Source organism: Zophobas morio, unplaced genomic scaffold, assembly GCF_036711695.1.
Source record: "Zophobas morio isolate AGI-343-1 ecotype UQ-CSIRO unplaced genomic scaffold, CSIRO_AGI_Zmor_V1 ptg000736l, whole genome shotgun sequence".
In the NCBI taxonomy this organism is placed as follows: Eukaryota; Metazoa; Arthropoda; class Insecta; order Coleoptera; family Tenebrionidae; genus Zophobas; species Zophobas morio.
The window spans coordinates 27,770-99,858 of NW_026972839.1; the positions used below are offsets into that span (position 1 = coordinate 27,770).

A 72,089-nucleotide genomic window follows, 5' to 3' on the forward strand; every position below is an offset into this window, starting at 1 on the left:
TATATAATAGAAATGGTAGTTTAATATTGTCGAGACTGCGGTATAGCTCTTAATTTTTGTAGTAAAGATTTTAACTATAGCTTCAAATAAATTAGAAGTTAGAAATTCATAATTTTAATTTTTGGTCTCTTCTTTCTTTGGTTTTCAAGCAAGTTTGTGAATATATCCGTTTTATAATAAAATTATACTGATATCAACGTTATAGATCTCGTAATTATTATTTATTTAGAAAAAATAAATAAAAAATAACTTACTATTACCACTCTTTTGTAAGTCTACAATGCCAAAATCGTATAAAACCATTTAATAAGTATATGTCTTGTTTTAGTAATATTGAAGTGTAATATATTTACCTTCCTTTTCCTTTTCCTTACGAATGATTCAAGGATATCTACATTGACACATTAATTTAGGGATCTTGACATTAACAGCATATCATCAACAGAGGATAGTTTCTTTGCCGAACTAAGCGCATTGACTCAATTGTAAACCTCAATATCAAAATTTATTTCCTAATTTTAAGGCAAAATGCCTTTTTCTTGTATGATAAAAGACATTTAGAAGAAAATCAACTTATTGCCATCCGGTGAGCAATGTCACGCCCCCTGAAATTAGCTTATTCGTAAGTTTAAGTAAACTTATAAGAACAAGTGGTTGAATGATATACGTTTCCTTTAAATGTTAAAGTAAAAATTTAAATTACTCTATAGAAAAGGGTTGCTCTCTGAGTTGCACGATCTTCATAGTTTATAAGTATACTATATTAAAGTTTGCTTTATTGTATTATTAATGTAGAGATATGTCCTTAGTTATAATTTTAACTAGAAATGCAGCTTTATAAATAAATTTTTGCTTTATATATAATACAATAAGATATTAAGATATTTACTGGAAGACCTTTTTAATAACTAGACTAATAATAGGTATCTAATTTAAACCCAATAACTGAAATTGAGCTTGACGCCTTCAAAACTATGACTAAAATGTAAGCAATATTGGTGTTTTTTTATATTTTCTGTTCTTCTAACTTTTATAAATTGGAATTATCGAACTTAATGAAAAATTTCTTTGCTGCTCACGTCTTCATTATAAGGATTTAAATTAAAGTACTAGTGAACAGTGCACCTATGAGGGGAAAACTGAAAAATACAACATTTTCGATAAAACTCAATGTAATGCTCCGAAGCTTAAGAATCCTGCTTGATCAAAGTATGTCCACTCCTTATGATACACCGACAACCCTGCTCTCTCCCTCGCTAAGCACTTAACCCACTGCTCCGGTAGTCTCAGCTTTGCCCACTATCACTCCTAAAAGGCGTGAGCTTAGTGCAGCAGCACCTTCTAGAATTTTTATTATTATTATTTATGTTTTCTCGCACTAAGCTTAGTTTTGGCCTAGTTCCCTTGAACATACATAATAAAGTGTGTGTTTTACTCAATTTTTTTCTTTTCCTAGCCTCTCTGTTCTCTTTAGTAATACTAAGCTAAGTAGTCCTCAGAATATATAAATTTGTGAAGGATGACCACGAAGGAAAATAAGGGGAAGAAAGAGCGGCCATTATATTGCCTCGCAGAGAAAAGGTAATGAAATTTGCGGATTGGCAGGTAAAAATGAGCGCAGACCATTATAACTGAAGAATAACCTTGTGCTAATATCTAACTTGCACTGTGGAGACAAGAATTGCCTCCAAGAGATTAATATAGGTTAAATTTTCTAAAATAACAATTTCTTAAAGTTGTCTACTAAAATATTGTTTAAATGAACTAAACATAAAAGTTAAAACTTTAAACTGCATCTTTTAGATAGTAAAGGGTTACAAAACTCATGGCTTAATATAATAAACTCCAAGTCTGCAAATAAAATAAATATAAAATAAAAATAAAAGTGGATAATTATAAAAAGAACATAATATCCTAAATATAAAGGAATTGTAAAATGAAGAGTTTAAAAACCATGGAGGAAAAAAACGCAGAGTTGTGCTTTGTGACTACCTTCTGGATTTCTTCCTCATTCTCGTCTTTACTACTAAAACTTTGTGTGAAATATCTAAACAGCTTAACTTTGTAAGAGAAGAGCACAAGCTGTACTGGCTATAGTGAGAATAAAGTTTAAGCCTAAAACGACGCGCAAAATTATCTTAAGTTTTAGTTAATCAACTGATTTTCTGTTGTAGTAGCATTTAGATCAAGAATGACACAAATTAGTGGTGTAAAGAGAAAAGGCAACGCCACTGAAAATTTCTTACAACAGAAAAAAATAATTAATATTTTGGGGATTTTTTAAAAATGAAAGGGTATAAATACAGTAGAAATTAGAAGTTGTGGACATATTTGTGAGCCACCCGTACTCCTGCGGGGGAAGCAGTATATATTTTAACAGTTAAAAAAATTCGTATAAAGTTAAAATTAATAAACAAGACTTACATTTCTAATTAAATTAACTTAGACTTTATTATTTTTTATTTAAAAATTTTTATAATAATGCAATTTATTTTGCTTATACTGTAAGTATATATAGATTTACTTCAACTAAAAAAAAAAGAGTTATCTTGAACTTTTTATTGGAAAATAAATCTATATAATTTTTATTTAAAACCAGTATAAAAGTCTATTTATCACCTTAAAAATAATTAACTTAGGGTTTCTGATTGCTACTTCCTAGTTTGATCCTTTTGCTTTTATCTACTTTAATTGAAAAGGGTGCTAGGACTGGTTGAACTTACCCTTTACAAGTACTTCGCTTTTTATTCGAGCTCTTTTGATTACTCCATTCTTGCTAATCACGACTTTGCCCATTAGCCTCGGCTTTAATCATGCTTTTGTTAGACAGCAACTTTAATACTAACTTTTTTGACTCGGCAGCAGGGGGAGGTCTGCTTTTATGAGTGAGTATTTGGCCATTCGGAAGTTTACATCATTTCTTCGCCTGCTTTTGGCTTAATCCCTCTAATTATGTCTCTATACCTTAAAATCTATATTTGGCTGTTTTGGTGTGATTTTAGCTATAATCTCTATTGGCGTAACCGGTTGAATAGTTTGAAGTCATCAGCCTAGGACTATCAACCGATTCAACCGATTCAAGGGCTTATTTTACAGCAGCTAGCTGTCTTAGCGATCGCAATCCTCCTAATGTTAAAATTTTCTCTTAGTTTAGCGTCTGGTTGGCGGTTAACTTAAATTTTACACCTCAGCTGTCTGGTGTAGCTTTGGGGTTATTATTCATGTGAGGAAGCTTATCCGGAGTTACATTAGTAAACGGGTCTTTAAAAGTACTTCTACATGAGGGTTATTTTGCAGTAGCTCACTTTCATTATTCTTTCATTAGAAGCAGTATTTACTCTTTGCATTTTATTCGCACGGTTCTCAATTATATTTGGAATTAACTATAACGAGTGCATAGGAACCTTGGTGTTTTCTCCTAATTTTCATTGGAGTTAGCTTTACCTTTCTATTACAACATCATTTAGGCTATAACGGCCTGCAAAGAAGAGTTGGATCACACTCGGGCTTTCGAAACTTTTAACTACTTTAGCAGCCGTGGTTCTTTTATCTCCTTAATTGGAACTATATTATTCATGAAAGGGATATACTATACAATAAGTCACACAAAAATTTCAGTAAACTTTAGTTTCATAAAATGTTATACAGTACAAGGAATAAAACAAGGACGAGCATTTTTAAATTGAAATAAATCATTTTTACACTGATTTCAAATTTATTCACGAGGAAAATCTTTTACAATCTATAAAAAACCGATAGATATTTTTAAAGCCAAAAATTAAGTTAAACTTATATTAATTAATAAATTTAATTTGATATTTTCATCTTCAAAAGTAGAGCCAAAATATGTTTGAGTGACAGTTCCAAGGGCCTATAAAAAAAATATAATCACTAAAAAGTTGCAGCAAAAAAAAATAAAAAGCAATTATATATAAAGTATACTTAATTAAATAGGGATTGAAATCACGTAAATTAAAAATTTATAGTAAATTATTTTTTCATTAAAAAATTTCCCGCTAGTTAGCTCACTGTTTATTTGTGTTTGTGCGTATTAATAAATTTTTTCTTTAATATATTATAGTTGTACTTCTTTTTTAATTATTGTAAAGTTCATGACTTCCTTATTTTTATTATTTTCGATACATAGTTATTATTTTAAATTAATATTATTATTACTTTTTCTATATTTTTTAATAGTTTTACCTACTTTTACTATGTATTTACTTATATTTATATATTATTTTATAAATTATATTTTGATTACTCTTTCTCTTTTTTAATTATACTTATTATATATAGCTTATTTATTTAAATTTAATTTTGATATTTATAAAAAGTTTATTCTTTCCTTGGTTAATGTTAACCTTTTGTAAGTATGCGTAGCGGCTGCACGTAAGGCCGAACGTTTGCGTTTGCTTTGCATCAGAAGCGAACTATCGTGCCACGCTTGTATGCGTTTTGTATCTAACCAATTATAACGTACGCATCTTCTGTCTAGGCCAATGACTCATTAGCAATAGCCTCTTCGCTGTAACTGAGTCAAACAAGCTGGCCGCGGATGATATGAAACATACTTTACATCGCTGCTAATTATTTAGTTTGATACGGTAATAATATATAAAATAAGCTGTAATTTATATTGCTTTAAATTCTATATTAATAAATTTATAATAACTTATATTTCCCAAAAAGAAAATTATATTTAAAAAATAAAAAATAAAAATAACAAATAACAAATAATACTAATAAAACAATTTTTTAAAAAAAAGTTACTTTTAAAAGAAAATTTACAAAATAATTAAAATTTTTTAAAATCCTTTATAAATTATATATCTATAAAAAATTCAAAAAAAAAATTAAAACCAAAAAATAAATTTTTATATAACAAAAGTAATAAATTACTTCTGAGTTAAGTTTACGTTTAACAAAAGAACTATTTTTAGTTCTTTTTTAATTTACTAATAAAGTAGTATTTAACTATATCTTTATAGACAAATTTAATGTTATTCAGCTCAAATACTTCTAGGTAAAACTTTTTACAATAACTCAAGCACTCTTGGAGACACCGTATATATCTACTTACCTGAGAAGATTATTGTGTATCGAAACTACTAAGAACACGACTTTAGCTGTGATAATTTGATTTGTATAATGGGTTCTGGTTTAAGTAAAACTAGCATCAAAGCTCTATAAGGCCTTAGTTGTCGATAACTTACAATATTCACGGTTTTACAAGGGGAAAGAACTTAGTTTTATCAATAAAATACAGGGCTTTTATTAACTGTTTAGTCACCTGGAATCCTAATATATTTCACCTTTACCATTCAAACTGGTTGGAGAGGCCAAGGATTGGTGTTATCTTTTGTTTAATAAAATCTTTAATTTGAGAACTCAAGAGCATTGACTAAATAAATAGTGACAGCGAAAAGCGCCATTAGGTGCCACTATGTGGTTAGCACAGAAAGTGTTTTTACGCTAACTTAGGGTAGAGTATTTAACTTTTCGGATTTATGTAATTGGAAAGATAGTTTGTTGCCTATGAATAAGGTAAGTAGTGAACATAACTCTTTAGGGAAATCCAAACTCAAAAACAGAAATAACCTAATAAGTTTTGCAAAACTTAATCTGTTAAACCATCACATTTTTAATAATGCTGAGTAGATGATTAAATAATTAAGAGAATTTACTCATAATATATTAAATGGTAGGCTGTACCATGATATAAAGTGTTACTATTATCGAAAAAGAAGAAACGGCTTTCACATTAAAACGAGAAGTGCAAAGGATGAAGACGCTCTTAAAACATAAGTGCGGTATTTAAATACGATGCACGGGTGCACTAAGAAGCGTTCACTAATGCGAAATTTAAGATCGCTTAAGAGATGTTCTGCGACACCAATAAAGAGGCACTAGTAATATCGGGGTGCACCAACAAAACCTGCTTAGAGCTATTAGTAGTGAAAATTATTATCATAGTCAAAATATTATTTACCTCAGCAAACACGACAACAATCCTGACTCCTAAGATCTTACCCTCGGGCAGTACCTGATAACGTACTTAATAGCATACCATAACTTCTAGTAAAAGAGAGGTTATCCCAAATGCAGTAAAATAAAAATTACTATAGAGTTGTTAAATAGATTTAAAGAACCACAATATGTACACAAAGATAAGCAAAACAATTAATGGAATATTAAAGTTTAAATTAGCTGGAAGACTATTCAGTTAACCATTGATTTGCAACTATCAATTTTAATCCTTTTAGGAAAACCCTAAGACTGGAATACTATAATTAAAAAATTTGTTAGCTATCAATTTTATTTATAAAAAGCCTTTTATTACAATTCTTCTCCTCCTTTTTTGAATTTAGTCCCCTAATTTTTTCTACAATTTATTAAATTCATGAGCGCAACTTTCTTTTCGACAAAGTTATTCGCTTTTCTTAAATTAAATAATACGAATAATATTCAGTTAAACTTTACCAATAAAATTTCTTTTGTTTTGTACCAAACATACATATAAATGTATATGCTGCTGTTCATTAAAAATAATATAAATTAATCATTTATTATCAATACTTGGGTAAAATTTAGTATTTAAAGTATGTTGCTAATTATTATATGACGGTACTATAAATTAAACAAATCTTAACATGGATAAATTAATACTCCACCAGTTGAGTTTAAAAAATATGTAGCATTAGCGCAATTGGTACATTTATAACCAAATAAACCAAATTTAAGCAGACGTCAGAACCACTCCTAACTAATTAATTAAAAAATAATTGACCTACTTTGAATATTTAGTTTACATCAAAACAAAAATAAATTTTATGATCTACATGATCTTAAAAATTATTTTTGAAACTTTTAGTATCGGTTACACAATTTTATATACATTTAATACGGTTTATTGCTTAATAGTAATAAGACCACGAGGAGAATAAGATTGAATTGTAAGGTTTATCTACAGAGTTGATGAGGCCCCTCAGGTAACATTAAATTTATACCTAAGAATCTAAAATATACTTGTTAACTATTTTGAAAAAAAGTCAATTCACAAATGGGAAGTTAAATATAACTAAAAAATGTTTTCAACAAATTACGATCACTGTAAAAAAAATCACAAAACAGTTTTAGTGAGTGTAACAACAATTTATTATCCATGATTTTTTTAGAAAGTGTAATTAATATAATTTACAAATAACATTTATGACATTTTTTTAATTATATCTTACGCTCATTTATGCTTTATAATAAACTATTATATTAATATTATATTAGTATTTAGTTTATAGGGTGCTGTAAATACCTCATCTCCCATTAATTATAATAAAAATAATAATAAACAAAAAATAGTCATAATTTTTAGATTTTTGCAAACTGTGAATAAAGAGCTATTTTGTAAAGACGTAAAATTTAGTTTATGTCATAATAGTATAACGTATGGAATCCATTAAACTGTTTGTAGAAGTAATATAAACAGTACCAGATATCATTGTAAATTTAAAAATTTAAAATAGTAAATTAGTAACGGTTAGTTAGAGACCAAACCTTAGGAGTTTAGATCATTATAGCTTTTACATTACAACGATTTATGCCTTAAGCGTATAACCGATATTATGTACAAAAAATTATATCAGCTCCTTAGGGACAATGAATAACGCGAAATGAATTTTATTAAATTATAAATCTTCATAGCATTGTAGATTTGATAACTGAGGTATGTAATAAATATGTCTCTTCAATGGGATAGAGCTTATATTAATGCTGGATTATAATATTAATGTATTATTATATACCTGCCTAAACTACCGTTAATATTGTGCAAAAAGTTAATATATTTTTAACTTTTCATAAATATTTATAATTTAAAAAATTTATAAAGTAGGTTAAGCCGATATAATTAATTCGTCATTAACTATGCGGTCAGAGAACGATAACGCAATATTTATTGTTAGGTCACACACTTTTAAAAAATTAATTTAAGTACTTAAGAATTAGCTATCTAAATTAGAAAAGTCGTTACATAATTCCTAAAACTTCCGTTTTCACGATAGCAAGTATGCGGTATCATTCTATTCATTTATGTCTTGCCAGCGTGCTCTTCACAGGAGTCTATTCGGGTTGTAAGGACAGAGGGACTTATCGTACACTGTAAGTTTACGCTGCTTAGCTCAATCTCAGTGAATTCCTATTTTATTTTACTGTTTCCTTTAAATATAACATTTTACAAGCTATAGTTCTTACAAATATGAGGCTATTATGAATTATATCGGTTTTAATATTTTAAACTATCCAGAAATATCGTGTATATGACTCCGGGGTTAATCCCCTAATTTCCCATCACGCTTTCACTCAGTAACAAATAGCACTTTGCGAGATCCTTATTATTTTTATTTATGAGGCTTACCTCTACTTTTACCATTAAAAGATGTTAGGGCTATATGTAATAAAAACTATAGTATTAGAAGAGGTTTATAGTAATTAAACGACTAAGAGCCTAAATTTTGACTCATAGCCCTAAAATCTACTAATTTATTTGTCTTAGTCCTCCTCTCTACCTTTTGCTTTACGTACATAACAAAAATTTAAGCTCCTTAAATATATAGAGATCTCTCTGATTGCTTATTAACTTCCTTTCCCCCCTCGAAAAAGCCAATTTCCCCTTATATAACGGAGTTGTAAGTTGTAATTCCCTTTTAATAGAGATATAATAACACCAAATTTAAACCAAACAGAATACTTTCTGATAATGAAATTAAAACTCTTAATACAAATTCGTTTAAAAGCCTAGGAGCATTGATCGAATTGTAAGCCAAGAGTGTTAAAACTATTTGATTCGGAATTTTTTTTATTATTATTTGTTAATTACTTAAAAAATTTAAGTTGTGTAATTTAATTATATTACGAATTTAAGCCTCTGGAAAACTTTTTAACTTGGGGTTTGAATTTAATTTAGGGGTATCTTATACACAATTTACTAATGAAAAAATTGCCTTAATTGTTTCCTTTCAATTAATCTTTTAGGCTAGACCTGGAAACCATTAAGTTTATATATAATTTTAAGCCTTAAATAGTAAAAATAGACACAGTTTTGTTTAGGATATCTTAATCTTGTTATAATTTTAAAAATTATGTAAAAATTAGCTTTCAATGCATATATATAATTCAAAAATACTTGGTAAAAAAAACCTGTTTAATTTCCCTAAAAAAACGCCATAGATATAAAGTTATTAAAATTTTACATAGTGCCAGCAACAACATTAATATTAATATTTTTTTGTTTAATTACAAAACTTCTCTAAAGGCGTGTAGATTCCAATGCGGTCAGCTCTGTTGAGAGCCAAACATTTGTTCATCTTGCAGTTCTGAAAAATTTGTAAGTTTTAAAATTTAACAAGAAATAATCGCGTAAGAAACAATCTTTTAGTAAAATATAGTTTAGGAAAATACTAAAAAAAATTTCGCCTATAATCTCGTAAGGCTAATTCCTATTAGAATATCACTGTATTTATATTTTTTTGTTTGAAATGTGTCGATAAAATTTATTTTTAAATCTTTTTAATAATTAAAAATTAAAATTTTTACTATAAGATCGTTACAAAGTAATTTTCTTACTTCAATCCAAAGAACTACCTTTACTGGCCTTGCAAGTTTAGAGAATTTGTAAGCATTATAAATTAATAGCCAACTATTTAATAAATTAAGTTGTGCATAGTAAGCTTCTGCGCTGCTATAACTTTTATGTTTATGCACCAATTGAGAATAACGTACTAACTAAAAAATAATTGAAATCCTTTATTATAAGTAACATTTTAAGTTTTAAGTTTTTTATTAAAATATTTATTCAAATTAGTATAAAATAAAGATAAAAGTTTAGAAAAAATAAAAAAATTTGTAGAAAAAATTTTATATTAAGAAGAAATTCAAATTCATTTATAAGATTTACAATAAAATTGAAGTCAACTTGGTTAAATTTTTATTGAGTATAGGCGACTTGACCATAACGTGATCGAAACCATCGAAGAAAATTCTTTTAAAGATTTAAAAAAATTAAAAAATTTGTAAGTTAATAATATCTTTTATAAAAAGATTCGTGTAATTATTATAAATAATATATATATGTTCAACTAAATATAAAACTTGATGTCAAAATTTGGATAGAAATATTTTGTAATAGAAAAAATTGAGATTGAAATTATTTCCATTTATTAAAAAAAAGTGGTACAATTTGTTTGTTAAAAATTTATTACAGTATTAAAAAATTGTTTAGTATTCATTCAAATTCCTTTTAAAAATAATCAAAAAACTTTTTTTGTAATTTAAGTAAAGTTTTTAAATCTCGTTAAATTTTATTTAAATATAAAAAGTTAAGTTCATTTTTTTATTAAAGTTTTGATATAATTTATAATTTTTATAAGTTTCCTTAAAAAAAGTTTGTAAATTCATATAAACCCATTTACTAAAAGTTATGTTTGGAATGTTATGAAAATCTCGTTTTTAATTAGATTAAATATTAAAAGTTTAGTTTAATTTTTATATAAATTATAGTTAAGTATAAATTTTATCAAAGCCCCGATTAAAAACCAATAATTTGTTTTTTTTTTACTAAATGTTAATAGTTTCGTTTAAGTTATGAAAATTTTGTCAGTTGATAATTTTCAACAAAAACATTAATAAAAAATAGTTTAAATTCATTCTTTTCATCATTAAAATAAAAAATTATCTATATTATAATTTCTTAAGACGTCTGGACTTCAACCAGCTCACTTCTCTTAATAAATACGTATTTAACGGCCTCATAAGTTTGGAATTCTTGTAAGTTACTAGCGTAAGCCATGCTTCTTCTAAAAAGAAACAATTATAAGTAATAAAAAATATTGTATTTTTTTTTAGCATTGTTAGCGTAATAAATAAAAAAAATGTATAAGATAATAAAAAAATCAGAAATCTGATAAATTTTTATGATTCCCTTTGAAATTTTTTTTTAAATTGTTTATATTAAGTAATTAATTGTCATTTTCAATTTATTTATAATTTTATTATTAAATTCGCTTAGAGTACTCAGTAATAACAAAATTGAGAAGATTGAACCAGATACATTTTCTGAGCTTATTGCCTTGAAGACCTTGTAATTTTATCTTACTGAAAAAAAAAAAGTATATTTTTTAAAAAAGGTTAAAACAAAGTACCTAAGTACCTAAAATATAAAATGAAAATTCTATAAGAATCAATAAAAAATATATATTTGCCTAATTCTAATTAGTTAACCTGAAATTTATTCTAATTACTTTTATTACATAATAGATATCTAAATAACAACGAAATTAGATTAATACCTTCTTATTTATTTTCAGCGCTCGTTAATCTAAAAAGCTTGTAAGTCATTATTAACTATTTAGTGTTTAATATTTTTATAATTAAAAAGTAAATTATTCTTTTAATTCGGGTAGAAACCTAATGAATAATATGATAACAGAAATCAGGCCTAATGCGTTTACCAAGGGATTTAACTTTGACAACATGTAAATTATAAATAATAAGATTCAATATAATTTTTTCTCTGCTAATTTTAGTTAAATTCTTATGTTAACTTACTAGAGCACTGACGCTTTACCAGAACTTTCTATGCTGCTCACGCGCTTATTATCACCACGAAAACCTCCTTTTTATCGATGACAAGTGTACTCATGAGGGATCAGTAGAATCATATCAAACTTTCTTTGTAGGAAGGCACTATTATTGTCTTGCTTGGTGAAGCTTCAAAGAAAACGAAGCGAAAAACTTTCTTTAATAAAATTAATAAATACTAAATAGAGTAAGCTTTACAAATTTACTATTCGAAAGGCTAATCTCATATGAGTAACAACTGATAATTAATTATTATAAACTACGTTTGTCTTTATGATTATGTAAGAATAATTCAGCGTGATTTAAAATTTAAACTTTATTTATTTATAAAGTTTATATGAACGACACATAGCTAAAAACTTCGAAAGCTCTTCTTTTTATTTAGACTTAAATTTTTAGAATTAAGAGTTTAAAGTAACCTTACTCTTTCTATTTGATAACTATTTATCCCTTAGTTTTATAAACCCACTATGTACAAGCAGGAAGCACTGCGTTTAAAAAAAAAAATTTATTTTGGTAATAAAATGTGTTACAGGTTTTACTATTAATAGCCGGCTTTCCCAGCATTGGTTTTTTCGGGCTACTATTAATTTATTGTTACCATAAAAGTGGGTATAAAGCAAAGTTCGTTTTAAAAATACAAGCTGGTCTAATGCTATGCTCCGCGCTCTCCTGGCGTTTATCAAGAACAAAAAATAAAGTACTGAGCGGCGCTTAGAGATAGAAACAGGATCACTTTCAAAAAAAGCTAGGGCTAGCTAAAAAAGAACATGAAAGTTTTAGTTAAGTTTAAAATGCTTAATGTCTTTAATATTTTTCTTTAAACACAAAAAAAACATAATTATAGGTTTTACAATTTCCTTTGCAATTTAGAAGACGAAGTATAATCTTTGAGATATTGCTAATTGAGCAATTAATTGCATTTTTCAATATCACTGTAACGTTACTCAATCAATAACTTAGGAGAAATGTCAAGTTCCTTCTATGTGGCCCACCTGGACATTCACTTAATTTTACTGAACCTTTAAACTCGAAATAACTTTTACTTAAAATTGTTAGTCTTGATCTCAAAAGAGTAAAGAGTAGGATCCGTCTCGCAATTCACTACTTAAAAGATCTGACAACTTTAAAAGCTTATTCATAACTTAAAAGATAAATTTAGAAAAACACAAATTTACTAAATACTAATATTATGTTGTTACAAAAATATAAGCTGATCTCGGTAAACAAATATACAATAGTTACTTTATACGCTATACTCAAATATTAGCCCCGATCACTTTGAGCAACAGATAGAAAGAGCTACCTTACTAAAGTCAAAGAGAAGACCAAAGGATAAAGCCCCTTGACCGTGATAGACTATAATTCTCAGACAATTTTTGAGTATGACGTTCAGCCCCTACATAATGTTAAGCGAAGTGAGATTACTTATTAAGGTACTAGATAGCCTGGTATACTAAGATAATTAAGCAATTTTCAAGTAAAGTGATCCCTAAGCTTATCAAATTAAGGAAGCTTACACGCGCTGACCGTTAACTAGTTGATCTTTCTCACTACATCTGCTAAATCATCCTTTACGGAAAGGCTAGTTCAAACCTAGCTAACTGTACTTTTTCGGCACACTGACTAGACTCTGACGCAAGAGTCCGGCCTTGTAGCTTTATAAATTTCCTATAGACTTACATGCAGGCTAAATTATAAGTCTATTTAATTCTTAGTCTTATTGTAGTCAGCGGTAGTTACATGCAAGTTAGTAAGTAAGCCCCCATTCAAACTACTAAAGCCTGCGATGTTTCCGTAATCATCTTAAAGGTAAAAGACAAAGCTAATACCCTCCTCTGGCCGTGGGGGCGTGCTGGGTGCGTGCTAACTCTACCTTAAAACGCTATTTGCTAAAAAACACCTGCTTGCTCACCTTTAAGAAAAGAGATTTTACCCCCACCAGCTTTTTGTGTAAAATATGAGGCTCCGCTGAACCATTAAAACTACTCTAAAATGAAGTTGAAGACCTTTGATAAAAAGTCCAATACAGTTGTTGACTCTACACGAATATTATATTATATATATATACATATGCTATGCCTACATCATTACTATGAAAGTAACGTGCTCACAAAGTTTATTTAAAATCACCGGTTTACATATATTCATAAAAACTATAGGACATAGAGGTAAATATAAGTACTGTAAAGTTAAGGTTACTTAAATATATATAAATTAATATTTCCGGTGCTCGATCGAGCTAGTAAACGGAATATTTTAAGATGTGTTAATCAAGAATAGTTTCAGTTTAATATCTGGGTTTTTTAGGAGAGAGCACAATTATTTGCTTGTTGTAATCCTCATATAGTGTTTCTCGTCAATTCGCTCCCCTTCTATAAAGGTTATACTCACAGCCGGCAATCATGAAAGCGTGAAACAACATCACCTCATTGAAAATAATATAATTAATAATTTAAAGTAACTAACTTAACATATATTTGTCATACACATAGTAAATTTGGTCTAAAATGCATAAATTTTATGAACTTCCTCATGCATTTTCATGCAACACGTTTGTCGTTTTTTATATACATGTTGAGTATAAAATGAAGTCTGAGGTTTGATGTATTCAGAAAACTAAACATTTTTAGAATAACAATCTAAAGAACTGTTAATAAGAGAGAGGCTTCTAACTTTGAACCTGCAATACTCAATGTTTATAGCTATCCCTACAAACTTTTATAATAGTTACCGTGAAAAAGTCGGATCAATACGCAAGTTTTATTAAGATTGAAATTATTATAAATTAGTTATATTGTCCAGCAGTTGTCGTGTGATAATTATCAGCGCGCACTGTACTATATGTAATTGATTAACTTTTATATGCATATACGTACTTAAATTGAATAGTGCAATTTTTTATAAGCTCCACACTCAACTTTGCCTTGTCTTCTGGGTATAAACCATGTAATATTTAGTTTACGATCTCTTTGCGCTCTTCAGTGCAAAGAATTTTCCTGCAAAAATTATTATACTGCATAAATATAACGAAAGCTAGGTTATAAAATTTTATGCATCTTTGAGGTGAAACTTAATACCAGACCACAAAATTACAATTTAAGAGATACCATTTCTCATATTTACCTGAAACCAGACAAAATTTTCCAGTTTTATAAACGCAAATCCATTTTTCCAATAAAGGCTCGTAAATAAAGTTCTTCTTTCAAAAACTGGTTTTTGAAATAAACTAAGCAGTAAAAACATTTTCTGTACTATACCTACTGGATCATTAACACTTGACACAAGTAGGTGACCCTTTTATTAAACACTATCCCCCTCTACAAACAAGTATGTAAACTACCACAGCGAATACTTTCCCGAAACAAAAATGGAGCTATACCTCCTACTTCTGCCAACCTATTTGGGACTTTAAACTGTTCTAACCCTTCTAAAAACTAAATTGCTTCAAAATGGGGGCTTAAAAAAAAGCTACACGAATTGCCTTGCAGAGATCATGTAATGAGAAATTTTATTGCAGACTGCAGGAGTCAGAACTTTAAACTCGAAAGTTAATCTCAAACCAATGACCCCCTTGAGTACCATTCGACACTAACAAATTAATAAAATTTTTCTATTTTATTTATGTTGGAAATTACCATAATAGCTGAGTTCTCTATTTAAACAGAGAAAGATGATCGGAGTAAATTAATAAAGGCGCTCTGCTAAATATAGTTATATTTAGGTAGTCTTACTCTAATCAATGCTTTCAATTTAATGAAAAACGATAGGGAATAAGGTCTTAACTTCTAATAGTACTAACAGACTTCTAGTAGATGAATACTACAACAGTACTATTTAACGACTGGCGCGATATTTCATTTATAGAGTGGTTCTGCATCGAATTTTAATTTTACTAGAGTTGGTTTTTAAAGCTACTTAACTTAATATATATTTGATATGTATAAAATATTAAATGTATTAATAGAAACCATTTTTCGGATAATAATGTAATAGCGATTACGCCGTGGAAAGGAAGTGCGTAAAAAGTACTACTGGTTATATGTTTATTACGAGTAAACCCCCTGTATGTGCCAAGGAAATACTGCAAAAACTATATATAAACAAATGGAAGAAGAGCTGATGGCAAAGCGGTTTGTATTAAATGAAATTTTTTTATATTCGCTACTTTATAAAAGATAATAGACAAGCTGCCGTAAAATATGTCGCGGCTAGACATTATAAAAGGACCAAACATATTGATGATGTCGTGTTCGTATTAAACTGAAAAGTTATACTTATGTTTTTAAACAACATTTATGAAGGAATAATACAATCTTTGCTTACCAACTGGGTCCCTACCAAACTTAAACCTAACCTTAACCCTGATCTTAACCCTAATTCTCTATTATGAAGACTTTTACCACGAGATTTTCCATTCTGCTATGTATTACATGTTGTGCCTTACCACGTAGTTTTAAAATTATTAAAAAATCTAGCTTAAGGCTTTTTAAAAAGCTTTTAAAAGTTTTTCAAAATATTTACTTTTACTTTCATTATTTTATTATTCCTTTGCTTAAATATTACGTGTTTTCATCACCTCGCAAATGATAAGAACAAATAATTCTAAACTTATGTGTAGCGCCATAGCTCAGAAGTTTCCCTATATTTGTATTAAATAACGGGGGGCAATAACGGTGAGACGCTACTAAAAAATTACGTTGGGTGTTAGATTCAATTACTTTACATTTTTGCCTAAGAGAATTTTTTTTTATTTTCTGTCACAACTACTTGCTTTTTTTTTATAAAACAAGTATAAATACATTTAAAGTATCAGTCCGATTTTTTAATTTAATGAAAGAATTGTTTGGTAGAGAAGATACTTTGTTGTAGCTAAGAATAATATCTCTATCTATTCATATGTTTTTAACTATCTTTATTTTTAATGCTTAAACAGTAATAAGGATTTGTTTCTTTAAAAAGTAAACAACTCGTTTCGGTACTTGAACAATAATAAAAATTTTACTAGGTTAAATATATTTAATCTATATATCATAGATAAATAAATAATAGAAGATATTTCGTCGTAGTATATAAACAATTTTTTTTACATAATTAAGCAACTTTCCTTGACTTTCTGTACCTTTTCAGTTTTTAAACATGAATTATGCACTTCCGTTATATATTGCAACTCTACTACTTAAACCATTTTCGACCGGCTGTTTGAAAAGAAAATCAGAAGGCATTATGTAAGTAAACCTACTTTAAAAAATTATTGAAATCGAACTAATAAAAAGGGATTGCTTCCTTTGATAACTCTAGCTTTTAGAGCATATTCTGGTTTACTAAAAGTTTCTATTTAAGTTGTAGAGATTAAAAGTTTGCATGTGTATATTTCAGAAAAATAAACTGTAGGTTTTTAAAAAATATTACATTACCATTTACTTAAAGTAGTTTTTAGATTGTTAAATAAAATTAATAGGGATCTATCTGGATTTTGCTTGGATTCTTTTCCTCCCAATTATAATTTTGTAACAGAATTGTAAGCCTATTTAGGGGTTAAATTCCTCATTTGAATACTTACTTCCATAATTTACCCAAACAGGATTCTTACCAATAACAAGATCAAGAAACTCGACGAATACATGTTAAATATGTTAACAGCATTAACAACTTTGTATTAATAACTGTTTATATGACTTTCTGCTTAAAGCATTATTTATAACAAATACTGAATGCTCATAAACTAATATAAGTAAAGAGCAAAGGCTCATTAGCAAAAAAAAACATTCATTTACTTAAACTAAATACCCCTGTTTGCTTGTAGACATTTTGACATAAATGAGATTGAATCTATTGATGAAGGCACATTTTCACAACTCACAAATTTAAAAAGTTTGTAAGTGTTAAACTACTATTCCCTCTCTGAGAATAAATATTATGTATGAAGTGAAATATATATATCCTTATTGGCCTATATTAACTGTAAAAGTTTTAAAGCTTCCAAAAGATATTAAATAAACTTTAGGCCTTCTGACTACCATAATTATTCAAAGAACCTTGTATAATACACTTATATAATATTTAAGATGGCTACAGAATAATTTGGTCACTATGATTAAAGGTTTCACTTTTGAAGGTCTTGAAAACCTACAAGAACTGTAATTCATAAATACCTTACATAAATTATATATAATTGGTAAAAATATTTGTATTCATTGGATAATTAAACGTACTCTTGACTAGACTTAAATAAAGTTATAGAATTCTATAAAGATTATATATTTTAAAAATAAACATAAGTATAATATATTAGAGATATAATAATTACTTTTGGCTCAGACACCTCAACCGCAACAAAATATACTCGTTAAGGGGCGGTCCTTTTACAATGCTCAAGTCTCTGAAAATATTGTACTTTTAACTTTATTTTTCTCATAATTTTTAAAGGAAGTTAATTATTAACTGCATAAAATTTAAATTTGCTTCCTTAAACTATTTAATTGCTGCTATTAAATGTATTTAACAAAAAATTCTTACTTTTTTGTTGTAAGGCGTTTAGACCACAACGCGATTGAGTACATAAACAACAACGTGTTTGAAGGCCTCAAAAACTTACAATACTTGTAAGTTATCAAAAGAATTTTCTTATATTATTAAGATAATCAAGAACATAATAACATGCCTATGCTAAAAGGAAATTTTTTTTAATATTTACAAATTATATTATTTTAAAATTACCATAGCTTAAGGCCTATAAAAAACTACGAACAGATTTCCACTAATAAAAAATAAAGTAGAGCTTCTCTACCATTTTCATTGCTAGCTTTACGAAATTAAATTAAGGGCCTTAAAGGCTAAAGATAGGAACTACTAAAAGTATGAAGCAGGAAAAGAGGTTAATTAAAGTGCAAAAAAAAGTCCGAAAAATAGAAAATAATTAAAGTAGCAAAAACAAAAGTACAATATCCTTTTTATATTAGTAATAAATTCAGTCTTGCTATTTCCAATAAGTTTATTTATCGGTACGAATTAGATAAGATTGGTTTAGTAAAACGCAGAAGTGTATAGAAGAGAATGCAGTATTGGACGCCCTTTAACTTCATCGTTAAAAGTAAAAATAAAGCAATCAATACCTTCCTTTAAAAACACTAACTTAAAAAAGGTTTTCATTTACTTTTTAGCTCATTTCAAGGGTTATTAAATAACGAGAATAAATATATTAATCATCTGGGCCGTTAAATAACAGTTGAAGCAATTAAATTCCTTAAGTTCGCATTAAATGCCTTTTCAGTTTATTCAAGCTTCAAAAACCATTAATAAAAGGATCCAGACCTATGTAACACTGCTGTTATCATTATGCCAATTACTCCAATTTTTGTCACTAACAAGGATCAAGAGCTTTACTACATAAATTTTTTAGCTTAGTTTCTCTTTTATGCACCCAACAAAAACTAAATATCGGGGTGGGGAGGTGTTTACTTTTAAGTTTTAGTAGTTATAATTAGAAGCTGCTAGGTCGATTTATTAAACATAAACCTATGGTTTACAACCCTAACTTAATTAAAAAAAAAAAAAATTAAGATCTTACACTAATGTTCGTAGAAGTTGTGTATTATTTATTTTAAAAAGTAAATGCTTGACTCCCTAATATCGGGCTTAGAACTCTCAATAATAACCAGATTACAGAAATTCCACCAGAATCTTTTTCTGATTTAACAGCTTTAACGACCTTGTAAGCTGCTATCTTCTACATAAAATCTACATTTTTCTATTAGCAATACTATTTTTAAAATAATATTTATTGTAGATATCTCAGTCACAATAAGATCAGATTAATTGTGCCAAATTTATTTTCTGTTATGACTGCTCTACAAGCCTTGTAAGTTGTTTAATAATAATGTTTTCCTGTGGATTAAAAACTCTATAACATATTATAAATACAATAAAGAGACCTTAAAAATAATACTATAACCGAGATTGGACGCAAGGCCTTTAGTAGAAATTTTAACTTCGAAAATTTGTAACTGTGTTTTCTACAAAGTAAATTCTTTCCAATAATATAAAAATACTTTTTACTTAAATAGAGCAGTGACGCTCGACCAAACGTTCCAGTGTTGCGCCCGTTTAGAATATCGCGATAAAGTTGAAGTTTCTGCTGAGAATTGCTCCTACGCCGGCAAATATGAAAAATACGAAGTTTTTACTTTTACTTTACAACACTTTTGCCCTCAGTAATAAATATTTTCAAAATACAACTTAACTTTTGTATTAAAGTTATAAAATTTGAAATTATATCTTCGTACACTGTCGTTCAAAATAGCTTCAACGTTTGCATTTATTCAATTATTATAGAATAACATTTCAATACTTCAAAAATTATACTCAGTAAAATTCAATGTTCCAGCTCAAATTGGTTAATACGTTATCTTAAATTGATTTAATATTCGAAAAGATTTTAGCTTGTAAGTTGAAAGACTTGGTCAGATTTTGTACAGCACTCGGGATCCATGACCGCCCGATAGTGCAGTGTGACATGGGGCATATCCTGTTGAAAAACCATTTCCTTAAGAACAAAGCCATACCAATTGAATGGTCGGGGTAGGTCATTCTTAATAAATTACGTGCTCTAGGTGATGCTCCCGGTCACTTTTTTCATATAACTGATCTCCTTAAATGTTATACAAGTGCAAATCATAATCGTTCCTCCTTTATATTTATATGTTTGTACCATCTGGTGATTAAGTATTCGATTTATCGCCAGATCGCTTCCAACACCACTTAACATCATCCGAACCATATCGACTGATCTTGGTCTGCTTGTGACTATGTCAGAGCTGGTTTAAATAACTTTTTATTTCGCATGAAGAGCAGCAGAATGCAATGCCCCTGATACGCTCTATCTTGAATCTGGTCTATCTAATGTTGTTTCCATGATTTTGTAGCTTTCTGTGCAACTTTAATTGCACCCGACGTCACTTGGCGTAGAAGTCGAGCTACATCCCGGTTTTCAAGATCTTTAGATGCCTAGATTCATTGCAAGGACGTTTGGATCATATTGAGCTGAGATATTTTTTGGTTTTACTGACACAACATTCACGAGCGATCTCCAAGGCTTACCTTGATCTAAAAGCATTTTACATAATATACTTTATCGACTGAAAGTTTACGCACTATTAAATTAAGGTCTCTAAATAAGCTATCCTTTATAGTCAATGAAAAAAAAGCTTAAAGAAAACCCCCCATGATGGAGTGATCATGAAAATTTCGTATAAAGCTCGAAACAATTTTACACAAATTTGTAAAGCTCTAAAGTTTTAAGTAAGAAAGCAATTTCTCTAATTAATACAAACTATATTAAATTGATCTTAATTTAAACTGATATATATTTAAGGTATCAATATATCCAATTATTATTTAAAGCGTTACAGAATTTAACGAAAAAATTTGAAACATAGAAACAGTTTTGAACGATAGTGTAAACACTTATTTGACTATTTTCGTAATAATGTTTAACTTTTAAATTACCAAAGTAAAGCGATGATATATCTGCCAAAAATTATTAATTAAGTATTAAGTACTAAAGTAAAACGATAATGTATCTGCTAATATCAAAGGGTTTTTAGGCATTTTATTATATACATTTATTTAAAAAATGACTAGTTAGAGAAAAACTTTTACGTGCATAACAAAGTGCCCACTGTTTTCGGGCTTTTCCCATTTGTTGCGCTGTTATGCTGCCTTCCAAGCGACTTCATAGCTATTTGTAAGTAATCGATAGTTCTCTCAACTTTCGACTACTATTAAATAAATTAAATTATAGTCTATAATTTTCTATATCCATTTAATAATATTGTATTACAGTAATGTTTATAGTATACCTAGTTTTTAAGATTTTGGACCTGTACAGTCAACTTCATTCAAAACAATTTATAGGTAAAATAAGTAGAATATGCTAGTTTTTGATAAATATAAAAAGTTAATTTTACTCATACAAAGGCTTAAAAGTGGAGTATACCTTTCAAAACATTTTACAGATGTCATTGTTTTTAACCTTTAAAAAGTTATTGCACCATTTAATCTCTCCTAGCCTAAACTTGAAAGGCTACTATCCAATTTGTCTTCTTCTTAAGCCAGATATTTTCTTTAATAAATTTACGAACCAAATTAAATACGAATTAGCCTTCGGGCTACTGTAACGAAAGCCAAAAAAGTTAAGTTTCTTTGTTCGTAGTTTATAGTGAAAATCCATAAATAAAAAGACACATTTTTTTCGGTGTACCCCTTAACCTTTGTTATTAAAATATTGCTATGTAAGTAACTTTAGTACTAGCTCTTTAACCCTTTTAACCTTTTAGCCTATTTTTTAAAAATCTACGTAAGTTACGTACAAAAAGTAATTATATATGTAAGCTCCTTAAGTTAATCTTTTTTTAATATCTTAAGTACCGTTTGAGTAATTATACAGTAAGACAGGGATTTACAACTTAGTTATTAGATTTGATAAATTATAAACAAAAGATAATTTAAGTGACACAAGTAGTATACCATAGAGTATAAGATAATATAATATAGTTAAGTTTATTTTAACTTGAAAGTAAGTTGCCCGTTACGTGCGATCAATTTTAGTTAGGACGTAAAATTCTTGGGTGCTCACTTTTATTAAATCTAAAAACCTATAGCTTAACACTTGCAGAAGAGTACGTCTAATACTTTATGTTTCATAAGTATTTAGTCAGATTAGCTAAATAGGTTCACCGCGTGGTGCAGGGAAAGCGAGTAGCTATATTGCCTGTTAAATGTAAGTGTTAATCTAGATTCTCTCCAAAGTAAAATTTTTAAATTAATAGTTATCACTATGCCTTGTAAGAAAGATTATAGGCTAAAGATTACTTCTTTGTACATTTGTTCATCTAGTTCTTCTGTCTCTTAATTAAAACTTAAAAGTATAATAAAAGTTTTTGTCAGTGTAAATAAACTTTTTTTTTCTGTAAAAAAATAGTGTTATTTCTTAAAAACCTTTAAAAGATAATTAAGAACAGAAGTCTTTCCAGCCTTAAACTCTGTATACTTGAATTCTCTTTTTAACCGAAAAGCACTCTGAAAAAGAAAGAAGGCAAGTTGTTATATATTTTAACTTATAAGCATCGTTCACTTCGTAGTTTTTAGTAACGGTTCAAGTTTTCCAATTTTAAATTCTTCTCACAGTGATTTATAATGTAGTATATCTTAAATATGCACCTCCTCTACTACGCCAGTAAATTTTTATTAGATTGTTAATAAAATAGTACTTAGCTTAAGCTCTTTCACATTATTTTTTTTTTCACCTAAGCTTTTTTTTTTATTTTATTTTTTTTTAGAAAAACTGTATTGAAGGGATGACAATTTATACTTATCTTTATGGCTGCAAATTTAAATACCTTTTTTATTTACACGCAAATTTAGTCAAAATACTCCTCTTCTTCCCAATTCCTCAAATCTAATTTAAGATACAGTCTAACAATCATGACTGCGCCCGGTATCCTTAGAGTTTTTCTTTAAAACCCACTTTTTGGCTTTTTTACCTTTCTTTGTAGCTGTTAGCCTCTGAGTACTACTGTCATGTCTTGCATAAGAGAGGATTTGATTGTTATTTAATAAAATGGACTCCTCCCTTCTGGAAGCCGGTTTATAAAGGGCACAAACTTTCGAAAAAACGTCTCCTATTAAAAAACGAGACTTTAAGACGAAGAGAGTCTGTAGAAAATTCTTCTATTATTAATAAAAATGCTAACCTTACTCTGCTCTCCAAATTCTTAACGAGCTTTGGAAAGAAGAAGCCTTGGAGGAGAGTGAAGGAAATGCTTTTATGATAAAAGGCATTAAAAAAAGAAATATAAACGACAATAATAACAACAACATTAATTATAGTAGTAGTAATACAGAAACCAAAGTAAATAGTAGTAGTAGTAAATTATTTAGTAATAACTCTTTTGCGAATAACCTTATTGACAGTATCAACCTTAATAGAAAAATTATTAGTAATATTACTAAAAACTCTATTTTAGATAATAGTAACAAAATACAGATATGTCTCATAAAGAGCACGAAAATAACTTTGATTTAGGGATAAACAATACTTCTATTGCCCGAGATACCTCTAGCGACTCCGAACCACCTTCCGCGGCTGCACACCCTCTTAGGCGAAATAATAAGATGCCGCCTTTAGTCCTTTGCGAAAAAAAAAGTGGAATCACTTCGTAAAACTTCTGCTAGATGACGAGGCCAACAACATTCCGAAATATAGGGATACCAGTCAAGGAATTAAAATATTTCCAGCAACGGAAAATGAGTATCGAGGCATCACTAAGCATCTTCGTAATGAAGCGCTACCTCATTTTACCTACCAACTACCAGATGAACAAGCCTTTAAAGTTTGTTCTTCGTGGAATCTATCGCCATATCGACGACCAAACCCTCGAGGGAGCCGCCCGCAAGGGTGCACACTGAGCACCTTATTGAGGGGTACACACTAAGCAACCTCTACCAATTATGTTAGTGTATATACCGGTGTGATCGAGAAAAGCTGTTGGAATTAAAGACGATTTTCTATCTTCTGGTTAGGGTGGAAGAGGTTTTGAAGAGTAATCGGGTTGGACATTGCCACCACTGTCAGGTATTTGGACACAGCGCAACTGTCTGCTCTTCAGCCCCCCGAGGCGTTAAGTATGGTTAGGGCCACTTGACTGCACAATGCACAAAAGCACGAGAAAGTCCTACAGTTGTGCTAATTGCAGTGATGCACATACTGCCAAATATCGTGGCTACAAATATTATCAGCGATGACCTAAACCATTCAATCAAACTGAGAGACATACTCTCCTCTAGGGAGTTGAAAGTGGTAATTTACACCCGGTTCGAAAGAACTACTCTTAAAGTTGATAAAAAGGCTCTCGTAGATGAAGTCCTCAGGCAGGTGTTATCTTCCCTGTATCTTAGGCCGCATGATATCGTCTCTTACCTGGGACTGGTTCCTTAGTGCTCATGGACTAGACACATGCAGCTCTATTAAATGACTTTATAGCAGAAAAATAACAATAAAAACACATATAGATAACATAGAAACTATTTTACTTTGTTGTGACTGCTTCGCGTTGAATACTAATTACCTTCCGAAGCAGTTTTAAACGTAATATGCTTGGGAAGAGCCTGTGAACTCTAAAGCACACTTTCTAAGTTGGCTAGTACACCACTACTTTGAAGGTTAGTAGCAAAGACGAACATCTATGTAGCAAGAATTAGCTATTAAGTGATGTTTAAACTACACTGTGTCAAATCCATAGCTGCAAGAACAATCACTATATGCTAACTTAAACTTGGCTGAACATATTTTCCTTATACTAGTATTGTTGTCTTGGGCAGCGTCTTGTTATTCGATTGGCTGATGGTACTGAATAGTGTTGTTTACTAGTAGTATATATATTCGCGTCGCTCCCTTCGAAAAAAGTTTGGATTGTTAAATCCTGTAAACAAAAAAGTCTCGTTTATCAACGGAATTACTATCTATCGTTGACCCCTAATGACGTTTAGTTTATATAACTGTAAAGATCCTAACAAAATGAAAGAAAGTTTTATTTATACAATTTTAATAGTATTCTATAAATTCAAAATATGTCCTTATTAATTCTCATATACTAGTAAGGTCATCTTCCTACTTATGTTCTCGTTGTGCGTAGTTACAGCAAGAAAAGTATTATGGGATGATTCTGCTCTTTGCTTTTGGTAAAGTCTATATACTAATTAGTTTAACTTTACTGTCAAGTTTATAAAAGTGTTGCGATAGTAACACAAGTCAGTATGAGAGGAACAGTTGCATCGTATTTACTAACTCTGAATACTTATTTTATATTTTTATTTTACATAAAATCTCTTATTTGTTTATAGTCGGCCTTCTAAATAATTGTGCGACCTGTAGCTTTATAACGAAAAATAACCAGCCTTAAAGTTTTAAATATGTTGTGCTAGATTGTGAATTTTTACTATATACATTAGGCAGATATTCTTTAAGTTTACGGCAATACTCTCAACTATTTTTAATAGATTTAAGAAATAAAGGGTTATACACACTCAAGGCAACAGTTCAAAAATTTGCATTATTCCCTTAAACTTGTGCAACATGAATAAAAGTGGATAAAGCACGAGAATAGTATACAATATACCTTTATTTAGGTTTCTTCAGCAAACTATTAATATAAAGTATCTTTGCCTCTATGGTGTAACAACTCCACAAGCGAGATAATATGCAGCGGGTGTAAGTACTCAATGCGAAGCTAAACCTAAGCGAACGGATGCTTCAGTATTAGCTATAAAGTAATCAAACTTGCGAGAAATGCTTCATAACGTTAAGTTACTTGACAAGGCGCACAAATCTGATACAGGGAAGTTAGCACCTGCCTTAGTACTTTATTTTTTCACAAGTTTTTTTCAGTTTTAAAAGGAGTTGTTTCCAACCGCGCTTCTTTCGTGAAGCACTAAAGAAGTGTGAAATATTAGAAGGCTAAGCAATAATTTTTTTATATTAAATCGTGTATTTTCAAAACCGCTCATAAAAGGTTATTTAGTGCAATCTATTCGTAAAGTAAACTAAAAAGACAATTAAAAATTAAATTTTAATTATTTTTTAATATATAAATATATAACTTTATAAAAAAATTACGAGAATATAAATATTAAATTTTATTTAAATTCTATTAATATTTTTAGCTGAAAAGTCGTTTAATTGCTACATGGCAAAACTATGTTTTTTATCTAAAAATTTGTCAATATTGGGTAGTAAAAAGACTTTTTTCGGCGCAGTTCTTTCTCTTTAGGGCTTTGGCCGTTGGTTGCTAGCAATTGGTTAATACAAGATTTCAATAGTTAAAACTTTTTAATTGTGCTGCTATAGCTCAACGTCACTTATTTAACGCTTACTGTAATTTTTAAGATAATAATATTTTCAGTTAATCTCAATAGAAAACTTATATTTATAAAAAAATTAAACACTTTTTTTCTCGTGGACAAGACCTTTTTAAGGCATGCGTATGAAACCTATGGTCAAACATAAATATTAGAATAACACCCACAAAACCGATAACATAAGGAAAAGTTGAAGCTAGTATTTCAACTGTAAAATTAACAAAGTAAAAAGAAGTAAGTTTTATAATAATGGCTATTATCTCAGGGTTATAATAAGTAAACTTAACGGCTAACTTGCTTAACCTAGTTGAATAGTTTTTGGCGCTTGAAAGAAGAAAGATCTTTTAATGAAAGTTGGATTTTTTAAAACTTTCATAAATAGAGGCTTAACGTAAAATAAATCGATGAGAAGTTATAAACCAAAAGGCGTTGAAGTATAAAGCAAGCAAAAAGAATACTATATACAACTTTATTCAGAGTGTTGCGTTTCAAAGCATAGTAAGCAGTTTGCAATTATTAACACTTAATAACTTTTTACAGGATCACAAATATGTGAAGTTGGGCTTAAAAAAAGCCTCCGCATCAATTCAAATCTTTACGGTTTCAAAAGTTGCCGAATCGACTTTATATCTGGCCTTGTTAAAGTTTTTTTTCCTACACGAAAGTTCCACAAAAGTTAATTCCATCAAAGAGTCTAGAGCATAGACCATAGCGGTCGATTGAATTGCAAGTTGCCATACTGAATAAGCGGATTAGCTAAGCAAAAGGCATACGCGCAGCAATATAATAACTTACATACTGAGGCGACTATATAACCAATAGTCGCTTGGCATACAAGAACCAACGAATATACAATCGTGCAAAACACGATCGAACGTATATTGGAATAATAATCAGAAAATTCGGTGGCTGAAGCGTCCGAAAAAAAAAAATTAACATAAAAAGTATCGCTACCAAGAGACTAACCTGCCCCACGGCATTTAAAAGTGAAAAATCCAATAAGTCCAGAATAACAAATCGGTATAAACGATATTGTAACTTTCGCAGGGAAATTAGCGTAAATATAGCCGTAATCTGAAAAGGGAAATTTTTTCAATTTAATAATAACTAAATAACCTTATACGTTTCAAAAAAATTGTTACTTCTTAAAATTAGAGGAATTGTGGCAATCGAACAGAAAAGGAGGTCAAGAAAATAGAATTTGAAGTGGTTTAGGAAAGGATGAAGTTTTGGCTTATGCAGAAGGTAAAAAGTTTCGAAAATAATTCTCATTCGAATTGCAATAGCTGCAAAAAAGTTTGCGCAAGCCCAAGCCAAAAATATAACTATCTAATAGTATAGTAAAAATAATTAATTTCGACAATAAGATAAGAAGGTAAAACTTTTCAAAGCAAGAAAAGAGTCGACCACTAATTATCACCATTTCTTCTACTGAATCCGCCTAAAACACTCTAATATCTACAAGGAAATGCCTTTAAAACAAAAATAAAATCAGTTCAAAACTTTGAGTATTTTATGACAATGAGGAATCATAAAATTTGCAAAAGTAAAAAGTTTACTATATAACTCTTTCTTGTGGGCTTAACAGGAAGAAGTTTTTGGTGGCTTTCAATTATGCTGTTGGTATGACACATTGATAGAACTGTTAAAAAGTAAATTAAAGAATACTATAGAAAGGTAAAAAATTAAGAATACGCGCTGAAAGCCAAATCGTACCTATTCCAAGGATCATTGAGATGCACAAGTGGCATAAAAAAAAGTGGCCTCTGCTGATAACTGCTTTCGTTTTTCGGTACCACCATACTGCCGTTATTAAAATTACAAGCAATAATAAATGGAAAACGCCTAAAATGATATACAGAAATATAAAATAAGAGAAATAGTTAATAAAGCGTAAAAAGATTTATAACCTAAACCTATGCACCAATTAAAAATGCACAAAAGATCTTCTTTACGTCTTTTGAGGTAATTGTTTTCTCCTACTCATTGTTTTATAGTAAAATTTATAGCTAAAGACAATGCTAAGATTACTATCTTTGACTTGAATAAAAATTGCCAAAGGTAAATTTGTAATTAGCAGGAAGAAGAGGATCGTAATATATCCATACAGCCCTGATAAATATATGTAAAATATAAATTGCACATAGTTACCTTGAATTCTAGCATATATATTAAACTCTTTATATATGTACAAATACAGAAGTTATTCTGCAAAAGTGCGAATTTAATAACACTTACGGATTACCTATCTATTTTATAGGAAGGCTTAGTAAGCAATCATTATTTTTTAAAAAAGGAACATTTAAAAGAATATGGAAAAGAAGTTAGTTTATTACCATAATTCTTTCGGTAATCTCCGTAATCGTTCTTGTAAGAAGAAAAACGATTCATTATAGCATTGATATCTTATTAGTTATAGTTTAGAGCGTTGTACACAAACAGTAAGCAAATAATATTTATTCAGTATTAAAAGGACTCCATGTACTTCTATACGATACATTAAGCTCTATTATATTTAATAAAGCTTTATAATTTATAATTTATACAATAAAAGGTCCAGGATAATTTTTTTATATTATAGCGTTAATGACGCGTTAGATGGTCATTTAAAATGAACTTGGGCTAGTTCACTCATTTGGGTATGGACGCAATAGTGATTAAATCTACCAATATTTTACTTTACTAACAACATATAATTAATATAACTACTTAAAAAAAGTCATTTTCACAAATACAACATATAATTTTTTTTATAAAATTGTGGACAAGAGAATGGTTAATCTATTTGTCCGAGCTTTACTATCGACTGATTATATTAAAAACTTGCATTCCTTTCCATCCAACAAAACAATGAAACTTAATTCCATATATTTTAATCATACGGTTTTTTATAAAAGTTACTTCCATAATGTATGTTTTCTTTAGAAAGGGAAATCTAATATATACTTTCTACTTCTTTCAAAAAAAATAAACAGCTAAACATGGAATTTCAGAACTATCTACCTCCTTTTCCTTCTGTTTGTAATTCGTCGATTTTCTTTTCGAATGTGCTCCATCTTTCATGCAAGTATATTTGACGAAATTTTGCATTTTTAAAGAGCTAATTTTTGGTCACGTGATCTTTTCTTTGATAGGATGTGACATCAAAATTTACTTAATGTCGTAAATTACTTAAACTCTTAATTGTTAAAACCAGTAATTAAAAAATCTAAGCTATTATTTATAAAGAAGTTTACATGAAAAGTGTAATTTAAAGCCGAAATCAAGTAAAAAATAATATACCTAATTATATTTTTTTTATTAATACTTATTTATAGGTAAAATTACGGAATAGTTATAATATAGTACATCTTGGATTTTTTCGAACATCCTTTTCAGGTAGCCAGTGTTTAAAAAAACATTCAATAACTTTGTATGCAAAGAACCAGGCTTCTTCTAGTTCAGAGTTCCATTTGTGACTGCATGATTTCAAAGTTAGAAAAAACGGTTTGCTAAAGAGTTTTACATGAGATTTAGTACAGCCACAACTCTTATGACCTCTAGCCACTGCTCGCACTATGTTGCTTAATTTTTTTAAATCCGTTATGGAATATATGCAGACTTCAATAGCTTTAGTAAACCCCGCGGGGTCAAGTCCTAAAGGAAATAGTTCTTCAACTTTAGGAGAGATTCGAAGTAAATTTTTACATAATTTAATTCCAAATGTTAGATAAGGATATATTTTCACTATTTGTCCCCAAGATTTATATATAATTCTACTTATATTGCAAAAAATTCTACCTAAAGAATCCCTTTTAAGTGTGTTCAAAACTTGCATTTTTGCTATACTAAATAACCACGGAGGAGCATTCTCAGTTTCTTCAGTTATTTTTCTAAGACACCAATCTGTTATGTCCACTTGTTTTTTACCTCCTGCTGCAATGTACTCTTTCAATATTTTTTTAGCTAAAGGTTTTCGAAGAGCCTCATTATTTATAGCCTCATACTTGAGTGTGTTCATAATAAATTCTAAATTTTCCGAACTATACTCACGCGATAGATACCTTTTTAAAAATTTTGTTATATTAGATGCTCTAAATAGAATAATATAGGGATCTTCAGGGTGATTTTCCTTGAAGGAGGAGGATATATGGCAAATATAATTCATTTCTAGTATCTATAGTGAAAAATTAGTTGTCTTGAGGACCAGAATAGCGTTTTCCAAACCGAGATGACAGTTCGGTTATAACAGCAATTTTATTCACCACAAGAAGAGCGTAACCAACAACAGCAAGCTATAACTAGCACGCTTGTGTGATGAATATCTTACAAAATTGATTAGAAGAAATTAAAACAGGGTAGCTAGAAAACACCAATTAAATCAAAAAACAGTTTTGTCATATTAAATTTTATTACATCAAAGGATAAAGTATTTTAAAACTACATTTATTTCTCTTGAAAGACACAGAAAAGTAAAAAAAATTGGAGGACCTTGCGTTGCCATATTTAACTTAAACTATACGCAAGAGTTAAGTACTACCAAAAAATTAGTTATCTTGAAATAAATAATATATGGTGCGTACTGTTTGTTAGTAAAACGCTTCTCTTGTGTTTTCTTTAACAAGCCTTTTAACTTTTTCAGCTAAGGAAAGGTAATTATCATGGTAACATTTTAGATGCTCTAATGCTTTTAATATCTAACTAGAATCGAATTTTTAAGAGTTATAAGATGTACGCTATCCGATGAGCTAAGTAACTACTCTTAACACATAACAGTTAGTTGAATTAAATTTACAAACCTTTTTAAAGCAAGCTTTGTCAGAAGTCCTAAAATCTTCTAAAAATACATGCAGATGCCTTCTAAATTACAATTATTAATGTGGGAATAGTTTCTAGCAGACTTTACAGACTTTAGACCAAGAAGATCTGGAATCTTTGGGGATTACCCTTTGACCCGATTAAAGTGTTTAGTGGTTAAATTAAGCTAAAGAAGTTTCCATTTTATGCTAACTGTATTTTTTGAGATATCGATTATTTTAGATAGCACTATCAGCCCTAAAATTGCGTTATAACTTAAATTATAAACTTAGACTTTGTTTAGAAAGGTATGTTATAAAACTTAAAATAAGTGAGCTTCTTGAAAAACTGCAGTTAGGCTAAAAATTATGCAAGTAATTATTTTATTTCCATATTATTATTGTATACCTTGCTTTTTAGTAGTAAACAACTTGTATATCAGTATTATAACATATTTTAAATGGGATATGTTTTCATTAAAAATTTAATAAGCAGATAAAAAAATTATTACTTTGATGAAGAATGTAATAGTTAAAATGAAAACTGAGCAGGTGTATGATCTTTTCTTTAAGTTAAATTTATGCAACCTTCTCCGCCCCCTAAAAAATTAGGTTTTGGGCCGGGAATTTTACTGGTGTAAAGAAATGTTCACCCTTATGATTAAAAAACTTTATTTTACATTATGACGCTTTGTGTAGTGTATCGGGAGGTTTTTCCGGGCTATTAAAAGAGAATAGCTTGCTCATATTAATTTTTTTTTTTTAAATTTTTAATATATTTGCCTAGTGTTAGGTGTTGTGCTCCTCTCAGGCTTTAAGTAATTAAATAGATTATTATAATATTTCTATTTAATAAATCTCAAATGAGCCGAAAAAACGGTACTATAAAAATAGTATATCGCATTTCCCAATAAACTGTTACCACAGAAAAAATATTCATATATGGGTTTGTTTGTCCATCTTTTTAGAAATATTTTATTAAAAAAAGCAGTCTTATGGCTGCTAATATCCCACGCAAAACTCAGCATGCTGCAATTTGACTTTAAAAAACAGCACGTAAAAGTAAATGTTAATATCAAGACACAATAATTCTTATTGTATAAGCTGAGTAACTTTTTTTTTTTGCTTAAGTGAAGCTTTATTATTAATGTTTTTAATTAAATAAAATATGTGAAACATAAAATAAATAATCTTAACTCTTGCATAGGCCCAATAAAAGTTTAACAATCTTTTGGTACTTTACAAAAAGCCATACTTTTACTAATCTGTCTCAAGTAATACTGCATAATTAAAAGAAATATTTCGAGTGCTCTACTTTTCGAATTTTTAATGTTTGTCAGATCAGAATTATAACTATTTATGTTATATATAGTAACACTGACCAGAGTTAAGGTATCACGGACGGAGCATTATTATAAAAACTTAAAATTTTTTAAATCTAAAAAATAATTTGTTTCCATTAGAATTTAGGAAAGCTAAAGTGTGTTATTAAATAAACTTTATCTTCATTTTAGCTTTATATTGGTAATTATCGCCCTACTTATTACTTTCCATGTTGGAATTATCTTCTTGAGCATATTTATTAAAGAAAGAATTTTAAAATCTTGAGCTTACTGCGATGTGAAGCACCTTAATTGCTAACAATTTGTTGTTGTTGACGCGCTAAGTACTCTTTCTTAATTTGTCATATAAAAAGTCCAGATATTAAGCGATATATAAATTTAATAAATTTAATAGTTTTTTATAAATTACATAAATTATAAAGTTCGATGCTCTTTATTAGTTATTTTAGACTTAAAAAGTCAGAAAAGAAAAGTCTAAACAACCCAGTACACTAAGCATTGCTACAAATTCAATAGAACTGCAAGCTTAGAATCAAATTATAAGGAATTGCACATTTAAGTAAAATACACGGCAAGAACATGTTAAAAGTATGATCTTTCCTGTTATAAACCTGTAAAAAAGCACGCTGCATCAGTGTATATTTATTAAAAAATGTTTAATTGAGGTCCAAAGAAGAAAAATTTTTTATCTGTCGAGTACACTAACTTATAAATTTGACAGCACTTTTTTTTTTCCTTATTGATGGTAAAGCTACCCAAGAAAAGACTCGTTAAAAAATGATAAAATTATTTTAAACCTAACTGTGCACAACAATAAAGGTACTTAAAACAAACAGAAAGGTGTAAGGTTAGATAGGGGAGCATTAAATAAATTAATCAGTAAATTAAGAATTTTATAAAGTTTTGAAAAAAGATTGACAAAAGTTCTTACTTATAAAGTGGCAACAATAAAAAATAAACAAGTCTTACAACTACTTTTGAACCACGATAGACCTTCCGACTGAAATATTCAGTGCTCCAGTCATGCAAAGAGGGGGTTTTTCATTAATTACTAAAAAAGTCCTATCTTTTTAAATTCTTTTTCTATATAGACCACTTTTACAACGATTCCAAGATTACATTTTTTTATATAGTAAAGCAGCAATTTAACGAGAATAATTTAAATTGCGTGCTACTCTTAATCACGTGCTCTTTGGCTACAAATAAACTGTGCCAAACCATGCGGCATGAACTACTAAGAAACCTGCCAACCATACTACCTCACCGTTCTTAACTCTTTTTATTAATCTGTGTATATATCTATAAATTCGTCTTTTTAGTTTAGACCTTGTATCTAAACCCGATTACTTGAGTTAAAAAAAATTAGTAGAGTGAAGATAGTGTACAGTTAATTAAAAATAAATTTTTATAGAGCCCTAAGGTAAATTTTCCCCATTTTTTTTAAAAATGGGCACTATGTGCTAACGCATAGAAAAGTTACCAATTTTATTATAATAGCGATTTGTTGCTAAAAGGAACATTGTCATAAAACATAACTTTAATTAATTATGACTAGAAGAACAAACTTGATGCAAAACTTAGCTTCCGTACCACAAACTACTTATTCGAGCTCTCTTAGGGTGTGTAAGAAGGGTTAATTAACTTTCAAAAGCCATATAAAAGTAATTAGATAGACACTGCATAAATTTGAAGACTAAAAAGGGCCACTTAAAAAAAAGAACCGGAGTTGATTAAGACGCTATGCTCTTCAGGAACTTCGCTTATCGGTAGCCATCAATCTAAGAACTCTTCTCTTGGTCTACTTTAATTATGTATACCAGCCCGAATGATAACGTCCGCTTAATGACACCTTTAAGGTTATGTTTTCTGTGTGCTTCCAGTCAAGAGGGGGCCTAAGACATCCCATACCTTTCCTTTCGAAGTGGGCAAAGAAAAGGCTGCGATGTTTTCTTGCGCATGAGGACGCCATGGTAATAGGATATTTAATATGCTATGCAAGAAATATTTTGACTAGATATTAAGTTTCTTTTGGATCTTAGAAGATTCGTAACGTTAGTTTCTGTATATATTTTAAGGAGAAAAAGGAAGAGTAGAAATTTTTTTAAGTATACTTTTAACAAAACACAATATTCTAAACCCATTTAAAAGTAAATAGTGGTACAAAAACTCTTAAACAGATAAAAATTAATTATTCATCATATAGATGACACAAACTATTTAGAGACAACAAAGCAAACAATCTAAGTCATTTAAATATTAGCCAAAATCAAAAACGAAACCTTCATAAATTAATATTTTTTTGGAAGCACTACAAGTTATTTATAATTGTTTTAAATTTAGCAAAGCCTTACATTAAATACACTTAAGAAAGATGTATTAAATTAGTTAACTATTTAAAAGCCCCCGCTATTCAATTAAGATTATTGCATTCATCGAAAGGTATGAGAGAAGGATATTAACAGTTTTTTACATTATTATAGCAGGGCGGAAACAAAATTTTTTATTCTATAGAATTAAACACAGATAGTTAAATGATTGATGACAACCTTATAAGTTTGCCAGCCTAAAGTGTTTTAACTAAAAATGGAGATTGTCCTAACAAGTCCTCTTAAAATAGCTTTATTGTACACTAAAAGGGGATATAAGCATGAACTTTTATACTGTTCCTCATTACACACCTATGCTAACTTTCGCTTGCCATCCAACATTTATTATTACCTCACAGCCGTTTAGAAAAATTTAACCTTTCTAAGTTATATTCAGGTCAATTTTTATCGTAGTATGCCTCTTAAAAAGTTAAGAAAAAGAGAAAAGTTATTACTATAAAATTATATGGCTCGACTTTTAAACTATATAGCACATTTTTGTTTACCTTTTATTAATAATATACTTAGAACAAAGAAATAATGTCCGCATAACTAGCAGTTAATTTTGTAAACAGACAACAGTAAATTACGATAGAAGCAAACCAGGCTAAGTGTCATTAGTAAACTTTATACTTCGGTTTCTTTCAACTAATATCAAGTTAAATATTTTGGTTGTGTAAAACAGTTTGTGTTATAAAATAATATAATGAACCTAACAAACAATAAATTTATGTTCAAGGTACAAGTATTAATAAATATGACAATGACTTGGTTACTTAGTACGCTTTATTTATTAATAAATTTAAAACTTATAGCTTTAGCAAAGTGTGTTGTGCCAACATTTTTAGAACAAAAACTGTGATCGGGTGTTGGTCATGCAGACTCCTTCCATCAATTTAACTATAACTGAGCTTAACCAAGTTTGTTCCAGTCGACGCATGTTTTTTTTATGCAAAACATGAAAATTTTTTATAATAAAAAGAAAAGTAAATTTTATAATTTTTTTAAGTAAGAAAATAGTCTTTTTAGATAAAAACTTCTGCCAGGGACCAGAATGAAAGTTTATGTTCATGAAGTTATCAGGTAAAAAAATTTTTAAAACCTGAGGGCGTCAAACTAGATTGGCTACGCCTCGACTTAAAACTTCTATTTAAATATAAATTTTAGCGATCAAGATTATTTACATTTTTTTTTTTAATAGCTAAGAAATGAATATTTCCTTCTTTCTTTTTTATAGCTATATGGGTGTCTAACAAAAGTAGTTTAAACTTTGACTTTAAGGAATTAGGCAAAAACCGACACAAGGAAATACGTTAGCATTATAATTTTTGAAGGTATACTCTTTTCATTATTATATAAAAGGTATGTAAAAGGTACTCGTAAGCCAGATAAAGTTTTTGAAGTTAACAAACGGGAAAGGTAGGTCAACTACTCAGAAAGGTCAATCTTACTCAAGGACAATTTTAAATTCCTGAAAAGGCCATATTATAGTTCTATAAATATTTTAAATAAAAATAAGTACATGTTTTTACACGACACAAAATAAACTTAAATTATTAGAGTTACCTCAAATCAATAACGTAATAAACTTATCAATGGCAAACTTTTTTCACAGAAGTGCTTTCTTATAAAATTTTTCAAGGACAAAAAAAAACAGTAATTTTCGTATTTACTTCTTAATATATTAACCCTTTTTCTTGTTGCAAAGAGGTTTTATTAAGCTTTATATATCACAATTACCTTTATTTGGTTAATAATATAAAAAATTAAAAATATTAAAATTAACTTTTTATGTGTGTTTGCTCGGTAAAGTTTTTGTGTTTTTTATTGCAAACTATAATGTTAGTGTAAATTTTTTTTTTAAAGTTTTTCGATGTGTTAATTCTAGTTCCCCCTGCGCGTAGTCATGGTTAAACTATAACCTCTATAACTAGGGCGTTAATAACGATGTAAAAGTTTATACCAAATGTTTTAAGTAGGCCACGTGAAGAAGGGTCGGGGGCTTTTTACCTTACCAATAACTTTTTTAGCTCTATTTCTATATATTCAATTATATTATAGTTTTTTTATAACTAATTTATATAACAAAATTTTAATGAGCAATAAAATTATTAAACCCGAAGAAGTCGAAAAGCATTGTAAGCTCGACGACTGTTGGTTAATTATAAACGGAAAAGTTTATGATGTTACGAACTTTTTAGAAGAGGTTTGTAAGTTATAATTGAATTAAAAAACTTCGAGCTTTTTTTTTTGAAATAATTAGATAAAATTCTGTTTGCCTTTTCTATAAAAAGCATCCTGGCGGTGAGGAAGTTGTACTTTTAGAAGCAGGCAAAGATGCCACTCAAGCTTTTGAAGATATCGGGCATTCGACGGATGCTATTGAGATGTTAAAAAAATACGAAATTGTATTTTTTTGTTCAACTATAGTTTTCTAGGAAATTTTTTTTTATCTAATCAACTTTGACATGTTTTGAAGATGAACTGTTAGTTTATACTGAATTTAATAGGGAAGAGTGCAAGGCGTCTCTGATGCACCTTCGAAAAAGATTAACGCTACAGTACTATTTTTTTAATAGTTTTTGTCTACTTTAGTAGTATACATAAATAATATAAATAAGACACAAAGTATTAGTTATTATTAATATTTTTATATTCAGTTTAGCTTATTAAAAATTAAAAAAGTTAGATATAGTTTTTCTTGAAATTTAAAATTCTTTTTTCTCCACGTTCGTACTTACTCATTTTTTATCAATATTATAACTTTTTTATTTGCTAAAAAGTTTCTATTTAATAGGCTGCCGGCCAATCTAAGTCGGTCAAGAATTTTACTTACTTTTCGGTGGCGGCCTTTTTTGCAATGGCTGCTGTAGCATTTTACCACTATTTTTCGGCGATTCTTAGTTAGTTCTATTAGAAAAACTGTTTTTACTTGTAATGAAATTTTATAAATGAAAATAAATTATTTATTAAATTTTTTTATACATACTTATTATATTTTAAAAATTGTTAGGAATCTACTAATTACTAAATTTAATCAGCTTTCGTTTAAAAATTTATATTTTTAATATGAATAGTAAAACTTAGCCTCTTAGCTAATTTTAAGGCACTTTTTTTTTAAATTAATAGTAAATTTCTTAGTAATGCAAAAGTATGTATAACTTTACAATAAACTTTTTATAAACTTAATTAGTACTAAAATTAACAACAGTAAATTTACTAAAAGTAAATATAATTATAAAAATAGGCATTATTTGAAAAGTTTTAGCTGATAAGTTTATTATAATTTTTACTTGAGCAGCAGGAAATTTAGATTCAAAGTTATTACTGCAATTTATAATAAACTTTACTAAATTATGACATTGATTACATCAATGAGTAGATTATAAACTTATATTGTTGGTGCTTCTAAACTTATAGTATATAATAATTAGAGATCTTTTAAATTTTCTTCTTTACCTTACTAAAATCATAACTTATAAACCTAGGAGACTTTTTCTTATAATTAATAAATATTAGTAACCTATAAACTATTTTATATTGTAATTTTTATTATAACATTTGTAAATTTCTTTACTTACAAAGCTTAGATTGAAGGCTAGAATGAACAATTCTATTGTAAATATATATGATTATAAATTAATTTACTGTTTTAACAATTAAAAGATTTTTTATGTCCAAGGAGACTATTTCAAACTTTTTTGATGTAACTTTTTATGTGATAGTCATTTTTAGAATCTATTTTTTCTTAAATTGTTGCATAATAAAAGGTAGAAATAAATAAAGCTGTTTAAGTTTTTTAATTGATAAGTTATAAATAAAATTTATTAAGTGATTATGACAATCTTATTATCTTTCTATTTCTGTTAAGTAACACCATAATTAAATATTAGTTTACTAATTCAAATTTTTTAAATTAAAAAATTGTTCACGGTTTTTCATGCTTATAACGTTTGTAATAAACTTAAATATTTTTTTATATAGTAACTACTTAATAAAAACTTATCGGCACATAAAAATAGTTTTATACAAAATTTTTTACTTTACTACGGCCAAAAATATTTAAAGGCTTAAAACTTACATAAAACTTTTTAAAACAAAAAAAATACAACTTTTCTGATTCTAATTATAATTTTTTATAGGAAATTATAAATTCATATTGAGTACTACTATAGCAAACTTAACTAATAATTGTACATAAGAAAGCTTCTGCAAAAATTAATCTTTTAGCTTAAAAAATTTTTTCTTTTTTGTAATAAACTTAAAGAAGAGCTATTGGCGCATATATTATAAGTAAGTGCGTGCTAATTAGATGTAAAAATCAATCCCTCTTATTGGTTTATGTTCTTTTTATTAAATGTGTACGAGAGTATCCTGACCACCAATTAAAAAAAAATAAAGAGCATAACAGAGATTATTTATTTGGAATAGCCCAATAAGAGGTAATAATAAAATGAGTAATAAAGGGAGTATGCGACTGGCAAAGAAATATTTGGAAGAGTACGCTAGCATGCAGAAACGGATTCCTAAGTTAAACAGTGTACATACAACAATAAGGCTACGTCAACACGAAGCTTCAGTCCTTTGATGTTGGCACAAACTAATCCGATAAAATTTTTGTCTTACTTTCTCTTTAGTGGTACGTTAGAGACGCTATAGATAATCATTAAGAACTACGCGCACTAGGGCTAGAAAAACAAATATTAAATTTACCAAATTATGTCTTAATTGTAAATTATTAATTTAAAGTGATAAGAATAATAATATTGAATTACGTTATAAGCTATTATTATTATTATTATTGTTCCCAAATGGGACTGAACTAGAAATCTTTTGAAGCACATAAAAACTTAATAAAGGGGAAAATATTTTATATCGGACAAATTTATTATTAAACCAGTCAAAAATAGTATAAAATCATGCATGATTGGACCTAATTATTATTATTTACGGAATAAAATTTATATTATATTATTTTTGTATCTATTTACTATAAAAAATTTTATAATAATTTTTATTTCCTTTAGGTTTATTATATATTTTTATATTTATATATTTTATAAAAAAAAATAAAATTATTAATATTTACTATATAATTATCATATTTTATTATTATATTTCTTATATTTATTATAAAAAAATATCATTGTATACTATATACTATATATTTGTATATTTGTATATTAATTATAAATATAATAAAAATATAAATAAGTATTATTAATTACTTTAAAATATTATTTCTTTTTACTTGCATATTGTTTATTATAATTATATTATAACTATTTAATTTATAAAATTAGTATATTTATTAATTTGTATAATATTTACTATAAAGAATATATTATTATTATTTTAAAAAAAAGTTATTATATTTTTAATTACTATAATTTTATTAGTCACTTTAAACTTATATATATATTTTTATATTATTATTTATTATAAATAAAATATTATTATTCACTTTTTATTATATTTTTATCAAATTATTATAAAAATTATATTATTCACTTTATAAACTTGTTATATATTTTCATTTATAAATAATTTTTTTAATGTAAAAAATATGTTATTAGAAAAAATATTTGAAGTGGGCCTAAAAAGATATTAATAAAAGTAAAATCCCCCAATAAAAGCCCTTTCGAGATCAATTTATTAGTATAAAAATTTATTTCGTATTTAGTATTTATAAATATTATAAAAATGTATAATTTTTAATAATAGTAATTATAACAAACTTTTTTTTTTTAGTTTTCTTAATAAGAATTATATAAAAAAAAATTTTTATTATAAATAAAAAAAACTTTGAAAAAAAGTTTTTACGTAAATAATTATTTTATAAAAGTATAAAATTTTGAATATAAGAAAAAGTAAACTTCTTATAAATATAATTATAAATATTTTATTTATGCAGTAGAAAGCAATCTGTTATTAGCAGCATTCCTATTATAAAAAAGTTATAATAATAAATATAAAGAAATAAGTAAAAAGATAATACTAAATAAGATTAATAATTATAACAATAATAACACTAATAAAAATATTAATAACAGAAATAATAATAGTAGAAGTAGTAACAATTATTATTTTAAGAAAGAAGATAATAAAAATATTAATTACAAGAATAATAATAGTAGTAATAATAATAGACAATGATAATAATACCAGCGACTGATTGGCGTAGAATCGAACGTCGGGATCGGGATCTTCTTCTAAAGATTTCAGTGTGATTTCAATATTTTCTGGTTTAAATGATAAACTCTATAAGAAAAAGAAAGTTAAAATTCATAAAAAGTTTTCATTACAGAAAATATCGTTTACTTTAAAATAATATATAATTGGCTACTACTAAACTCTAATTATAAAATAATAAATATGGAGGCGTAAAGGTTACTATTACTATTATTATTACAAAATATTATAATCATCTGAAAAATAAATAAAACTATTTTTCTACAATTATTATAATTAATAATAAATAAATAAAAATAAAAACACAACTTTTATAAGACTGCCCATCGTTTTGGCGGCATTAAAGCGGACATTGGCGATTGGGTCTCCTGCCATTTTTATAACCAATGGGATTAAGTCTTCGATAATAACGTCCGAATCGAGCTTTAGTTCAAGATTGAAAATCCACATGGGGAGAAAGGATATGAAAAATAGAAGTTCACAATATTTTGAGTAGAGATTATATTGATGATAATAATGATAATAAATAATAAGAAAAAAGAAAATAAAACGTACGACTGGAAGAAGAGAATCAATAGTAAACAAAACAGTCATCCGGTGCAAATAATTTTGGTAATTGGCCATCTGAAATAGCGCGGGAAATATAGCTGTTTTAGCCCACGTGGCCCCGTAGAGACGCACGAGGTCCGCAATAGTCTTTGACGTGGATTTCCGAATAAAGTGAACAGAGTCGCATAGCCATCTTCATTAATAATAATAATAATAAAATATTAAAATAGTAAAAATATTAATATTAATAAAAAACAAATAAAGCTGAAAAATGTCTATTGGTAAAGTCAGATTTTACACCAATGAAATTAAAATAAAAAGGATATCCGTACTTTGTGCACAACGAGCCCACATTCTCAGAAAACTCATCGTCCTATAAAGGTTTATCATTATTTCTTTATCATTCTTATTTACTTTTTATTATTTATATTTAATTATATTTAATTATTTACTATCTATTATTATTATTAATTTATTATTTTTATTTTTATTCTAAAATATATTTATTCATAAATATATTATTTCTTAATTGCTTATTTAAAATTTATTACTTATTAGTATCATTATATATTATTAATTATTTATTCAATATTTACTTATAAGATAAATTTTTTTACTTATTTATTTATTATCTATTATTAAATTTATTTATAAAAAAAATTTATAGTAAATTATTTTATTCATATATATATTATTTATACTTAAGCATTTATTATTGATTATTATATTCAAATATTTTTTTTGATTTTTTGTTAATTATTAAAAATTATTATTTTTATTTAAAATTTGTTATTTATTATTAATGATTTGAAATCTATAATTAATTATTATTGCATATCATTAATTATTTAAAAGATCTTTACTTATAATTTTTATTATTATTTATTAAATACTTGAAAATTATTATTCAACTTTCTAATTTATTATTTACTATTTATTATTAATTATTATCGACAATTCGTTATTTAGAATTTATTATTATATTATTATTAATTATATATAATATATTTTTACTATTTTATTATTCATAATTAATAATTTAATATTTATTATTTATTATTATTAATTAGTTCATTTTATTGATATACTATTATACTTTAGTATTATCATTACTATCTATTATATATATTTTACTATTTTTTATATAAATTTAAGAATGAAAATTTATTATTATTATTACATAATTAATATTTTATATTGTACTATTTATTACTTAGTATTATTTATTTCCATATTGTAATATAAATATTATTTATAATTTACTATTTATTATTTATTATTATTAATTTATTATTTATTAGTAACAATATTATTTTACCAGTTACTATATTTATTATTAATATTTTAATGTTTGCATTTGATTTTTAGTATTAATTATTATTATTATAATATTAATAATTTATATATTTTACTATTTACTATTTATTATAATTACTTAATTATTTATTATTAGTTTATTATAGATAATTATTTATTCTTATTTATTAATATAATTATAACTAATTTAATATTTATTATTTTATTAATTATTAAATTAGTACTATTATATTTTTTATACCCACCGACATGCTAATTATTATTAATATAACTATAATATTATTTATACTACTGCGGACGTGCTATCCATTATTAATTGTTGTTATTATTACTATATAATTTATTTCAGTCTTATTAAAAAAGAAACTAAAATATTTGTAAAATAAAAACTTTTTATAGCATTTTACGAAAAAACAATTAAAAAGTATAAAAGAAAGTAAATATTAATATAATATTCTTATAATTTTATATATAAAAAAGAAAATTTCTCAAAATAATAATATAGTATTACTAAATTATTTTCTTAGAAAAACTTATTAATATAACAATTATTATATTATTCTTTTCACATTTTTGTTATATCATTATTTTTAAAAGTTTTTATTGTTTACTATTATTATTATATTTCATATATTTTTACGTTATATAATGTCATTATTTTCAATAGTGCTATGATCATTATTATTGTATTATTTATACAAATCGATGTGCTATTCATTACTTATTATTATTTATTTTAGTTCTATTATAGATATATTATCATTATTTTTATTACTAAACTAATATTCTTATTATATTACTTTTCTTGTTCTTCTTATTGTTATTATCTTTATATTATCATACCAGCCGACGCGCTAATTCTGGGATATACTCAATAACAGAAAGTCTCACGCGCCACTGACGGTCTATTTAAATTATTTTCATTAAAATCTATTCAATATATTCACTAAATAAATTGCCATTGTCCAAAAAAAAAATTTAATATAATATAAAAGTAAAAAAAAAGTAAAAAAAAACCTTCAGAAAGTCCAATGATGGAAGGAATAATAGAACGAGATAAAGAAGAAGTGCTTAAAACTATTATTATCATTCTTACTATTATAATTAATATTTATAAATCTAATAATAAGGACCTCCACAAATATCGCTTAACGTTAAAATAGCATTAAGACGGACATCCGGAAAGTCATCCGCCAGGAAAGTCGTAAAAAGGTCTACTAAGCAACTCATCGAGCTGCAATAGTATTATAATAATGATAGACTTTTTAATGCAAACTTTAATAATATATATTAAAAAAAATTTTAGTAAAAAAAAATAAATAAAAAGATTTATGAGTATAATAATGATAAAAAATAAAAAATAAATAATCTCTAATCACAAATGAAATTATATTAGAAAAAGTAATAAAAATTTATTATTAACGTTTTTAAAGCGCTTTCATTGGCTCTTTAGATATAAACCAGCAAATAGTCACATGTGAAGATATTTTAAAAAGGCATCGAATATATTAATTAACATTAATTTTGCTACAAATTACTACAAATAACAAAACCATTTCTGAGCTACGATTCGTCAAACAATGTAAAAGACATAACAATGTAAAAAAGCAGCCAATCAACGAGAGAAAAAGACCAATTAAAAAAAAAGTTTAAATTTTTTATTATTTATAAAATTTTTACTATTTTATTATTATATAACATTTATATAAAATTGATTTTCAAAATTTTTAGATTCAATAATTTTTATGAACTTTAACGCGCGACAAATAGACCAGTTTGATTCCTTAAAAAAATATAGTATTAATTAAGTACAGCTCTGGGTCAATCGTTTTTGATAATTTCATTATATGAAGCGCTAGAGCAGAACGGACAAATGGCGAAGCGTCCATCGAGAGGCTCTACCCATAAAGATAAAAATCTCAGTGTCAATAAAAAGTAAAGCAATAAAAAAATGAATGGTAGAACGAAAGAGAGCTACAATGAATATAATGAATTTAAATGAACCCAACAGCCGCAAATCCGTTAGAACGTGTCGTTATTTATTATTTATATTTTTATATTATTTGATATTTTTAATACTTTTCGTTATTTATAAAATAATATCTTTTCCTTTTCTAATTTATTTTTTCTTTACTAAATTTAAATTACTTTTTGCTATAAACATTTTCATAGTAGTTATTATAAAAGTGATTAACTTTATCTATAACATAAAATAACTAATAATACATCCTTTCTTTCAAAATATACATAAATATTATAAATAAAAATGTTTTATACGTTAATATAGTTATTCTTAGTATTTTATATACTAAACAGAAAAAATATATACATAAAATAATGCAAACTATAACGATAAAAAAAAAGTTACAAAAACTTGAAAAAGAATTATTATTATTGTTATTACTATTATAAAAAAAGTAATGAAAACTTCAAAGAGAAATATTATTTATTAAATAACTTCACTTTCACGCACGGCAAGATTTGCTCAACAATAATGGTTGTCTTACAATCTTCAGGAAGACCAGCACAAAAGTCTAATAATGATGATGACGATAAAAATTATAATAATAGAAACTATATATAAAATTGTTATAATAGTATAAATATTAAAAGTTTTTATGTACAACAAAAATAATGAAAAAATTTCTACCAATAGGGCCAATGAAAAATACGATTATGTTAAATAAGTCATGTGGTGTTTACTGTCTTAGTTTTATGGCTCAACAAATTCTAAATGTTGGCAGTTGAACGTTTTCATCGGCAAGAATTCTCAGTTCCCCCAATGATTGGTCAACATAAGAGTAAGGAATCTTAAAATTCTAAACTGGCTAAACAGGCTTTACCTTGTTTGGAGGATTAGCCAAAATAAATGGCTAATTCTCATCCCCTTAAAAGTTTACAACCAATCAAAAAGCAAAAATCTTTCAAAAAAGTTTTATGGGCCCAAACAAAAATAATAATATAAATATATTTATTAAATATAATTTAACTTTTGGCAATAAGTATATAAATATTCATGTAAATGATAAAAACTTTAAATATTAATAAAAGTATTATTACAAAACTTTAATAGCGTTAATAACAATAAAAATAGAACTATAAAAAAATAATAACCTGAAATCACGGAAGCTGCAGCGGCTCGAACTTCGGCTTCAGAATCTCTTAATAATTTCAGTAAAGCATCCACAAACCCAGTGACACCCGCAGCCGAACCTGAAGCCTCGTGCAACTTTACAACAAAAAAACAGCATCAATTCGTATATAATCGGCTACAGTACAATTTATAATTCGGTCGTAAATAATGTATAAAAAATTATAATTACATATATAAAATTATGAACCACCTCAACAAATTTTTCAGCAAGAACATAACGCACACGCCAAGAGGAGTCCGAGCAACAATTCTGTAGCAAAAGCGGAAGCAAAGTCACGTGCCGCTGCTCGTTATCCAGCGCTCGGCAAATATAAATCGATGACTGAACGGCTAACAACCGGACAGAATCCTTAAAAAGATCGTTAGGAAACTTACCAATGCTAATAAATACTGCACATAAATAATACTTGTTCATCTTGAATAAGCCGCGTAAGCAAGGGAACTAATACTCCTGAAACGTGCTCTTCTTCCATTACTTCAGCGAATCCTGAATAATAATAATTTATAGTAAGAATATAATAATAATGAATATAATAATAATAACATTCCTTTAATATAATCGCTTTTAGATGAATCGTTAAACTTCCAGCGCCCGAGTTTAGAGGCGGCTGCCCTCCTCACCATTGGCGTTTCATCCTCGCATAACGCAGAAAATATCTCCCTACGCAAACGTTCATTTTAAAAATTTTATAAATTTCACTAAGTTAAAAATAATAATTATTAACGGAAATAAAAAATGCGATTGTTATAAAACAATAAATCAAAAAAATATATTTTTAATTTGCTTACCAGAAAGTAAAAAAATTAAAAAATATGTACTAATTATAAATATTTCTATGCGAACGTTCAAATTACACACTTTGTACATTATAAAGTTCATTAATTTTAAAAACATATAAAAAACTATAATAATAACATGAAATAACTAAAAGGAATATATATAAGTTCTATCATTGCTCCCCGAAAAGAGTAAGAATGTTAAGAAACAACACTGAATATACTAATTTTTTATGCAAACGATCAACTTATACTTCTTGTACATTTTATAAAGTTAATTAGATAATCATACAAAGAAAACAATCATTACAAAATGAAATATATAACAAAGATCTTTTAAGTTCAGAAGGAATTTTAATATGTATTACTCATATTAATGTTTGCTTTTTCGCCATAAAAAACAAAGAATTTTTTAAAAACTGCTCTTCGAATTCTAATATGAAAGTAGCATAATTTTAAATTCCAAGTTAACCGTATGCCTTTCCGTCATTACACGTCATGTTAGTAAAATAAATTACGCAATTTTTAAATTTTATTTATGATGTGAAGAAACTAAGTAAAATGGAGGGAAACTGTTAAGTCTCGCCAAATCTTATATTATGCGTAGTTTTTTTGTTATACAAGCATCTAATTTTTGTGCAAAGTGTTATGACTCATAACGCGCACTGAGCACTATTTTATTCTCAATATTCTTCGTAACGGCCTCAATAGCTTTCAAAAGTCGCTAGTGTTTTAGTAAGCTTGCGTGAAAAAATTAAATGATAAGCCAATAATCCCCCTCACTTATAAAATCAAGAAAAATATAAAAATATCAATCGTTTGGTTGAAAAAGATACACCTTATAAGTCAACTTTACTTAACCCACTTTCTTTCCTTCCCTAATAAAACTTTTAAAATGCCATCGTAAAAGGTATCAAGTAAAAATTTTATCTTATATAATATAATTCTTTACTTCTAGTTGCGTTTACTAAAATGCAACGTAATATTCTTGTGTGCCTTAATACTATATTAATCCTAGAAACACTATATTATTAAAAACCTTAAAAATATCCCGTTTCTATACAGTTCTTATTATCTCAAACTTAAAAGTTATCATAAACTTTTTATTAACATAGCAATCTTCAAAATCTGACAATAATAGAAGCTTTAGTGAACTCTTTTTTAAAAAACTTTTCGAACTAAAGTCTTGCTCGGCGAGAAATCAGAGCTCTATGCCATAAAAAACCATATAATACCGTTCATTAGTGAAGTCTACCTCCTCCTGAAGCGCACATTTTTTTTCTATTTTTCTTAAAAAATTTGTTTGAAAAGTTTAACCAATAAACAAACCCACCACCCCAACTTTTACTTTAAAATGGGAAGGCGCCAAATTTTATTTTGTTATATATATATATTTTTTTATCGCTCTGGCAGCCTTTAGACTATCGCCACTTTTTTACAATAAAATTCACGTGTCCGTTTTGTTTATTTTACGGACATAAACTGCTTTAACTTTTGCGTAAATTTCTTAAAAGTTCTTACCAACCCGCTACATAATAACCGTCATGCCTTATTACGAGCTTTCTATACTTCTCTCAATAATGGTATTTTATAATAAATTCTTATAAAGGATGCTCAAAAGCAATCCTTTTAAAATAAGCAGTAGTTGTATAACTTTACTTCGAGCTAAAATAAATAGATATGGAAAGAAAATATAATTTTCACGAACCTCAACAAAGGCCTCTGGCTATTAAGAGCACGTGGGTAGACCGAAGAAAACAAACCCGTTGCTGAATTCCGAGCGCAAAACCAATCTTGTTTGGCCAAATTTTGAATAAGTTGCACAAACACGTGAATTTCGTTATCAGTAACATCCTTCAAAATAGAAAGAAGAGCTTCAACGGCCTAAACAAAGCAGCAATACAAAAAAGTTCAAATAATAATAAAGATTAGTATAAACATATTTAGAAAAAAAAAATACTTAAAATATTATAAATTTCTCATTTATATAAAATTATATAGAATACGTTTAAAGTTTTATATTAAAGGTAAGTAGTTTATTATAAGAATACTTTATACATAAAATTATTTATATAAAACTTATAATACAATGTAATTTTTTCTTTTTATATTTTTCACTTCTTTTAAAAGTTAAAAAAAAAATTTAGTCTAACTTATCGAGCAAATATTTCGTGGCTCGAATTTTATAAATTTTAGCGTTTAACTTATACTTGATAGTTTATGTAAACAACTTATTTATAACCACTGTAATATTATATAAAAGTAACAGACTTTACAAAGCCTTCAAATTTAAGTTAACTTAACTTCATAGTTCAATAAAAGACACCCCACTTTATTTCGAATATGTAAGTGTTAAAAAATATCCTAACGTTGTTACGAGAATATAATTTCTCTCTTTAAACTCTAAAATTAAAAACACTTAATATTAAATATTTAAATAAACTCTTAAAAACCACAAGAATCAAAAACTATAAAAAAAATTATTATTAAAAAATTTAGACTACATTCACATTTACTATTTACTCTTTTAAATTTGCTTAAAAATTTTTTGTAAATATTTTTTCTTTACTTTATCGCGAACGATGGCTTCTTCAGCACTCGCAAGAGTTTCTAATAAAGGCGTTAGGCATTGAACATACTCTGCTCCCCCGATTAAAGGCACGAAGTTAGCCAGTTCTTCAGCTAAAGTTACAATGACTTCATCGTCGTCATTTAACACATCTTCAACGGGTACACAAACAATTAAAACAATAGTTTAATAAAAATTGATAATAAAAATAAAAGAAAACTTAATAAAAAAAAACTAACAAATAGGAAAAATCATATTAGATAAATGTTAATAAATTAGAACTAGAGAAATGGATGGGATGTAAAAATTATAAATCTAATAAATAATTAGGTAATGTAATAAAACTTCAATTTTAATAAATATATAAAAAGAGCAAAGTTTTACAGTATTTGATGAAATATATAGAAATATCATAGTTGTATATAATTTTTTTTATTAACTTTCTCTCAAGAATCCCAGTAATTCAGTTCTGGTTCTTTCAGTGCCTAAAGCAAGTGCAACTGTTGAAATTTTAGAAATTGAGCTCAGCCGCGCTTGAAGATCTACATTTGCCTAAAAGGAAAATTGTTAGGGGTATAAATATATAATTATGCTTAAAAGATATTTATGAATACTAATTCATCCTTAAGCACGTTTAAAGGGTACAAGTCACTTTCAATATCGGATAAATCAGATTCCATTATAATCTTATTTAAAGCCACAATGAAAAAAATAATAATTAACTTTTATAATTATAATAGTTTAAAAAAGAAAAAACAATCAATAAAAATTAGTACCAAAACAGCTCAAGAAAGATAAATTAAATAAATCATAGAACATTATAAGCGTTCTTTAAAGTGATGGCCAATAATTTAAGGTTTTTTTCAGCGATTTTTCATTCTTACTCAACCAATTATATTGCGCGCCCTGCTCGTGCAAGTTATTTTATGTTCATTGACCACTTTCTTGTTTATTTACTACGAAAACAAACGCTTCATCTACAAATGAACAAGATAACTTCGTGGGGGGGCTATCATCAAAAGACTAAATAAGCTTTAATTATTAAAAAGATATAGTTTCTATTACTGCTTCTATGTATATCAGTTAAGCGAAAAAAACAATTATTTATTATTACCACTTTTCTTAAAAAATAAAAAATACATACTTTAGATATTAATAGTAATTCTGAAATCATAATTTTTTTGTAAACTATTATTAAATAATTTAAACTATTATTTTATAACAATTATTATAACTACCTCAGGTTTTTTACTAAGTACAGCTCACCCAGTTGCTTAGCTTGAGACAAACTTTAAATTTTTTATTGGAATATTGATTTTATTGCATCTTTTGAAACTAATATGCTTTTCTATTCTACGATTATCATATTTATACATAATTAAACTGTCGAGCAATTAAAAACGTACCGTTCTATTTCTATAAGATAGTTGTAGAATAAGACACTGATATAAGTTTAATAAACGATTATAGCCAACTTGCATATTTTAATAGATAAAGATTTTTTTTCTATCAATTTAGCGTAATATATAAATTGTTTTACAACTACTATTTGTTGTAGATTCAAAGTTTTTTATATACATTGATTAAACTTGCGAGGTAGTAAGTTGTGAATAGTTACATACAGATAGTCTACTGCCTACATAACTATAAAATTGTATAAAGCTGTAACAGTAAGCTATAAAAATAACTCTCGAATAATTAATAGGCAAAAAGATACTTTAGTTAAAAAAAAAAAGGGAAGTCGGCACTTTATATTTTCTAACGCAATTTAAACTTTTTAACGAAACGTTTAAATTGTCGGCCAACTGTGCTTATTAGGTTTGTCTTAAAAAATCTCGTTTAAGCCAATAAATATCTAACGACATTTGGTTGTTTAGTCGCTGAAAATTTTAAAAAGTCCTAGTATATTGCACCTCTTTACCTCTTACCTTTGGTATGTTCACTTTATACTCTGACTGACCACATCGCCCTCGACATTTTTTGGGGGCTGCCTTTGTATTTCCCGAGCAGAACGAACCAATCTTGCAGTTGCACTTAAGCATAATTGTTCGCAATAGTTTAGTACATATTCCCTTTGTATCCGTAGCGTTCAATTTAGAGAGCTTACGTATTCGTTAACAAATCGTATTGTATATTAAGAGTTTCGCTGCACAATCCATTAATCTGATGAACTATTCCTATTGCGCTCGTTGTTCCGGTGTATCGGTGCCGAAAAGCTCGGTGAATCCATGCCTTTACTTCCTTTGGCGCTTAAAAAGTTGAACAACTTTTTAAAAGGTAACGCGCATGTTAACTTTTTCATGCTACTCTGAACATTCTCATTATTAGAGCAAAGCATCCTCCATGCCTAAAAGAAGTGTTTTGTCTAACTCTTCTTGACTGTCCCCGTACGACTTGGAGCCTCGCTGGCCCAGTTACACTTGCTAATGAGGCGGCTGGTTTTTACCCTGCAAGGTGCCAGGTGCACTCATGTACAGTATTAGCCGTACAGCTCATTTGGATTTTACACGCTGCAGGTGGAAGCCGAGGAGCTCCCTTCTCAGTCTCTTCGCACTTTAAAACTCTGCATCAATGACTTAATGCCGAAATTCCTGAGATCCCATCATGGCCCCCGTCCGCTTGAAGTTATTGCAGGCTTTCTCGTCCGTCGTAGCCCTTCAGTTTGATAGACTCCGTAAATGCTGTTATGTTAAACAGTTTTTTAGGAAGAATATGCAACTTGGAACTAAATGTGACGCCGTTCCCAATAAAGATATGAAGTTTCACTCTAGAATGTGCTTTTTCTACGACTCCTTAGGATACGACCATTTAGCCATGAGGATTCTGGGCAAGCTAAGGTGACCGGGGCATAAGTGCGCTAAGGGAGCATCAGCAAATTGCCTATGAGCGCTCATCGCCCATGGGTACTGCCATAACTTCTTAGATCTTGGCCCATTCACAACTGCAATTACGTGCATAAGCAGGGCTCTCCTTGAGGGCCCTCTCCAACTGCAGTCAAAGGGGCAACGCAACGAGCTAGTTCGAGCACACGACCACCAAGTCACACTTTTGCCTTCCCACTGTCCCACGTCCGCCATTAATCCACTTAAAAACTCAGCGAGCATGGTGCTTTAAAAGATCTCCGAAGGGCATTTGCCTAAACTCTTCGAAAAAGGGGGAACTGAAAAGTTTGTTAATGTCAATATGTTGCTTAAAAAACTTTTTATTTGAGATAATTGTTGTGTTGTAAAGTTATAATGTTTAAATGAAAATTTTTAAATAAATAATTATAGCCAATTAATCATGTCTTGCAGAGAAATTATAAAAGTACTTAAATTATTTAGTTTATATTTTTTAAAAAAAGACTTAGTAGGCGTTGTGCTTACTAGAAATAATATATATCAATTTTTGATTCGCCTTATGGGCCGTTATCCTTATGGTAAACTAACTTATGAAAATTTTGCTACGTTAAACATAAATTTCATGAAAAAAAAGTTTATAAAATTCCTTGTTACTGTTAAGTAGATTAAACGGGAAACTGAAATAACTGCTAACCCTGGTAACAAAAAATAATGCTAGCAGACTTGAGCAAAAACATAAACAAAGTATTTCAAATATCTATGCTTATGTAAATTTTTTTTTTAAAACTTCCACTAAAAAAAAAAGATATAAAAAAATTTAAAAACGGAAATAAAAAGCAAAACAAAAATGTATGTTATCGTGTTTAGGCAATTATACAATCAATAAAATAAAATAATAATAAAACAATATTACTAGAATTCAGCTAATCTCTTGTTTATGTTTTATATTTCAAAGGCTTGTAATAAATTTAAATTTATTTCTCTTATAATTTAATATGTACTAAGACTTAAATTTTTCATAATTTATAAAGTCTTCTACTTTTATATGAACAACAGTTTCGCGGAAACGCCTCTTGGTAATTCGCAGTATGGCCTCGCCACAGTTATAGTGCATTCAGCGGAAACTAGAGACTTTTTGTATTAAATCGGAAGGGTACACTTAGCAGCGTGGAGCGAAGGCGCAAGTAGCCGTTGCGCTGAGACCCTGCCCTATACGGTCACTCTAACAAACCGCTTGCCACTGGCATCATCATTGCAATACGTAGGCGGTAGGCCCTATCTTCTTCGGCGCAATAACCGCTTATGCGGTTCCGTTAAGTAGGTTGTAGAAAGTCGCTCTATAAGGAGGGATAAAATCTTGAGCACATAGCGTCGTTTCAATGTCGACTATACACAGATCGGTGTAAAGACCTCAAAGAACGATCCTGATGAGTTTGTTCTCGGTAGCAATGGTGGTACTATTCTGCAGTGGTCCTCGCAGTTAACAGCGATAGGGGGATGCCGCCGCAGAATAACAGGCGGGAGGCACCTCTGCGCCCTAAGCTTTCAGGATTTTATTAACGTAAACCGCATTTTCTTGTCAATGAAAACGAACAGATAGAATTTTTACTTAACGTGTTCGTGGCTCTTCCAATACATTTTAAGTGCTTTTATAGAGGTGTGTCTGTCCCATTCCAACCAATTCTAACTAATTAACTAGTTATTATCCGGAAAGTGGGGGTGGTGAAGGCATTGTAGGTTTATAACGTTCTTACTACTAAATCTATCAATACGTATTTTCGTATTATTATTATTAAATTAATACTGTTAGTATTATGATGGTTACTAATATAGCTGCTTAATTATTTTTTAAGAGTTTGGTACTAGTTTGTTACTACTACTAAATAATTATCATAAGTATGCTATTATCACTACATGAGGGTACTTAATGTATTTCTTCATCTTCCTAAAGACCTCCCTTTAATGTCGAAGGTTTGATCTAGAAAATTGTAGCGTATTGCTTTAGTTTTTAAATTATTTACTCTTTTATTAGCTTTTTTTTTGGAATTTTTTTTACTTTGTAGGTGAAGTTGTGCCTTTAAAAATCCTAATTCACTTTTTAAAGCCACGTTAGGGGTCCAAACGTGTTAAATAATTCTTATATTCAGTACTTGTATCATATTTAAAAAGGTAAATAAACAGGTAGGCGCAGATATATATAGCTAATAAGTTAAGAAGGTATTAAGCAAAAAAGGAATTACCAGCCTTACACAAGAACAAAGTAAATCTTTAAGCGGAATGCACAAGCAGTCACGTGGCATAGAGCAATGTTATTTGTTACTTTATTAAGAATGCAGAGGTTAAAAAAAAATTACAAATCGGATTTTCTTTAATATCCTCAACTTCGTTTTGAAGTTTATATTGTCATGGAGAGTCCTCCGCCGTCTTACTCAGCCGCAGTTAACTCTCCTCCTCTAGATCAGTCGCGCCCTCAGTATCAGAAGAAGTTATTTTTATATAAAAGATAGCGAAACTATTTTAAATTAACATATTCACCTTTTGTTTTTGCTTTCATTTATTAATCGTTTAATAACCAAAGTGATCAATATCGTCCGTCACCTGTAGAAGATAATACTGTGCCTCCAATGCAAACACGCCCTGAGTGGCGTAGAACTGAGATACCGGCAGCACGAGGTTTTTAAAAAATACAAATAGTTCTATAAATTTTTAAATCTTAGCCACAGACGTACATATAACTATCTATTATAGTAGAACCGCCTCGAAGCCGTGGCTATCTCACAAGGATAATTTTATTTTTAATGCTTTCAACTTTTTTAATATTGGCTATAATACTCTTCATTCTTCGATTCTCACCGCTGAGAATAATTTAAATATTACGTAGACTAACCATGTTCTTATCTTCGAAAGATAGCTTTGAGAAAAGTTAATCTTAAATAGATTTTAATTGTTTCCGTCAAGAATTAAATTTTGGCTTATTTGTGTTTAAAAGGGTACTTTGAATAAATACTTTGTCTTATAACTTTTGTTGTATATTTTTTAAGAAACTTTTTAAAGTAATTCTGTTTTTTTATTTCAAAGTAAAATTTTGGTTTTTTATATAAACATAAATTCAAAGTTATGATAAGAGGCATAACAAAATAATTTTAACTTTGTATTTCTTTTGAATAATTTTTAGGAATCTTAAGTAAACTTTGAGGCGTTGTTATAAATACAAAGTTTTGAAATTTTAAAGAGAAATATATAGAATCTTCCAAGAGTTAATTCTATGCACCAAATGTTATCGTAAAATGAGCTTCATAGTTTGAGAGAGCAGCGCTATTTACACAGAATTTCTTCAAGACTTCCATTTTAATAAGTATTAACAGATTTGATTGAAAACATGTAATACAAAAAATTATTAATTACTGGAGAGCGTTAATAAGTAATACTGCAGATCCTGGCGACTTTAGGGAGAGGTAAATCGCCTTAAGTTATTAAATGTATGCACCTAACTCATATTCACAAACATTGTAGGTATAATCAAACGAGCAAAGCAAGTTTTCTAAAGATAAACAAAGTAAAAAAGTAATAACATTAAAAAATATAAAAAAAAGTTATATTATCCTTTAATAAAATACGATAAAGAAATAATTAAATAGGGAAAAAATTACTATATTTTTAAATTTTTGAAAAATTTATTTTATATTAAATAATTTATGTACAAACGTGATACTTTCTGGCGTTAACACGTTTTTACACGGAATTAAAATAAACATTATCCATTAAATATCCTCAAATTGTATCTAAGCTTCCTTTTGTAAAGGTATATACATATTTAGCCAGATCACAAGTTTTGTTCCAAGATTAAAGCAACACTACATAAAACAAAATACAATTTTTATGATATATAAACTCAAGAGAATTATGAAACACTCAGTTTCTTTTTCTTAAAGATCTTCACACAGTTCAATCATCTATGGACAGCACGTACAAATCTTTATATTAATATTGGCCGTGCTTTTTACGGAGACGCCTTCGGCTGCAGTAGAATTCTGTGGCTTTAGAGTAGACTTTTTTTCTATATGTGAGATCTCTTGCTTTGACTTTCCGTTCTGAGTCTATTACAAATTGATCAGTTGGATTACTTTGCAAGAGAAATAGCTTTTAAGCGAACTGGGATGTTAATATACTTGTAAACATCAAAAACCGAATTTACAGACTCAAAATTTTAATCTTAGTACGAAGGAACCTGTAGTCTAAAAAAAATTAGTTCTGGTCGTTTAATTAAGCCGATATTTTGGTGATGAGCACTGGTTGGTGATGAGCACTGTTTAAAAGATTTAATGCTCATCACCAACACAGTAGTGCTCAAAGATTTTATCAATACACTATAGCCCCAATTTGACCAAACCATCACAAAAGCCCAACGGGAACCCTTTCGGCTGCTTCAGACCTCCTATAAGCGTACACTCTGTTATATAGCTTGTTTAAATGTTTCTTATTTTAACACCTATGAAGGGAATTCGTTAGAATTACTGAGGACCGACAGAGGTGCAGGTTTGCATTTTTTTGTCTAAATTTTTTTAAACGTGATGTAAGTAGCTGACTCTTTTTTCTACGATAATTATGCAGTTTAAGGTCTACAGTAATTTGCTTAAAGAATTTCTTCGACATTTATCTGCAAAGGCAGTTTTCAAGACTTAGTTTTGGAGACAGTTGTACCAGAGCGTAGGTAGTCAGCAGTAGACGAGACTCAGATTAATAAACTATTCTATACCGCATATAAACGTTTATTGATAAAAGAAATAGTTTGAGTACCTTTATGAAGCCTGATGATAATTTTTGTGATAATTTTTTTTTGCAAAGATTATCATTACATTTACCCTAACCCTAACCCTAACCCTAATCTTAATCCTAAAATATCCTGCTTGATGTGGTAAACAAATTCCTCTATGATTTTTAAGTTTCAAACAATTTAATAATTGTAGTTGCTGAATGCCCACACATATTACAGGTAACACGACCTTCTCCTTTTACACACTTTATTGTTATTTAACAACCCTCAAGAGAACTGTTGACAGATTATTATCTAACAATGATAGAACGTTAGATGACATTCTTTTTCAACGACAGTATATAATAATAATAAAATTTTAGGACATTTTTTTATGACATGACCACGTATATAGGCTTGTATGCCTTAACCAAAGCAAAAAAATCATTAGCAATTGACTCCCGAAGAGGCAAAAACTTCCGCACACGCATGAATATAACATATAAGTTTGGATGACTTGCGATAGAACCAATGACATATAATTTAAATTAATGACTAAACTAAACAGTTTGCACTCAAATATACCGAGAACCTGCACAATAAAAGCAACTCTTGTGTTTCTTACCTTTTCTATTATTAGTGTTGCCGGGGAATTGCCGGAATTTTTGCACGTCGCGCAGGTAAGGTGCAAAGGGCAAGAATGATAGAAAAAGTTCTATGTTAACCTTCCACTCTCAGTTATATTAGAGGTGAGGATAATAACACCTACAAAAAGAAGACTAAAAAGGGAGCTGGTTTTATTAAGACAAGCTATTAATACCCTTACGAAAGGATATAAAAATCACGTTCGTTTATGTATATTCGTTGAGTTATTTTTAAATATGAATTAACATGCTTATTTTGGTTCCATACAGAAAGTTATAGTTGTTGATCGTTATATTTGTATATACAAATATTTAGTTAAAATAGCCTGCCAAAATGTTTATATTTATGTTTTTAAGGCTTTAAGTGGTTTATCTTCAGATTATATTTTTTGTATGGTTTATTGTTTATTTATGTGTATGCGTATTTTGGTGTGTATATGCTATTATTTTTAGTGTATATTTCTTAACAGAGTGCACATCACCAGTACACGTAATAAAGATGTGGTTCTTAAGGTAAAATCTAGGCACGGGTCTATTCGGTCAAACAGAAAGAGCTATTGCCTCATTTATTGCCCACGCGGAATTTTAAGCTGGGACTTCGAGCAAGACATGGCTTACAGAACTCAAATTTAAGCTCTGCATTATGTGGCTTCAACTACCTTGCGACTTCTGACAAATGTAGTCAATTAATAATTGTTTTGCTTAAGGACTGGCGGCGTTTCTCTTCGGAAAGCAATACAACGGTGAGTTGTTGGAACGAAGAGCCACCGAGAGCAGGCGCTTCAGCATCATGTAGGTGATGACCTATTTAACTTTTTTATGCTTAACTAGCGTATATACAACTTCTAATCAGGTTAGGGAGTTCAATAAAGAGGAATTGAAGTAAAAAGAAACCGAAACATAATAGTTATGATAATTAATAGACTTAGGGACCAAAACTGTCAATAGTTATAGCCTAATTAAAATCCTAAAAAGCTATACAGGATTAAAATAATGGTGCACTTCGATATTGTGGGAACAATTGCTTCTGCAGTATAAAGTGGTTGTAAGGATGCCTATCTCATCGTTGCACTTGCTAAGACCAAAGGGTGATACTTTTAAAATTATGCTTGACTACATCGTCAACTTAATACGTCTTAAACCCCCCCACCCCACCGTCGCTCGTAATGCTAGAAAACTGGAAGTGTCCAGATATCAATTACTAAAGACCAGCGTCATTGCTTTACAAAACTTTGATTAGCTGCTTGGTTTGTAGTTTGCAGTGTAGAGCACAATCACAGCGCTTTGTTAGAAGACATGGTTTTAGTTAGACGCGTTTAAGGCGAGGCGCTATTTTGACGAATCGTAGGCCCAGGTGGTAGATGCATATGTCATTTTCGGTGTTTATGGAACATGAAACATCTCTTCTGTAACTTTCGTACTTTGATAAAATCTTTGCTTTTTCCTCGCCATTTCTTAGAAGCACTTGACTCCACTAAGTAGTTCTCATAAATCAGCTTTCCAAGATATCTTTTTTTTTAATGAATATTAGGAATTTTTTTAAGTTTTTTACATTTTCTTGTCAGAAAACTAATAAATAAAATGAAATATTTGGCTATTATTTTGTGAACTGCATTTTACATGATAAGCAGAAATATAGAATGCAAACTCACTAATAATATTGACTTTTTTAAAAACATAATACGCCAATCATCTGAAATTACTAAAACTTTGGAATGCAATACTTGTTTAGTGACTTGAGTAGTTTACTTTTTACTTGAACATTTTTGCTATTTAAAAAAAGGTTATGGTATAAACGGCTGGTAAAACCAAAAAGCAAGGTAGCTCTTCACGCTTCTCTTCTGGCATTTCTTCTACCCTTTCGCTCTTCGCTCCTGCACCCGGTATATTCGCGGTGTTTGTTACTTATATGTGCACTATAAAAAAATTACAAATTGAATTTTTTAAAAATTTCTTTTTCAGTTAGTTTCGAATTTTTTGGTTATTGCGGAAGACCCTAACTTTACTAACAGTTTTTAAAATATAAATTTAATTTTGTATTGGTCTCCTTTTTAGTTCGTTTTGAAGTTTATTAGTTATCGTGGAAAACCAACCTTCGTCCTACTCAACCAGTACTAACTCCACCATATGATACGCCCCCCTCATCTTCGGAGAAGTGAATTTTTTATATAAAAAAACCAATAAAAATTTTTTATTTCATTTGTTTTTTGTTCGTTTTATTAACTATTATGTTAATCCTACAATAGTGAAGGAGACCAACGTCTTTCGTTTCTTGTGGCAGACTATACTGTGAATGTAAAACTAAATAAGATACGGGCGGTAAAAGGTTTAAATGTTTTGGTGCTATAAATTTTTGAATCTTTGCAACAGACATATTAATAAGTAATTCCCTTATGGTAGAACCATACAGTGTGCGACTCAATGTTCAAATGCCGAAGAAAATTTTATATCTAATCCGTACATCTTTACTAGTAGTGGTCATAATAATACTCTCTACACTTCTTTTCTTATCGAGAAGGAGAGTGATGTAATATTGGTTTTGTAATTCAGAGTAGTTAGGGGGAAAAGCTCGTTTACTAATACCTTTAAGAATTCTAGTATATATAGTATTAGTACTAATACAAAGGTATCAATAGCACGAAGCGTAACTCAGACAAAGCAGTACGCTATGCCAGAGCCGCGTCACTATTAAAATTTAAATCTCATAAGTTCTTAACTTGGCTTTATATATATGCTTTTAAAAAACATTTTCTAAAGCATTCAAAGAGTTTCTGCTTTTTTTTAAAGATTCTACTCGTTTTTGATTATTCTTAAACTTGTATTAATTTGAGGTTATGCTAAGAAACTATAACAAATAGTAATAAGTAGGTTTATAATAATTTAATTTCTTAAGGGAAATTGTAATATACTTTAGCTATGAAGGCCGAGTTAAAATCCCAAAAGTTTTAAAGGAAAAGGTAAAGAATTTTTAAAAAGCATTTCGCTTTGAAGCAATCAAAAAAGGGGCTTAGCACCTTCTGAACCAAGCACCAGTTGACTTAGCATCACCTAACAATCAAAGGGAAGTAGCATGTCATAATTTTTTCTTGTTGCTTAAAAGTTATACATAACGAGCTTTCAAACTGGAGGAAAAGTATCAAAGGTTACAACTTCCTTATTCAAGTTCTTTAGTAATAGCTTGATTACAAAAAATTCACCAACTTTTCTACTGTTTTATTAAAGTTTACTACATAGTTTTCAAGTTGGTTGAATACTTTTAGCAAATTATTTGTTTCCAGGAAGAATGAATGATCTTTAAAAATAGTATAATACCGCACAAACAAGAAAACATTGCTGTTCGCTGAAAAGAGATAGCAAAATGAAGACATTGTATTTTTATTAGTAACACCAAAACAGTACTTATAGTGATTATTCTAACGCTAAAGATTCTTATTTATGGCTGTAGTTTAAAACTACGGTGCGTAAGGTAAAAAGGAGCTTCGATTGTTACCGAATAGCCCCTTGGTAAAACTGAGAAAAAATAACAAAACAATCTAACAAAATCTTTTTAAAATAATTGACTTGTCTTCAATAAAACTGTCTTACAACTCAGTAATGCTTTATGGTAAATAAGATAGCATTTTTTTTAATGTTTCTTTACTTTACAGTTTGCTTAATCCCTTCTAGTTGCAAAAAGAAGGAGAATTTTATGTTTCTTGAACAGGCCTCAGAAAAACTTAGCTGGAAGGAAAAAGAACTTTATCTTTTGACAAAAGCTTGTCCCAGAATTTATTTATAATTTGGTAAAAGAATAAAGAATTTTATAAAGATTGAAAATTTAGTCCTATAAACATTGTGCGTGCAACTTACAAAATATAAAAAATTATTTACTTTTCTATAATTTTGAAAAGGAAGTTTAAAATTTTTTATCATTTCTAAGTTTGGAGTCCAAACATTCCACATAGTACAGCTTTTAGGAACCCCTGGGTAAAAAGATATGTTAACTCGTTCGAACTTGGGAGTTAAGAACGTTGAAGACCCAAACTAGATTTCATTTAATAATAAAATCTTAAAAGCATAAAAAATATTAATATCTTCAATAAGGAGGAGTCAGGTAAAGTAACTTTAATAGTAATTTTTTAGAAATTATTTATTTTTTAATATAACTTATAGTTTGTACTATAAGGTAATCAAGTAATAATATAAATACTTTTAGTTTAAATGGATACCCCCCACTCGCCCTAAACTCAGGATTCTTATCTCTCAAAGAGTTTGGGTCCTTGCTATCTTTAAAGGAATATACTAATACCAGTGGCCATATTTAATATTAAAAAGTGGTTAAACTCAAACCAATTGATATATCTAAGACTTTTATAGAATTAGTAAAGGATATTATTTACTAAATGCACAAAGATCGGCACGCGTTATTGTTTACAAACTTTATAAATGCGACAGGCTATATTGCCAAAACTTTCTTTAAAACAATTATGGTGGTGCTTTTTATAGCTTCGTCGCAGTTAAATTTAGATTTTTCTTTTACAATTTGCTTTAATATATTAACTTGCTAACTATAGGAAACTAATTATGGGAAAAAATAGTGTTAGCTACTCAGTATGTAATTCACATTCACACAAAAGATAAATAAAAATATATATATTTTTTAACTGAGAATAATAATTTTTTTTAATAAAAAAAACGAATAATTACTTTTTAGTTGGTTTTTTAAGAACTACGAGTTTTTTTGTTCCAATTGCTGTTTTATAGAAGGCATTTCCTCGGTTTTATAAGCTGATGATTTTTTACCTTAATATTCTTAAATTTTTATTCGTCCTTGAGGTAAAGATAACCCAGTTTACTAACTACAGGACTGTTACCGCAAATACAAGCGAGGGCACCCGTAGATTTGTTATATTACAAAAACATGTCTTTATCTAAATAATGTATGAAAACTTTTATTAACTTTAACTAACAACATAAAATTATAATATATTTTTAATTACCAAAGTTTCCAGTCTTAATATTTTTAATGATGAGTTTTCCATTGGGCCTCCTAGCGGGTTGTGCTATGGCTTTACTTTATACAAGGTGGAGCTCTTTTGTACAGCTTAACACTTCTGAAGTAGATATAATATACGTAATAACACCAACTTATTACCGTTCCACACAAATAGGAGATTTATTACGTTTGGCTGCTACACTACGTTTGGTGAGTGCTTATTTAACTTTAGAAGGAATGAAAATTTATAATTTAAAATTTAATTAATATAATTAAAGGGAAAACCACAAAATTTTAAAAAACTTTATTTTTTTTTAAAAAAAAAAAATTGTTAAAAAATATAAAAGAATGAAATCCTAATATTACTATTAATTTTTTTAAATTTTTTTTTAAATCTTTAGTTATTGAAAAAAATATTTTTATTAACATTAAATTAAATTTGCAGTGGTAATATCTACTTTTTTTAAGGTAGGTTGATAACATTCATTGGATTGTGGTAGAAGATAGTAACAATATTTCCAGCGCTGTCAAAAAACTCGTAAAGGATTCAAGTATTTTGACTTATAAAAAATACTAATTTTAAAGCTAACTTATAAATTTTGGTAATGAATAGCAGTAAACTTTACGTTGCTGAACTATAAAACTCCACCTTCAGCAAATCGCGTAAATTAATAGAAATTTAATGTTTTCAAAATTGTTATGCCTTTTTTTTAAAATTAATAACCGTTAATAATATATTGTTATACAATTTTTATGAATTAACTTTTTCAAAATAACTTATTTTTTTTATTATAAATCTATTATAGTATACATTTTATTTCAGTTTCATTTAGATCCATAGAGGCGTTCATCAACGTAATTTTGCTTTAAAAACAATACGGTCTTTTAAAGTTTCTCGAGGGGTCGTGTATTTTGCTGATGATGACAACACTTATGACGTTTATATTATTTATTTAAAAAGTTCATTTGATTTAATAATTTACTAAGACGCAGTAGAAACAACATTTAATAATTTTATTACGAGAAAAAAAAGTGTGGAATTTTTTAATTTAATTTAAAGGGAAGAAAAGATATCACTTAAGCTTTTTTTACGGCAGAAACGAATTTTTAACGAGATGCGCAATACTCAAAAAGTTTCTATCTGGCCTGTTGGCTTTGCAGGTGGTGTAGATTTCGAAGGACCAGTAGTTCGAAATAAGAAAGTTATTTTTTATTATATATGCATATTCTAATTAAAAAAATTAAAATTCTGTTATGATTAAAAAAAAGTCAAGTATATTTTGAGTTAATTAAAATAATTATATTTTGTATTGGTAGAAGAAAGTATGGACAATTGGATAAACATATTATATATATGTAGTTTTATCAGAAGTCATAACTTGAAAGATAAATTTTCTTAAGTGAAATTACCAAAAAATTAGTGTAATTATGCTTATAGTCACCATAAATTATATATATATATAAAAAAAAATTACTAACTTACAAGCCCTCAAAGTGTACTTATATTTTAAGAAAAAATTATTAAATAACTAAATTTGACAAGGGTATTTAGAGAAAGTTTTTAACTTATAATACTTGTAAAGTATAATTAATTGATTTAAATAATAATAATATTTTTTTATATAATTATATTTGATAAATAGATGGCAACCGATTTAATGTTCAGATTTATAAAAAATTAATAACTTTTTTAAACAAACTTTAATACTTTGTTACATCAAAAATTACTTTTTAATATTATTAAAAATGAATTTAGTAAAACCAAACTAAATATTTTTATTTATAAATTTAAAAAATAGTTTCAAAATATTACTTAATTTTTATTTTTATAAAAATTAACCAAAATCGTTGAGGAAAATTAGTTTATAATAAATTTTATAGTTTTAAATGATAAATAAATTTTATCAAAAAAAACTATTCTGAAAATGTTTTTTTAAGATAATAAAAATTTGTAAAAGAACTTTAGTATACGCAATCTTTAGGGGAAAATTAGGATCAAAAAATTTAATTTCTAAATAATTAAGAAATTTATAGTTTTGATTAAAAAATTAAAAAAAATTTTTTACTTGTAACGTTTTGTAAAAACTCGTAAACTGGAATATAGTAAAATTAAAAAAAGATTACTTTAAAGAAAATTTTATACAAACGAATTAAAAATAAATAATTTTACAATGGTAAATTAAATACAAAACCAAAGAAATTATAATATAAATTTATATAAATAAAGTACTTATTATAAATTGCTAAAAAAATGAATTATTAAGTTTACTATAATACTTTTTAAATTTTTTTTTAAAAAGATAGTAAAATGGAAAACTGGATTTGCTAGAAAAAGAAAATTTCCAACTGATATGGCATCTTTTGCTTTTAACGTCACTTTTTTAAGCAAATCGCCGTATTTTTAAATTTCATCGAACTGTTATTTTTTATTTTACAAATTCTTTACAAATAATTATGTAGAATTCTTTTTTTTTTTCAATTATTATTTTATAAACTTTTTTAAAAGTCGAAAATTCTATTTAAATTTAATTATTAATATCCGCTTGAAATTCTTAATCCGCAATAGAAATAGTTTTTTTAATTTAAAATTATTAAAATTACGAAAAAAAATCCTTCACTTTTCCTTTCAGTCCAACTTGGTAATCTTTAAAAAAATTTATCTATAAATCATTGTTAATTTCTTAATAAAACAATTAATTTAACAAAATTACTGAATTTCGATTTATACTTAAAATAATTCCTTTTAAAAATGAATTTTGCTTTGTTTTAACTTAAGAACTACCTTCTACCTAAAAATAAGGAAAAATAAAATATAAAATAAATTTAAACTATTTATAATTTTTTATTATTAAAAAAATTAATAAACTTTTGCGATTTTTTTTTTAAGTATTTTTTTTAAAAAAAAATTGTTATCGATAAGGAAATGACTTTTTTATCTCGCAATTAAATAAATTTATATCACCCACTATAATAATAAAAAATTTTATTCTCATTTAAAAATTTTTAAAAAAAATTTCTCTTTACAAATTTATATAATGAAAAGTAAAAAATATAATTTTTCAAGTTAAAATTTTAATTTTACTTTCAAAATAAATTATAAATTATTTATTATTTTTGTAACATTTTGATTTTTGAGTTTTTATATATTTGCGTTACAAACATTTTATTAGCAAAAAAAAGATTATTTATTTAAAATTTCTTTTTTTAAAAAAAATTAAAAATTAATTATTTTTATTAAATTTTATAAAACAATTTCATTTCTTTTTTAATTTTTATATTTGAATAAATTACATGTATAACTACTTCATACAACATTATTTTTTTAGTTTTAGAATTTAATTAATTAAATTGTGCTGCTTTTTCATAATAGTTTCCCTTAATTTTTAATTATTTTTATTAATCTAAACAGTATTGCAACTATTCTAATATCTTTCCTTTTTTATATCAATTTTTTTAAAGCATGCCGAAGATTCCTGACAACGCCAAGCACGGCCATCTTGAAACTGATTTCCTTATGCAGCTCATCAATTCTTCAGATGAATTAGAATCAAAAGCTGAAGATTGTAAAAAAAAGAAATTTTAAATTAATTTCATAAAACTTTATAAATTTAGTAAAAATTAAAGATTAAAAATTTTATAATTAACAATACAAAGTTCTATTAGTTTTCTTTTAAAAACAATTAAATTTTTTTCTCTAAAAAATTTTACTTGCATAATTTGATTATAATATATATTATAATTTCGCTGGTCAACTTTATTATCAAAATATTTCTTTGGAATATAAATTATTGTAAAGAACTTTTAAATTAGACTTGAATTCTAAAATATATTTACTAAAAAAAAAATCTTTATAAACCATGTTTCTTAGCTTTTTTTAATGTTGTATTATAATTATTTTAATAAAAAAAAATATTTTTTGAAAAAAGTTTAGTAAGTATACTTTTATTTTTTTTCTAAAAAAGTTTTTTCTCTAATGATTATTAAATTATAGTTTTTATAAGCTGTTGACTTTACTAGTCTTGAGCCTCGAAACTAATATATATTGTGTACGATGAGTAAAATAATATTAGTATAAAGTATATTATAGTTTTTAAGATAGTAAGAAAGAATTATTAAAGACTTAGGATCACAGTAATAATTTTATTGACAAATTTAAGGGAAAATAATAATTATGATATATAAAAGAGAACGTCGTGCGCACCCCGTTCCATATACATATAAACAACATTTAGCCTTCGTGTATACAAAAAGGATAAATTTATGAAAATTTGTTGAAGGCTCATAAAAAATATATATTTTTAAATTCTTAAACTAAATGTTAATCTTTATATTTTGTATGGAAAACTCTTAATCTTTTAATGTTTAATACCAAAAAATTATTTTTAAAGTTTTTTTTATATTAAATTTTTTTAAATAGGCTCGAAAGTTTTAGTTTGGCACACAAAAACAATGAAACAGAAATTAAATTAAACCTCGTGGCAGATGTAATGTAAATATTAATAAAAGTCTGCACATTTTTTTATTGCAAATAATTTTTTTTCAAAAGTTAAAAAATTTTTTAAAAAAATTGTAAGTAAAAATACATATCGGCACACCAGCTTCTTTAAAAAAAAATTTGAGAATTTTTTTAATAAATTGAAATTTGCCGGCTTCAACGCTATTTTACAAGTCGATCTCCAGTTAAATATCACAATTTTTAATGTCAATCTTTTATAAAAAAATTAAAATAATTAGTATAAAAAAGAATGTTAAGTAAAAATCTAATTTTTTAAAGCTAAACTTCGCCGGCTAAAAAGCTGCCCTACAAGTCGATTAGCAATCTGAAATTTCAGGTGAAAATGCAAAGTTACAATAAGTTTATCATTAAAGTACTTTTTTAGAATCCATCTTAATCAAAAAATTAAAAATAATTATATTGAAAAAGATTACCAATTATTAATCTTCGCAGGTTAAAGGAACTCTAAAAGTCGGCCAGTCTTACTACTATTTGCAATCTTTTTAAATGCGTATGAAATTTTTCTAAAAATGCAAAATTACAATGTTTATTATTCCACATTTTTTTGAAGTCAATCATTTTTTGGAAAATAGAAATAAATATTATAAAAAAGATTGGGAAGTAAAATTCTTACTTTCAATTGGAACAATTTTGGCCTGCTAGAAAGATTCTCTACAGGTCGATCAGCTTTACTACCATTTTGCATTCCTTCTTAAGTGCTTTAACAATATTTTTAAAAAAAGTTACGATTATAATATTTTTTTTTATTTTTAAGTCAGTCTTTATTTAAATAATTGTAGTAAATAGTAAAAAGATTGCCAAGTAAAAATCTTATATTTTTAAGGGACAAAACTCCGCCGCCTAATAAAATTTTCTACTAATCAATCAGTACCACTACTATTTTAAAATCTTATTTAAGTGCGTTTACAATTTATTAAATTCGCAAAGTTAAAATAAATTGATCATTATAGTCAGTCCTTTTTAAAAACAAAATTATTGGTATAAAAAGATTGCCAAATAAAAATATTCATTTCTCTACAAGTCGATCAGCAATACTCCTATTTTGCAATCTTTTTTAAATGTTAAAAATGTTTATAGAAATACAAAGTTGCAATAAAGTTTGGCATAATAGTAATTTTTTACTGTCAATCTGTACTAAAAATAAACTTGAATAGTTAAAAAAAGAATTCAGGTAAAAAACTATTTTGTACAAGGGGGACAAAACTTAGCCGTTAAAGTTCTTCCACGTAAACGATCAGCATCAAAACTATTCAAAATTTTGTTTTTAAAGGCATTTAACAAATTAATAAAACTGCAAAGTTACAATAATAGTAGCATCTTAGTAAATTTTTCAACTTTGGTTATAAAAAAAAATTAATTTAAAAAAGCTAAATAAAAATCTTATTTTTTACAGAAAATAAACTTTGCCGACTGAAAGATCCACAAGCCAGCACTGTTACTGTTCTGCATACATATTTCTAAGCGGTAGACATTTTTATAAAGGAAAAAAGCATAAAATGGCAACAAGTTCTGAATATAGTTTTGAAGATATTCTTTGTTTTACGTTATGATAATACAAACATTATTGGCTTTCTCAGTACTATTTTTTTGAGTAACATTAAGTAAATTATTGAAAATTTTAACGGCATTTTTTATTTCTTAAATTCCCGTTAAAGCTATAATTTATACCTGATTAACCTTAATATTATTATTTAGAAAAGGATTGTGCTGACTGGAAAGATCCACAAGTTAAACAGCATTAACTGTGCTGCTTCATTTTTGAAAATTAAAAAAGACAAATTTATACGAAAATTTACAAATAATATCTGTAGACTTTGTACAAATTTGTTTTAAAATAATTTTATTTTTTCGTTAAAAATAATGTTTGTATAAAATAATTAATTTTATTACTAAAATATTTACGTAAAATATGTATATGGTTAAGAAAGTTTAACGGCAATATTGTAAATAAAAATTTATTTCTTCTGTCTATATTACACTTAAATCGTTACAATATTAATCACCGGAAAAAAATAATTTTCTTTTATAATGAAAACAATAGTTCATCGGCTTTGAGAATCTGTTTTTTATTTAAGAATTTGGAATTTTACAAATTTGTAGTACTTTAAAGGCATATTTTCTGGATTTTGAACAAATCTTATAATAGATAGTCCACTGATTTATAGATTTTATAAAATAAAAATACGTTAACATTTGAAAAATTCTAATTACACATTTGCAAGTCTTTTGTATGGATAATATTCTAGTATTATCAGGAATTTTACTAAATTTTCCAGTTTAAAAGTTATTTTAAATTTTTACCATCTTGCTAAACTTAAAAGGTATATATTCTAGACTTTGTCTTAAACTTGTTATAGTTCAATACAAGAATTTTATAAATTCTCTACTAAAAAACTAAATTTTTACAAAAATACCAAACTCTAAAGTCTTGCTCGTTAAATTTCGTATATAATTTAAAAATTGTTTGCAGGGAAAAATACCAGTTTATATGGCTTGAAATTTTACAAAAAAGCAAAACTTTAAAGGCATACTCGCAAAATTTCTGAATATAAATTAAAATTTTTTTATAAGGAATTATAAAGGCCAGTTTAAAATGCTTAAAAAAATTACAAAAAAGGCAAAACTTAAACGGCAGATTTGCAAAACTTTTATATAAATTTTTTAATAATACAAATCGAAAAACTTACTATATACGCTATTGTGAACAAGACTTTATATTAATAAAAAAACTTAATTATATAACGCTAAAATTAACAATATTTATTTAATAATAAAAGATTAGTTGGCTATATATAATAATATGATAGAAAAAATAAAAAGTTTTAGCAACTAGAATTTTAAATAATAGATAAATACAAAAAAAAGTTGCTGGAATTTCTATAAAATTTAATTACTCCTTTACTAAAATCCGGACTTTTAAAATTATTATATATTAAATTTAGTTAAAACTAATACTCTTTACAATTATACATAATAACTATTTACTGAAGAAAAAACAATAATTTTGACAGGTAGCTACGTACTTATTTTACAAGAAAAAAACTAGAAGTCAGATTAATTTAAAAAATAAAAAATAGTTGATAGAAAAAAATTTTTTTAAAAAAAAATTTAGTTAGAGTAAGTTAAAATATATTATAATAAAAAACAGAAATATACATCTTTTTAAGGACAAGATAAATTTTTATATGAACAATAAATTTAAACCAAAAAAATTAAAAAAAAACTTTAGTTCAGAAAAAATTTATCTTTAAACTGTATTTAAAAAACATATATTTACAAAAAACAAAATTTTTAATTTTTTTTTGATATTAATTTTAAAGTAATTAAATTTTACAATTACAAAAACCAGAATATCATCCTTAAATTAAAGTGAGTTCAATTTATATATTTTTAATTTTTAGTTAATATTATATCTTTTTTAAATATTACTAAGAAATTTGTTTACTTTTTTTTAATAAATAATTATAAATTCTTAAACTTTGAAAGTCGAAGATTTTTGTAAACAATTTAAAACTTCTCATCTATAACAAGTTCGTACTGCATTCTCACTGTTGCTAAATTTACAGCTAATAACTATATAAATAAAATTTTTAACTAAATAAAATTTTATTAAAAATAAAAATAACAATTATTAAATCTTTAAAAATTTACGTTCACTAAAACTTAAGTTTCCGTATTCTTCTAAAACAACTTGTGGTATTTGAAAATAATATCAACTTTTCTTAACCGATTTTTTGTTTAATAAATTTAATTTAAAAATTTGAGAAACTTCTAAAACCTTTTTAGTTAAAAAAAAAGGTTTTACAAAAAATTAATAGTAAAATCAAGTTTATATAATTTTGCGATTACAAAATTATAATTTGTGTATTTCTGTAAAATAGTCTTGTGATATTTAAAAATAATGTAAACTTTTCTTTACATTTTATAAAAATATCTTAAAAACTTTTTAGCTAACAAAAGATTTTCACTAAAAAATTTATAAATTTTCATTTTTGCGTCACTGAACTTATAATTTGTGTATGTCTGTTAATACGCCATGAAATATTTAAATATAATATAACTTCTTGCCGAATTTGTTTTTTCTTTACATTCTATAAAATATTTAAAGAAACATTTTGCAAATTTTAGTTTGTGATTATATAAATACGACTCGTGGTAACTAATTAAACAAATTAAACTTATAGCCAATTTTTTTTTATATTTTATTGAAAAATCTTAAAAAACATTCAGAATAAACATATTTAAGTACACACCATCACAAAAGAAACCTTTTATGGATGTAATGAAAATAGAGCGTGTACACAAGCAAACTATCTTGACTGTGTAAAGAAAGTAACCAAGATATCAAATAATATCTTATGTAATATTTATTATTTTCTCCTTTTTTTAAAAGTAAAAGTAAATGAAAATAAATTAATTTTATTTTACGTAACCATTTCGATTATATTTTATTGAATCATCTATCTCATAAAAATGGAGGTGGTTTTTTTTGTATAAATAATATAGTTAAGTTTCTTAAAGATACTCATTCGCAAAACAGTACAAAAGTGATTCTTTTATTCAAGGTCTGATAATTCGAGAGATCTGCAAAGAAGATATATTGGTAAATCAAAATTAAATTAATTTTCAAAAAATTCTTTAAGGGCGTTTTGAAATTAATTAGTTGAATTATATTTTTTTTAAAACTTTAGTACTTTTTATTATATTTTTTATTATAAATTAAAGTCGAAATTTGAAATCATTATTTTCTATAGCATTTAAGTTTTTTT

The 72,089-nt window shown here is 27.2% G+C and overlaps 3 protein-coding genes and 2 long non-coding RNA genes across 5 annotated transcripts; 3 read left to right on the forward strand and 2 right to left on the reverse strand.

Annotated features, from left to right (window-relative positions):
- The first annotated feature begins 19,282 nt into the window (after positions 1–19,282).
- LOC135121827 (uncharacterized) lies at positions 19,283–19,818 on the forward strand. Its single transcript, XR_010279137.1, has 4 exons — positions 19,283–19,348; positions 19,424–19,495; positions 19,565–19,636; positions 19,701–19,818. It is a non-coding gene; the product is annotated as an uncharacterized LOC135121827 (long non-coding RNA).
- A 21,110-nt stretch (positions 19,819–40,928) lies between these two features.
- Positions 40,929–46,729, reverse strand: LOC135121828 (serine/threonine-protein phosphatase 2A 65 kDa regulatory subunit A alpha isoform-like). Its single transcript, XM_064046108.1, has 13 exons — positions 46,654–46,729; positions 46,437–46,595; positions 46,207–46,321; positions 45,556–45,626; positions 44,905–44,990; positions 44,226–44,326; positions 44,110–44,169; positions 43,936–43,997; positions 42,108–42,148; positions 41,782–41,968; positions 41,536–41,649; positions 41,200–41,295; positions 40,929–40,977 (listed from the first exon to the last, which is right to left on the reverse strand). The coding sequence occupies exons 1-13, from the start codon at positions 46,717–46,719 to the stop codon at positions 40,966–40,968; spliced, it is 1,170 nt and encodes a 389-aa protein (XP_063902178.1). The 5' UTR covers positions 46,720–46,729; the 3' UTR covers positions 40,929–40,965.
- On the reverse strand, positions 46,724–50,402 carry LOC135121830 (serine/threonine-protein phosphatase 2A 65 kDa regulatory subunit A beta isoform-like). The gene is made up of 7 exons (XM_064046109.1): positions 50,369–50,402; positions 50,207–50,278; positions 50,033–50,144; positions 49,593–49,744; positions 48,732–48,907; positions 46,791–46,907; positions 46,724–46,733 (listed from the first exon to the last, which is right to left on the reverse strand). Exons 2-7 carry the CDS (start codon positions 50,270–50,272, stop codon positions 46,724–46,726), a joined length of 633 nt encoding a protein of 210 aa, XP_063902179.1. The 5' UTR covers positions 50,273–50,278; positions 50,369–50,402.
- Positions 50,403–54,828: 4,426 nt separating this feature from the next.
- LOC135121824 (uncharacterized) lies at positions 54,829–55,382 on the forward strand. Its single transcript, XR_010279135.1, has 3 exons — positions 54,829–54,917; positions 55,011–55,105; positions 55,181–55,382. It is a non-coding gene; the product is annotated as an uncharacterized LOC135121824 (long non-coding RNA).
- A 7,406-nt stretch (positions 55,383–62,788) lies between these two features.
- LOC135121831 (galactosylgalactosylxylosylprotein 3-beta-glucuronosyltransferase 3-like) lies at positions 62,789–67,274 on the forward strand. Its single transcript, XM_064046110.1, has 9 exons — positions 62,789–62,865; positions 62,932–63,014; positions 63,277–63,355; positions 63,418–63,467; positions 63,638–63,742; positions 63,902–64,006; positions 65,105–65,199; positions 66,264–66,367; positions 67,222–67,274. The coding sequence occupies exons 1-9, from the start codon at positions 62,835–62,837 to the stop codon at positions 67,272–67,274; spliced, it is 705 nt and encodes a 234-aa protein (XP_063902180.1). The 5' UTR covers positions 62,789–62,834.
- The last annotated feature ends 4,815 nt before the right edge of the window (positions 67,275–72,089 follow it).

Excerpts from the sequence above, each read along its gene's own strand:
- LOC135121828 (XM_064046108.1), bottom strand. The coding sequence starts at position 46,719 with ATGGAAGAAGAGCACGTTTCAGGAGTATTAGTTCCCTTGCTTACGCGG. Across the intron at positions 44,170-44,225 it reads GTTAAGCGATATTTGTGGAG|TTTTAAGCACTTCTTCTTTA; the intron begins GTCCTTATTATT and ends TGATAATAATAG. Across the intron at positions 42,149-43,935 it reads CAGAATTAGCGCGTCGGCTG|GACGATGAGTTTTCTGAGAA; the intron begins GTATGATAATAT and ends AAACCTTTATAG.
- LOC135121831 (XM_064046110.1), top strand. The coding sequence starts at position 62,835 with ATGATGAGTTTTCCATTGGGCCTCCTAGCGG. Across the intron at positions 63,356-63,417 it reads AAAACTCGTAAAGGATTCAA|CAGTAAACTTTACGTTGCTG; the intron begins GTATTTTGACTT and ends GGTAATGAATAG. Across the intron at positions 63,743-63,901 it reads ATGATGACAACACTTATGAC|AAACGAATTTTTAACGAGAT; the intron begins GTTTATATTATT and ends TTTTTACGGCAG.
- LOC135121830 (XM_064046109.1), bottom strand. The coding sequence starts at position 50,272 with ATGGAATCTGATTTATCCGATATTGAAAGTGACTTGTACCCTTTAAAC. Across the intron at positions 49,745-50,032 it reads ACTGGGATTCTTGAGAGAAA|ATGTGTTAAATGACGACGAT; the intron begins GTTAATAAAAAA and ends TACCCGTTGAAG. Across the intron at positions 48,908-49,592 it reads AAGCCATCGTTCGCGATAAA|GCCGTTGAAGCTCTTCTTTC; the intron begins GTAAAGAAAAAA and ends TGCTTTGTTTAG.